The sequence below is a fragment of the Cryptomeria japonica genome, chromosome 5 (genome assembly GCF_030272615.1).
Source record: "Cryptomeria japonica chromosome 5, Sugi_1.0, whole genome shotgun sequence".
NCBI classification, from domain to species: domain Eukaryota; kingdom Viridiplantae; phylum Streptophyta; class Pinopsida; order Cupressales; family Cupressaceae; genus Cryptomeria; species Cryptomeria japonica.
The window spans coordinates 220,603,876-220,675,964 of record NC_081409.1 but is presented as its reverse complement, the minus strand read 5'-3'; positions in this window follow the sequence as shown (position 1 = coordinate 220,675,964).

The following is a 72,089-nucleotide window of genomic DNA, read 5'->3' as shown; positions in this document are numbered from 1 at the left end:
TACAATGATCTGTTAATAGTACTTAATACTAATATAGATCCATTTAGGCTCCTCTTTTCCTTCTGCACATACACTTTGCAGGTATCTCTTTTCTCCTATGGTTTGGCAAGAATCTTGTATCTCTTTCGTTGGATACACACTCACAACTTTTTCCAACAACTTTAGATAGAAACCTAACATCGACCTTATAGGGAACATATAGGTCGGTAGCAAAAACCCTAAACCCTAAACCTGTTAGGTTGAGCAATTCAAACGGTTCGATCCTGACCATTGAAACATACTGGATTGAATGCACCAGTCTTGAGTCGATCTCAAGACATTCTCCATCGTCCATTATCCATCGTTTTCATGGCGGCTGATAACCCATCACGCGTTATCACAATTTGACTGACTTCACACATTCCCGAGGTAGATAGGAATAGTCTTCTTCATGCAAGATCCTTCATGCGCACAGAGCTTACGTGGGAACACGATCTATCCTCCATCATACTACTAACTCATCACACAAAGATCACCGATTGAGTCACATAGACTTGAGAAACTCCAACCGAAAACCCCAAAGTGGAAGTTGCCTTACCAACCAGTAGTCATACAATGCTTCCATGTGCCAGTTCCCATAACTGCATGCCGGTTCACTTTGAACAAATGTGCCACTTCACTTTGGCATATACCGGTTCACACATATGCCGCTACACTTTGGCATATACCGGTTTACACATATGCTGGTATCTCTTTCTTCACTTATCTCATGTGTCGGTTCACACTATGTCTCATATTGACATCAATGACAACACACAATATCATTATGTCTTCATGCCAGTTTACATAAGGCTCATGCCAGTTCACATAATGCCAACAATCTCCCCCTTTGGCATTGATGGCAATATACAAAAGATATCTTCTCCGCTTCACATCTTCTCCCCATTTGCTGTAGATGTCTTTTCACTTCACTTCGTCTCCCCATTTGCTACACTTATCTTTTTGCCTCACTTCTTCTCCCCCTTTGACAACAATGTCAAAGTGGAGGTACAATCACCACTATTTCCTTATGCTGCTCCCCCTGAGGAGTAGCATACCTAAACACACCAATCAACCAAAAATTTGTCTATCTAGTACCTGACTGATGTGGAACAACCACTTTTAGTTCACCTCCTGAAGGGGCAATACCCCTAATTCACCTCTCAAATGCACAAATGTTGTCTTTGGGAGAGGCTTGGTGAATATGTCTACTAACTACTCCTTACTGGACACATGCTCTAGTGCAATCTCTTTATTCTGAACCTTTTCCCTCAAGAAATGATACTTAAGCTCAAAATGCTTGGTTCTAGAGTGTAAAACCGGATTCTTTGATATATTGATAGTACTTGTGTTATCACAGAATATACTTACCGGTTCAGGTACAGGGATCTTGAAGCCTTCTAGTACATGCTTCATCTAGATTGTCTGAGTACAGTTCATGAAAGCTGCAACATACTCCGCTTCCGCTGTAGACTGAGAGATGCAACTCTGCTTTTTACTCATCCATGAGACCAGTCTACCACCGAGAAAGAATGCACCACTGGTTGTGCTCTTCTGGTCATCCACATTACCGGCCCAATCAGCATCTGTGAATACTTTCAGATTGAAATTATTGTTGTATGGGTACCACAATCCATAGTCAATTGTTCCCTTCAGATACCTAAGAATCCGCTTGACTGCACTCAAGTCAGATTCTCTTGGACTCTTCTGGAACCTTGCAGTGATGCCAACTGCATGTGCAATATCCGGTCTGCTATGCACTACATAGTGCAACTTACCAATCATTGATCAATATTCCTTCTCATCAACCAGCGCGGAGTCATCTTCCTTTGTCAATTTACAACTGGTCACCATCGGTGTGCCAACCAGTTTGCTATCTTCCATGCCAAAAGTCTTCAACACCTCTTTGACATATTTGGACTGAGTGATGAAGATTCCATCTTTCATCTACTGGATCTGTAGTCCAATGAAGAACTTAATCTCCCCTATGAGTGACATTTCAAACTCTTTCTTCATCTCATCAACAAAATCATGACTCATCTTGTCATCTCCACCAAAGATGATGTCATCAACAAAGACTTCACAGATCAAAATCTGATCTTCTTTAGACTTCAAGTAGATATTACTATCTTCATTTGTTCTCTCAAATCCAATCTTCACAAGATGGGAATGTAGGCACTCATACCATGCCCTAGGTGCTTGCTTTAGACAATATAATGCTTTGTGTAGCCTACATACCATGTCATTGTCTTCAGATAGGGTAAACCCATCTGGTTGCTCAATATATACTTCCTCTTCAAGTACACCATTTAGGAATGCAAACTTTACATCCATTTGATACACCTTGAATCTCTTAAAAGCTGCATATGCAAGAAGCATACGAACTCCTTCCAATCTGGCTACAGGAGCAAAGGTTTCCCCATAGTCTTCACCTTCTTCTTGAGCATATCCTTTGCATACCAGTCTAGCTTTATTCCTAATCACTATGCCATCCTCATTCAACTTATTTCTGAACACCCATTTGGTGCCAATGGCATTCTTATGCTTTGGTCTGGGTACCAAGGACCATGAACCATTTTTCTCTATCTGGTCAAGTTCTTCTTCCATTGCCTTGATCTAGTCTTCATCATTATGAGCCTCTTTGAATGATTTAGGCTCAAATTCAGAGATCATGCATAAGTTTTCTCTGATCTTTCTTCTAGTAAGGATTCCTGCATCCTTATCACCTATGATCTGCATGGGATCATGATTCAACTTGACATACCAAGGAATGGTCTTAATTGGTTCTTCTTGCTTTTCTTCTTCATCCTTATCTTCATCAATATCAACATTCACCGGTTCAGGAACACTATTACTAGTGCTCGCTTGACTGACAACCGGTTCCCAGAAAGTTGCAACCGGTTCATTTACAACTTCCTCACTACCGGTTTTCTCAGTCTTCTCAGAGGATTCATCAACTCTTACATTGATGCTTTCCATAATTCTTTGAGTCCTATTGTTGTAGCACTTGAAAGCTTTACTCTTGGTGGAATATCCTAGAAATATTCCTTCATCACATTTAGCTTCAAATTTGCCCTGATGTTCACTCCTCTTGATGTAACATTTGCTACCAAAGACCTTAAAATAATTTACCATAGGGGTCTTGCCGGTCCAATACTCATAAGGAGTTTTTTCCTTGCCCTTTTTGATGAGTACCCGGTTCATAGTGTAAACTGCAGTGCTCACCGCTTCTCTCCAAAAGGTGTGAGCAACCTTTCCTTGGATCAACATAGTTCTAGCTGCTTCAACCACAGTCCAGTTATTCCTCTCTGCTAGGCCATTCTGCTGTGGAGTCCGGGGGGCAGACAGCTGTCTCTTGATGCCAAATTCTTCATAGTACTTGTTGAATTCACTAGAAGTGAATTTCCCTCCTTGATCAGTTCTGAGACACTTGATCCTTTTACCGCTTTCCTTTTCGACTAATGCTCTGAAAGCTTTGAATTTCCCAAAAGCTTCAGACTTGTCTTTCAAGAATGTGACCCACATCATTCTTGAGCAGTCATCAGTGAGAATCATGAAGTACCTATCACCCTGCACACTTCTAGTTTTCATAGGACCACATAAATCAGTATGCACAAGATCAAGCAAGTTGTCAGTAGTGAAAGATTTACCTTTAAAAGTTGAGGAGGACATTCTCCCCAATTGACATTCTCTACACAAGGTATTATCCGGTTTGCTCAGCACCGGCAACCCTCTAACTGCCTTGATCTTAATAGCCTTCACAATGTTGTCAAAGTTTACATGGCAGAATCTCCTATGCCATATCCAGCTATCATCAAGCTTAGCCATAAGACATGTACTTATATTAGCATTTAGATGAAATAGGTTACCTTTAGTTTGCATGCCGGTGGCTACCAATTTACCATCTTTACCTTTGATTCTGCAAACTCCATTCTTGAATTGTAGAGCAAGTCCACTGTCATTTAACTGGGCAACACTTAGAAGGTTGTGTCTGAGACCATCAACCCAATACACATTGTCAGCACTACTCTTTCCATTCAAGGAGATGGACCTTCTACCTTTGACCATGCATGGTGCATCATTGCCAAAGTGAACCACACCACCATCATACTCTTCTAATGATAGAAACTTGCTCCGGTCACCAATCATATGGTGAGAGCATCCACTGTCAATGATCCACTCATTGGAATCATCAAACTAGGAGACAAGAGCCTTCTTGTCTGTCACATCTTCTTTTACAACAACGAAGACAATGTCTTCATTTTCTTCATCTTCAGATTCCTCATCTGTGACACCTTCATCAACTGCCACAAAACAATTTCTTCAGTTTCCTCCTTTGAATTTCTTGAACCTTTCTGGTTTGTCCTTGTTGTCACTATTAAGACAGTTCATAGCAATATGTCCTATCTAGTTGCAGGAGAAACATTTCAAAGGTAGTTTACCTTTGTATTTACCAGTTCCTTTTGGGAATCTCCTGGCCAGAAGAGCTTCAAATTCCATCAGAAACTCTTCATCCTTCATCTCTCTATTCTGACTAGGTTCCCCATTAGTGCTAGCCTCTTTTCCTTTTCTAGATGGTATAGCAAAAGCTTTAAAAGCTGATTCTAACTTTTGAACACTACCATCAAATCTATTTAGCTCATAGGCTGTCAACTTGGCTATGATGGAGTCCAAGGATGCCTTAGACTTGTCTATTGATCTCAACTCCTGAATAGCAACAACCCTTATTGCATAGACCGGCAACAGGGATCTTAGGACTTTACTTACCACAGTGGAATCTTCTATTTTGCCACCTGCACTCTTTATTTCTCCAACAACTATTTTGATTCTTATTCCGTACTGTTGAATGGTCTCTCCTTCAACCATTCTCATGTCTTCAAACTTTCCTCTCAAGCTCTCTTCCTTAGCCTGTTTTACATGCTCATCACCACCATAGATATTTTCAAGAGCATCCCATACTTCTTTGAGATTTGCCTTGTCCTAAACATCAATAAACTCAATGTCAGATAGACTACTGATGAGGGCTTCCATGACTTGCCCGTTTTCTTGTATCTCTCTCTTTTGGTCATCGATGAGAGTACCGGTAGGAACAACATATACATTTTCAACATAACTCCAGTGTTGAACACCCATACTTTTGATGAATATCTTCATCCTATCTTTCCATATACCAAAGCTTTCCCTATTGAACTTTGGACCTTCCCTCTTGATCATTTGGCTAGGACCTTTTCCTCAAGCGGTTAAGCTTACAACACAGAGGACCTGGAGTGCTCTGATACCAATTGATAACTTAATGATGAACCACTAGTACCAAACCGGTACTAAGAGGGGGGGGGGGTGAATCAGTACAGACACAAAATACAGTCCAAAACTGGTTTGACAAAAGACACTCACAATGACTGATAAACATAGATACCGGTAAAACAGAGCGCAACCGGTAGCATCCAAAATAACTCAAACAATCATGAACCGGTCACTTACTAAGCTTTTCTCTTAGCTCAATACCACATTATCATAATATTCTCATGCATGAACTAGTAGACGTAACCATCAAATCTTCACAACAGCGAGTTCAATATGTTTTATAGATAGGCATAAAACATAGAAACTTCATGTGCTTAACAGATAAAACAAAGCATCACAAGATAGAAGCATTTCACATGACACACATATTTTTCATGTGGAAACCCAATTGGAAAAAACCACGGTGGGGATGATTACCCACAAGCTACTTTTTGAACTCTTTTGAAGTCTGCCCTGTTAGGAGCCTTGTCCGGTTAAGAACATTACAATAGGTTCTAGTAGGAACCGATCCTGTTAGGGATCACCCAGTTAAGGGATACCCGGTTAAGGGTTAAACCCGATAGGGTCACCTTGTTAGAGCATTTTAAGAACTCAATAGCTAAAAGGATCTTCTAAGCTTCTCTAGCTTCTCAGAACTCATTAGCTTCAAGTTACCCAGTTAAGGGATTTACAGCAAGCTGGTTAAGACCACCCGATTTAAGGGATTTTGAATCAAGCCAGTTAAGGCTACCCAGTTAGGGGATTTTGCAACTGTTGAAGTGGTTAGAGATCAACAGGTATTACAATGATCTGTTAACAGTACTTAATACTAATACAGATCCATTTAGGCTCCTCTTTTCCTTCTGCACATACACTTTGTAGGTATCTCTTTTCTCCTATGGTCTGGCAAGAATCTTGTATCTCTTTCATTGGATACACACTCACAACTTTTGCCAACAACTTTAGACAAAAACCTAACATCGACCTTATAGGGAACATACAGGTCGGTAGCAAAAACCCTAAACCCTAAACCTGTTAGGTTGAGCAATTCAAACGGTTCGATCCTGACCATTGAAACATACTACATTGAATGCACCAGTCTTGAGTCGATCTCAAGACATTCTCCATCGTCCATTATCCACCATTTTCATGGCGGCTGATAACCCATCACGCGTTATCACAATTTGACTGACTTCGCACATTCCTGAGGTAGATAGGAATAGTCTTCTTCATGCAAGATCCTTCAAGCGCACAGAGCTTACGTGGCAACATGATCTGTCCTCCATCATACTACTAACTCATCACACAAAGATCACCGATTGAGTCACACAGACTTGAGAAACTCCAACCGGAAACCCCAAAGTGGAAGCTACCTTACCAACCAGTAGTCATACAGTGCTTCCATGTGCCGGTTCCCATAACTACACGCCGGTTCACTTTGAACAAATGTGTTGCTTCACTTTGGCATATACCAGTTCACACATATGCCGCTACACTTTGGCATATACCAGTTTACACATATGCCGGTATCTCTTTCCTCACTTATCTCATGTGCCGGTTCACACTATGTCTCATATTGACATCAATGACAACACACAATATCATTATGTCTTCATGCCAGTTTACATAAGGCTCATGCCAGTTCACATAATGCCAACATATCTCTAACAATTTTCAATCTCTGAGGTAGATTGCAGACCGACGGGCTTTGGATAAGTTCATAGCAGCTAAAAGAATATCTTTTGATCAGATTATAGAAATAGAGAAAAATAAAATTGAGGACAAACTTATTCTTATTTAGGTTTGTTTAAAATAGTGTACAAATATCTATAGAGTGTGTTATAACATAGAAATTCTTATGGCTAATGTAGATAGCAAATTAAAGGAGTTATATGATAAGATAGCTAAAAATGCTTATTTTTTTGATGGATTGACTACATTGACCACATTTGTTGATGGAAAATTTTCTCCTTGGAGAACCAAATTTTTGCTTTTGAGAAGGAGAGAGATAAAATCATGAGAAGAGCAAGAAATCTAAGAGGATTGGTGAGTCCTAGATTAGATTCATTGGGTTTTCATATGAGAGAGTGCACGGACTTGATTGTTAAACCCACATCGATAGATGTACAAGAGAAGGAAACACATGTCCCCTTACTAAGTGGACTTGCATCTATTTCTGATACTTTCAGAACTGGCTGGGATACATATCTTCAGTTATTGCAAAAGGCATACCCAGAAATATTGAAGATGATTAAGCTCCAGTTTAACTAACTATATTTATTTATTCTTTAACTAGTCTTTGAAATTAATGTCAATGGGGGAGTATGCATATATGTGAAAAATATTAGAAAATATATCACAGGGGAAGGATATCAGGATATCAGATGGAGTGTATTGCTCAGGTGGAGCACACCGATAGTGAATCCATTTTTCACATGAGTGTGTGATGAATACTAAGACAGGGGGGTGAATTAGAATACCAAAGATTATTGAACTCAAACACTTAAATAGTTTAGCAGTCAACCGATAAAATAGATTTGCTAACAAATAGGTTAAAACAAGTGCAAGACAAACAACAAATAAGGCATTCACCCACAAGAGCACAAACACCATAACACAAGATATTTGACATGGAAACCCAAATGGGAAAAACCACGGTGAGCAAAAACTCACAAGTAACTATCTGCAGAATAGAAACCAGACCGATTAAGGTCAGACCAATTGAGGTCTTACAATGTTCTTTACCAGAACAGATCCTGTTAGGAATCTAGATCTCTGTTAGGAGATAAGTCCTGTTAAAGACTACCTTGTGAGAGGATTTCAGATCCACAGTTGTGAACCACCTTATTAGAGGATTTACAAAGGTTTTTCTAGGCCTACCCGGTTAAGGGTTTCTGACTTGTCGAAGATGTGAGTAATCAACAAGTGAGTGATCTAGCAAATAGCAGAGTCTGCTTGATTAGATCCTTGATAGCTCATTGTTAATGCATTCCAGCATTACTTCAGTCTTTTGTATATCCACACTCTATTTCTTCACATAGACCTAATCTTCTCTCTATGATCGCACATGCAAAAACCCTAATCAACCACTCAAAAACCTATCAACAGCTAAAAACCCTAGACATGATGTCATTATAAAGGAATTTGATTTCATTTCGGTCCAATAGGATTACATTGCAAGTTCCTAGGTTCGGTGCATCTAGACACATTTGGTAACACGACACAAAATCACCACCAAAGTGTCGGTGGATGATAACTCATCACAAAAATACTGGTTGGTAACTCATCATAGAGTAATACCGGTTGGTAACTCATCACAGAGTAATACTGGTTCATACAATTTACCGATTATCAGTTAGTCAAAAATGAAGACTAGGAAAAATAATAACTACCGCTTTGTTCCTTCGTACCGCTTGAGATCCTCGAACCACTTGAGGTCTTTATACCGCTTTGGTTCTTCAATCAATTTATCATACCGCTTTAGGTCTTTAGTCAGTTTGAGACCAGTAAGCACCTTTTGCAAAGCATTGATAGTCTAAAGACTATAATACATGATACTAGTTGGGACAAATACCGGTTGAGCATAACATGTACATAAAGAAAGTGTTCTCAACGCAAGTGTGTGTCCATCAATGAAAATCACGTAATCATCATAAAAAATGCTAACAATCTCCCCCTTTGGCATTGATGGCAACACTTAGGAAAATTTTGACATCTAAGTGTTTTACAACAAAAATATGCCATAATCAAAATTACTCCCCCTAAGCATATACACTATCCCTTTTGCAGAAAATACAATGTATACTACTCCCTTAAAGAGATAAACATGAAAGTATACATAACATTCATCAAAATTTTAAATACTACTCCCCCTTTGCCAACAATGACAAAAATATTGCAGACTAACCCCTGTTCCTCATTATCATTAAAATAGTAAATGTTTATGACAATAATGAGTGAAACTTGTCAAAACCCAATTTAAAATCCTGCATGAAAGTCTTCATGGATAAAGACCATGACTCAAGTAATGAGGTAGCAACCTCACTTTTCGTTTGCATTTGTGATACCTATTCTTCCATGGCATCAATTGTACTCATCTCCTGAGTCATTGTCAATGCTTCCAGATTAAGAAAGCACTTCTGAAGTATTTGTAGTCTGGGAAATAGAACCAGTTGAAGTTCTTGCAAATATTTGGTCCGGTTGCTAATTTTCAAGTCTATCCTAGCATATTGCAATTGAAACCAGTGAATAGTTTGCCCATGTGAAGTGAAGGAATCATATGGTGTCTTAAAATTTCTTATATATGATAAAATCTGAAAAGATTATAAACCCATAAAACTAGTGCAAATGAATAGATATCTAAACTATGAATGCAAATGATATGAAATCAAAGTAGCAACATAGAGTTAGTCTCCAAGAGAGTAATGCAAATGCTAGAAGAAAAATAGCATTAAGAGGATGCAAAATCAAGAGATGCAAAATACAAGCCACGTAGCATGCTTTTATAGACCAGGGAGAGGGAAGAGGTGGCAATACTGACCAATCAAGAGCAACCATCTCTTGGACTAAAGATAGCAAGTATCTTCCCAAGATAGAAAATGGATGCACACATGTAGGAAGGTGACACCTCATAACCACTCACCTAATTAAGCATGATTTATTAACCTAAGCGAGATTAAAAGAAGTGTAGAAAAAACCTAGGAATATAGGGAAAAAATAAATAACCCACAAGGAAATAAAAACCTACACTAACAACCCCCCATAAGCAAACCTTAGGTGGATGTAGAAATCGGTCCTGACAAATCAATCCTGATGAGGTACCCATGTACATAAAATTCCCCCAAAAAGAGAGAGAAAAGAAACCCCCCCAAGAGTAGAGAGAGTCAGGACTCCGAGTGAGAGGAAGAAGTCCCCCCAGAAGATGAAGCATCCTACACCCCCAACAAAGCTCACAAATGAAGGAACTTTCTCTTAGTGAAGGGTTTGGTAAAGATATCAGCAACCTACTCAAAAGTCAGATAGTAGCGAAGGTCAATGATGTGGCCATGGATGAGCTCTCGGATGTAGTGCATGTGGATCTTGATGTGTTTGGTCCACTGATGATAGACCAGATTCCGTGAGATCTGAATGGCACTTTGGTTGTCACAAAATATGACTGATGGCCATTTGATCTGGATACCAAACTTAGTGAGGAAATTTTGAAGCCAAATGGCCTCAGTGGTGGCATTCACAGCCCCTTGATACTCGGCCTCAGTAGAAGATAGAGCAATAGAAGACTGCTTCTTGCTCGACCAACAAGCAGGACCTGAACCAAGTGAGAAGCTGTAACCTGAAGTAGACTTGCGATCTTGAGAATCGCCCGCCCAATCTGAATCTATGTGTCCCACCAAGTCAAGCTCAATGCCCGCTGCGTAGTGAATCCCAAAACTATTAGTACCCTGAATGTAGTGAAGGATTCTCTTGGCTGTTTTCCAATGCAGGTCATGAGGCTCCTGCATGAATCGAGAGACCATGCCTACATCATATGAAATGTTAGGTCTCGTATGAGTCAGATAAATGAGACTCCCAACAAGCTATCGGTACAAAGTGCCATCAACAAGTGGAGAAGAACACTAAGCCTCAAGTTTGACTCCTGAAAGAAAGGGAGTCAGAGAAAGCTTACAATTAGCCATATGAAACCTTGAGAGAAAATCTAGAGCATACTTGGACTGGTTGATGGTGATCCCAGAAGAAGATTGGTAGATCTCAATCCCGAGAAAGTAATGCAACAAGCCCAAGTCAGTGATCAAAAACCTGTCATGAAGGGCAGTTTTGACGGCCCCAATAGTGGATGAAGAACTCCCTATGATCAGCAAATCATCAACACACAGAACCAAAAATAGGAGTGAATAATCCTATTGTAGAATGTAGACATTGGGATCAGAATGACACTAAGTGAACCCGACTGATAGAAGGAAGGAGTCCATCTTCGCATACCAGGCCCGAGGAGCCTGTTTGAGGCCATAGAGAGACTTCTAAAGATGGCACACAAGTGAAGAATCTTGAAGGAACCCCTATGGTTGCTCCATGTAGATCTCCTCCTGAAGGCCACTGTGAAGAAAAGAACTCGTTACATCCATTTGGTGCACTTCCCAACGATTAGTTGTAGCAATGGCAAGAACAAGTCGGATGTAATTCATTCGAGCAACTAGCACAAAAGTCTCAGAGTAGTCAATCCCAGGAACCTAGGAGAATCCTTTGGCGACCAAGTGAGCCTTATACTTGTCAACTGACCCATTTGTTGCAAATTTTGTCCGATAGATCCACTTACATCGAACAAGTTTTCTTCCCTTAGGAAGACGAACGAGATCCCAAGTGTGGTTCCTCATTAAGGAACTATACTCCTCTTGCATAGCTGTATCCCACTCAGGAATACCAGAAGCCTCATGAAAAGACTATGGATCTGAGGCAATAGCAATGAAGACATGTGGAGCACCCTGGAACTATGAGTGAGTTTTCCTGGTGTCTAATGGATCCCCAACCCAATCACCTATAGATTGTAAGGTCTGTCTAGCCCAAAGTGGACCGAAAGATGGAGAATCCAGAGGAGAATCATCAACCTCTGAATGATGACTAGGAGAGGAAGGAGATGAGTACTCTAAATCTCTCTCTGCATCAAAAGTGGAGGTAAAAGACTGCTCAGGTGAATCTGACTCATTAGAGGAGTTGTCATGTATCCCAAGTGACTCCAATACCAAAGTAGAAGGAGTTGGAGAAGTGGTAGAAAGTGAGCTCGAAGAGCCCTCCTCAAACTAAACACTCCTCTCAATGAACAAATCATGTGTAGTAGGGTGGAGCAACCGATAACCCTTCACACCATCAGGATAACATACAAATATGCAAGGTCTACTCTGCAGATCCAAGGCCTTGCATTTCTCTACAGGAATGTGGGCCCATGCAGGAGAACCAAAAACTTGGAAGTGCTTAACTGATGGTTTTCGACCGCTCCAAGCTTCAAAAGGAGTGACTCCCTTCAAGGCTCGGTGAGGAACACAATTCTGGATATAACAAGCACAGTAATGGCCTCTACCCAATACTGTGGTGCAAGAGATCTAGAGTGAATCATGCAGTTCGCCATTTCCTTCAAGGACCTATTCTTCCATTCTGCCACACTATTCTGCTAAGGATTGTATGGAACTGAATGCCACAAATCAATTCCCTCTAAAGTGCAAAACCTCTCAACCCGATGGTTGACATACTCACCACCATTGTCAGTGTGCAAAAATTTGATGGATTTCCTGGATTGCTCCTCTACAAAAGTTTTGAAGTCCTGAAACTGATCAAATACCTCAGACTTTTGTTTGAGAAAGTACACCCAAGTATATCGAGAAAAGTCATCAATGAATGTGAGGACATATCTAGCCCTGCTGAATGAAGGATGCTGGAATGGACTAGTCAAATCATTGTGAACTAACTCCAGTATCTATGAAGCTCTCCATGTCTTTCCTTTATCAAACTTTTCCTTAGGATGCTTACCAAGTACGCAACCTTGGCAAACACCACTTGAAAACTAAACTGAAGGCAACCCTATGACCATACTCTGTTGGTTGAGCTACTGCAAGTAGCGAAAGTTAAGTTGGCCAAACCTCTCATGCCATAATCTACTCACATCATTGGAATGAGTGAGAAAAATAGTCAAAGGAGGATTAGGAGCAAAGTGAGAAAACAGATAGAGTCATGACTGATGATCTGCTTTCCCAACTGCAACTGTAGAATCACTGTGCAACTCACGAATCTCCACTGAATCAGGAGTGAACTCAACCCGCTTGGCTGAACCTATGTGAGTGATCTGGTATACTGATAGGAGACTAGTAGATAATGAGGGTACACAAAGAACATAATCAAATGTGCCATCCCTCACATCAACAGACCCTCTCCCACACACCTCAATAGGAGTGTCATCACCCATCAAAATAGAAGGCATAGTACATGGCTCCAAAGATGTAAATTCTTCCTTAGATGAAGCGATGTGGTGTGAAGCACTCGAATCAAGAACCCAAGTGGATGGTGAAGAAGCAAATGCAACAAGGGCCTTTCCCTTTCCTTTCCCCTTCCTGTTTTCTTTTGCCTTGTTAGACCCCTCACTCGAACTCTATTTAATTGACTCAGGAACACTAATATTACTCTTCTCAAGAATGTGTGTCAAGTGATCAATTTGTTTCTTTAGACATTTATGTTCATCATGATCATGTCTTTTACAATAGGCACATTGGACCTTCCCCTTCTTAGGCTTGTTGCCCTTGGAAGATTGGGTCTCATTAGTTGCTTTTAAAGCAACTGATGTCTGATCCTTCTTCTCCTTGCTATTCTTTTGTTTCTTATCCTTACTATTCTTATTGCTACTTTGTCCTTTCTATTCTTTTGTGCCTTGGTTGGTAGCCAGGGCATGTGACTTAGAGGACTTAAGAGTGCCCATCTGAATTAGCTTATCCTGTTCCCGAGTGAGAGAGATAGAAAAATCATCTAGAGATGGCATGGTAAATTGTGTACCAAGTGCACCCTTAGTAGCATAGAAGGTAGAAACAAACACAGAATATTCTGAATTTAGCTTAGAGAGAATACTAAGAATCAATTGTTCATCTTTCTTTTCAATTCCATATTGTTTTAACTGCAGCCTTAGTGATTTCAATTTAGTGAAGAAATCCTGGATTGTGTTGAAATTGCCTGGACTTAAACTAATTAGTTCATTTTCCAACATATGACCCCTCATTGAATCTTGTGTTCCAAATAGTGTTTCTAACTTTTTCCAGATTTCATTTGGCGAATTTAAAGACTCAATGTGAAAGAGAAAGTCAGGAGAAAAAGACAAACACAATGTTCCCTATGCCTCATCACATTTGTTAAACCACTTAAGCTTATCTTCATCTTTAGCAGGTTCAGTTTCAAGCCCCATAGTTATCCTATGTAATCCAGCTTTCCTTAAGTAGATTGCCATGCGTGATTTCTACTCAAACTAGTTATATGGAGTTAGGATAGGCACTATTGTTTGATCCATGATGAAGAAGTGCAGAAAAAAAATGTGGAAAGGAAGAGAACACAATCAAGACAACCCCCCCCCACTTTTCACTCAATCAAAGACCCCCCCAATAAATTATGATTTGGCACTTTATATTAGTGCGTTTACAACTACCACTAGTAAGAAATACTAAGTGGTATTGATTTCAATGCATTACAAAATCCTCATGAAAAGCATATGCTGAGAATGAACTTTTGGCACAATATCCAAAAAAATAAACAACACCATTGCAATCTACATGAAAAATCATGCACTTTCAAATAAAGAATCACCTCGATACAAGGTCGTATGTGAAAGTTATGATCCTCCGAAGTTCACAAAACGAGAACTGTGCAGTGTCACGACTAAGAATCTGCAATTTCAGAAAACTCTTTGCTTCAAAATCAAAAAATGACTGCATTAGTGCATAGATCACGAAAAAATTATCCAGAATAAAAAAAAAATTCGTGGAAAATGGAGTCTGTATGAGCAAGAGCGAAGCATTTGAAAATGGCCTTCAAAACTGCAACAGCCAACGGAGAAGGGTCCTGCTATAACTTTCTGAGTGTGTTTCTACAAAATATACAGTCTGCATGCAAAAACTAAAAGATACCCAAATGGTTTTTTTGTGATGCGAACAAAACCAAGAAGGATTTTTTCTTTCTAATGTATAGAAGATGTAGATCTAATGTAAATAGAACAACTTTAGATACAAAAAATGACCCCAGCAACCAAAAAATGACATGCAAAGGCTGAATCAACTACCAAAGTCAAGAGAAGGAATGCTGGAACCTACAATATTGATTGAGAACACCAAATATGCAAGATGGTTGTAAGATTTGATCTTGAAACCCCAGTTTTGCAACTATGAATGACGATCTTTGATTTCTGTGAAATGAAAGCCAGATTTGACTTTCTCAAGCCTCCTAGATGCAATGGAACAGCCATAGATGCTTCCAATATAACCAGAAATGCTGCAATTACCTAGATTTCATAAAACACATGTGCAAACCCTAGCGAAAAACTATAATAAGATTTATTAGCCCCCCCCCCCCCCCCCCCCCCGAATCTCTCAAATATGGAAACTAAAATCTACTCTTGCACATAGAATAGCTCTGAGACCATGATAAAATCTGAAAAGATTATAAACCTAGAAAACTAGTGCAAATGAATAGATATCTAAACTATGAATGCAAATGATATGAAATCAAAGTAGCAACATAGAGTTAGTCTCCAAGAGAGTAATGCAAATGCTACAAGCAAAATAGCATTAAGAGGATGCAAAATACAAGCTAGGTAGCATTCTTTTATAGACCAAGGAGAGGGAAGAGGTGGCAATATCGACCAATCAAGAGCAACCATCTCTTGGACTAAAGATAGGAAGTATCTTCCCAAGATAGAAAATGGATGCACACATGTAGGAAGGTGACACCTCATAACCACTCACCTAATTACGCATGATTTATTAACCTAAGCGAGATTAAAAGAAGTGTAGAAAAAACCTAGGAATATAGGGAAAAAATAAATAACCCACTAGGAAATAAAAACCTACACTAACAATATATGCCTGCAAATCAGATTGCAGTTTATTCTTCTGTGCAAGCACATCATCACAAAATAGATGGGGTTGGCTAATTTTGCTCAGCAGTAGCTTTCCCTCATCCCAAGCTCATTCAATTTCTTTACCAAGGCAACATTAAGTGCCTTTTGATGCTTCTTCTGAGCATTAGCTTCCACAACTTCTTCCAGGCATTGTACCTAGTCCTCCACAACTGTGCAAAGAAGTTTTAGTTGGGCCAAAGAAGAATCAGTACTGGGGACGTTAGTACCGGGAATCAAATTGGTAAGAGTATCCACTGCAATTTGAATAACATCTTGTTCCTTTTTCCTCCTTAATTCCTCTAGTCGTTCTTGTGCAAGCTTAATGCTTTGGAGCAGCTCCAACTCATTTGCAAATTGGAGGTCCATAGGATTGGATATGTCAACCTGTTTGGCTTGATCGTCGGTTGCCTTTGGAGTCTCTGCTTGTGTACTCTTTGCCACTTCCTTCTCCTCTTCTGCTTTCTTCTTCTCTTCTTCTTTCTTCCTTTGCTCCTCTTCCTACTTCTCCATTTCCTTCCTTTTCTCCTCTTCCTTCTTCTTCTCATCTGCTTCTTGTTTCCTTTTCTCTTCTTCCTTCTTCTTTTCCTCTGCTTCTTGTTTCCTTTTCTCTTCTTCCTCTTGCTTTCTCTTCTCCTCTTTTTGTGTCTTCTTCTCCTTTGCTTGCTTCTTCTTCTCCACTTCATTTCTCTTCTTCTCTTCTTTCTTTTTCTCTTCATCTTGTTTCCTCTTCTGTTCCTTTTTCATTTTCTCTTTCTCTTTCTTCACTTGCTCTTTGTCAAACTTTTCTTTATCCTGTTTCTCCTTGTCTTCTCTTTCTTTGTCAGCCTGTTCCTTTGCTGCATCCAAAGTGACATCTTCAACATCTAAGGGTCAACATAAATTGGGTCTACCTGTTCTATGACTCTCTCTCCTTGTAATACCTCATCTGGTTTGGCTGAGGGTAGATCGAGTTCAAGTTCAGCCTTCTTGTTGGCCTCAGACACTTGATAAGTATGGACAATAGTTGACATATGTAGATGCGTGTCCTTTTCCACATCATTAATTATTCCTTCTAATATCTAGAGTCGTCTCCTTCTGATGAAGAAGAGCCCTTTGTTCTTGTCCATAATTTCATACAACTCAGAGTTGGACACATCAGGAAAGTATTGGGCAAATACTTTCTCTCTTATTTCCTATTCCTTTTCAATGGCAATGCGCCATTTGTTTTCCAAAGAATTGAATAAAGAATTCGGTGTGACCGATCTAATTTCAGATGGCGACCGGTCATTGACACACAAATATTTGATGACCTCTTTTTCTACCTCCTCCTTTTCATTGTCATTAAAATCATCAAAGTGATCTAATAAGTCACTTAATAATTTTCTCCTAACATTTTTGATAGTCCTTTGACAATGTGTCAATGGTTTGTAAGAGGAAATGTCTATGTTTACCGGTGCAGAAGATGCTGGTTCATTGTCGGTTGTCTTTGCCTTCTTCCTTGTTTTCCTTGTCTTTTTGGGTTGGCTTCTGGTTTTGTATCCTTAGAATCCGGTGAGTTGCCTTTGGTCTTCTGCTTCCTTTCAAATACTTTAGCAGGTGCAACTTTTGGTTTCTTCTTGGTAGGTGACCACTTGGTCACTTTAGGACTTGTTGAAGTAACCGGTGCTAATACCGATGGCACTGCCTTTCCCTTCTTTACTGAGGGTTCTTCAACCGGTGTTACCCTTTCCAAGTAGGTACCAGTTCTCTTCTTCTTAGGATCAAGAAGCGAGGCAAGTAGGGTAGAGGTATACCCATCTAGCATATCATACATTACCTCATATCCCATAGGTTCAACTTTTTCCTTTCTCAGCTCACCCACCTCCATTATACACTCATCTACTTTAATGGTAAATCAGATGTCCTCTTCATACTTCTTAACAATATCGCCAGATATCCTCATTCGCTGGCTCATCTTCCACTTGAACTCATCAAAATTTTTATTCAAAACCTCAGGATATCTGGTTCCCATCGCTTGGAGACTTTCTTTGATTTATTTGGTGACCGATTGGTCAACAGACCATTGAATATCACCTACTCCTGAGAAATAGACTTGGGAGTAGAAAAACAGACCTACCAAAAGTTGTCCAAACTTGAATCTTAGGGCATTGTCCTGTTTGATGGACTTCAAGTTTTGTAGAAGTTGCCTATGCATACAGGTGCAAAGATCAAATGATGTGTCCTCCATGATCATTTTGTAGGTAGCATTTACTGCAGCAGCAGAGACAGAGTTAATTCTGCTAGCATAGAACGTCCGGTATCCAATCACCATGCAAGCATACTTGGCCAATTCATCTTTGATGGTGTTGACAGTCATTCCCCGTTGGTCACTCATAGAACTGGTGAGCTTGGTCATTTCCATCTTAATGACTTTTCTTAGGGCTGGAACCTCTCCAACATTATAGAAACTGGTGATGGCATGAATCACTTTTGATGTGATATCATGCATCCGCTCAAGATACATTTTGTCACCATGCACTCTACCTAGAATGATGTGGATGTGATCTTCCATGAATTCCTCAAGAAAGTAGACCGCATTGTGAAGTTTCTTCTTCTCCAGGATGCTGTATTCCAGTTTGATCTTCTTGTCATCTCCACAGAATAAACCTAACTAAGAATGGATCACTAGGGATCTTAGCTCTTCTATTTTGCAATCAATATAGTCTGAAATACCTTCCTCAATCATAACACCAGCAGGTATTTGGGATAGGGCATTGTAATTCATCTTTCTTCGAATGAAATCCATTGAATCAATAGGTGCACTTGAGCTGGAGTGCGAAGCAGAAGCCATGATAAATAAAGAAACTCAAAAAATACCTTCACGAATCAAAATTTAGGGCTTTGCCACTGAAGCTAGTAACACACCACTTCGGTTGCTTGGAACACCGCTTAGTGTTCTTCACTAATAGGTTGCAAATATTTCAGAATCCTTCTGCAGGTTTTGAAATCTCTCTGAATCACAAGTCGAATCGTCTTTAGTCACTCTGCACTTGAAAATTTCTTCGTTCGCAAACTGATAAGTGAAGAATGGCATCAAAATTCCCTTTTAAACAATTTTTCACCTACCACAATAAATGCATCTCTGTTAGGTTTCAAACCCTAATTTTGCCTTTTACCATTTCTGGTCTTCTGCCGATTGAGAGGTAACACATACTGGTTAAGGTCTTTTACTGATATAAACCAAGGGTTCGAAACATTTCACCGCTTTGCTCCCCCTAAGTTTTTCTGAAGCTTAGTCTGTCGGTTTAGAGATTTCCACACTAGGTGTAGAAACCAGTTCATCTTGTGACACTTCTTCTAGTTTCTTTTTCTAGGTTTTCTTCATATCCACTTGAACAGTTTCAACATCAATATTTCCTTCCAGAGTGACTGGTATATCATCCGATACGTTCTTTCTCATCTTGCAGATTCTGGCTGTGTGACCCGATTTGTTGCAATGATAGCATATCATTCCAGGTGCTCTCCATGGTCCATTATTCATGTTTCCATTCTTCCTTCTGCATGTTGCAGCAGTGTGACCACTTCCTTGACAGATCAAACAGGTTGCTCTCCAGCCAATTGTCACTTGATAACCACTTGACCGATGGTCATAGGTGTTAAACTGGTTGGGATTCCGGTTCACAGAGGGTTCCGGGAAAACTCCTTGAGTCCTTTGAGGATATCTTCCAGTGTTGTTCACAACAAACCTGCACTCAAATGCTTTATGCCCAAACTTGTTGCATACATAACAGTTACCATTGAATCTATTGGGTCTAGGTACATTGTTTATGAAATAAGGAAAATTGTTGTAGGCCTTGCTTCTACACACACTAGCAGTATGTCCTTCTTTGAGACAATTAAAGCAAAAAGATTTAAACTTTTGCTTACCTTTATCCTTGGATGTCGGTTGCTTCTTAGATGCTTCAGCTTTTGTACCAAAGGTCTCACCTTCCTCATATCCAGAGAAACCAAGTCCATTGGTATTCTTTACTGGTTTAGCTGATTCTAGCTTTTGCTCAAGCTTAACAATGCTCTTATTGAATTTGGCAAGTATTTCCTTTGACTCAGTGAGTTCCTTAGAAATAGTAGCATTGGATTCCATCAAGGTTGCATTCTTAGAAATAGCCATGTTTAGTTCACCTTGCATGTCTTCTTTTTCCATTTTACTCTCATAGAGTTGAGCAGTTAGGGCACTGATTTCTTGCTTCAGCTTGGAGATCACATGATCTCTGTCTTTTACAAGATCTTCAACTTTCCTCCTGTTCTCAAGCTCCCGACTCATTCTTATAGTCAGTCCTTCCAACTCCCTTCTCAGGTTGGCTTTTGCCTCATTTACTTTTTCAACTTCTTCAACCAGGGCTTCCATATCTGCTTCATTAGAGGAACTATTTTCAGTAAGTTCCATCAGCTTTTTAGCATGCTCTCTTCTCTTGGCTAAAGAGGCTTTATACTTGAATTTCAACTCACCATAGGCTTTCTTAGTCTAAGTGAGCCGTTGAGTAAGTTCCCTCACAGAGTATTCCCCCATATCTCCTTCCAAGTGGTTAGACTTATAGAAAGGTTTTCTCTGATACCAATTGATGAATACTAAGGGGGGGGCGTGAATTAGTATACCAAAGATTACTAAACTCAAACACTTAAATAGTTTAGTAGTCAACCGGTAAAACATATTTACTAACAAACCGGTTAAAACAAGTGCAAGCCAAACAACAAATAAGGCATTCACCCAAAAGAGCACAAACACCATAACACAAGATATTTGATGTGGAAACCCAAATGGGAAAAACCACGATGAGCAGAAACTCACAAGTAACTATCTGCAGAATAGAAACTAGACCGGTTAAGGTCTTACAATGTTCTTCACCAGAACAGATCCTATTAGGAATCTAGATCTATGTTAGGAGATAAGTCCTGTTAAAGACTACCTTGTGAGAGGATTTCAAATCCACAGTTGTGAATGACCTTGTTAGAGGATTTACAAAGGCTTTTTTGGTCCTACCCAGTTAAGGGTTTCAGACTTGTCAAAGATGTGAGTAATCAACAAGTGAGTGATCTAGCAAATAGCACAGTCTGCTTGATTAGATCCTTGATAGCTCATTGTTAATTCATTCTAGCATTACTTCAGTCTTCTATACATCCACACTCTGTTTCTTCACATAGACCTAATATTCTCTCTATGATCGCACATGCAAAAACCCTGATCAACCACTCAAAAACCTATCAACGACTAAAAATATTAGACATGATGTCCTTATAAAGGAATCCGATTTCATGTCGGTCCAATAAGATTACATTGCAAGTTCCTAGGTTTAGTGCATCTAGACACATTTGGTAACATGACACAAAATCACCGCCAAAGTGTCAATGGATGATAACTCATCATAAAAATACCGGTTGGTAACTCATCACAGAGTAATACTAGTTCATACAATTTACCAATTACCGGTTGGTCAAAAATGAAGACTGGGAAAAATTATAACAGTCTCTTTGTTCCTTCGTACCACTTGAGATCCTCGAACCGCTTGAGGTCTTCATACGGCTTTAGGTCTTTAGTCAATTTTTCATACTACTTTGGGTCTTCAGTCAGTTTGAGACCGGTAAGCACCTTCTGCAAAGCACCAATAGTCTAAAGACTATAATGAATGATATCAGTTGGGACAAATACCGGTTGAGCATAACATGTACATAAAGAAAGTGTTCTCAATGCAAGTGTGTGTCCATCAATGACAATCACAACATCATCATCAAAAATGCCAACAATGTGGCCATCAATGCCAAAGGGGGAGATTGTTGGCAATTGACACTAATTGGATTCATTTTGTTGTGATTGATGGCAACAAGATCAGATGGAAGTCATATACCAACATGAGGAGGCATATATCAGTAGATACCGACTTTGGAGCATTTAGGGCTACACCGACACCGACACCGACATCAATACTTCTATGGAAGCCAACATCAAGAAGGATTTATTTAGTAAATCATTTTGTAATTATTGTCGAGGTCGACATTGGATATCTTTTGTAATGAATTGTAGTCCGACATAAGGCATATTGTTTGTAATGGATATATAGGTCATTTTTCTAGGTCATTTTGTTAGATGTGATAAGGATAGGTGATATATGAAGTGTGTGGATATAGGAGAATATAGCAGAACTGTATAATGCAAAATATATGTATGAAGATCATTTTGTATGCGAATGTAATATCATGCAATGATCTATAGATAGCTCAGAAAGCATTCTTGGAGGAGAAGAGATACCAGTAGTAGTTCAGGGTTTATGAAATGGTACAGAGCAGAACCATAACAGGAACTCTATTTGGCATAGCAAATGCATTCTTGAGTTCATTTTCAGTAATTTACTTTAGCAGAAAGCTTGTAGTCAGTGATGTTCTTTAGTGATGAGCAGTATGCTCTAGGAAGTTTGCCTTCCTGCATTTGCAGGCCCCTATTATATGTAATATCTTTTCATATGGCCAATGAGCTGATATTGTGGGTCACAAATCCCACCGTGGTTTTTCCTTTTTGAGGTTTTCCACATATAAATTCTGTGTGTTATGGTGTTCATTTATGTGGATGGTTCATTTGCTTCTTGTTATATTTTTATTTTATTACTGGTTTATAAGTGTATGGTATAAAAGGATAAAAACTATTCATACCGGCAAAACACCCATTCATCCCCCCTCTCAGTGTTCTTGGATCCGAACAAGAGCTTGTTAGGGATGTAGAGTCTGATCCCAATAGGTACCGAGATAAAGTAAAGAGACAAGAGAAGACCTTTCCAGATAGAATATTTTGTAGTGATTTTAATAAGTTTTCTTGAATTAATATCAAATATATCCCAAAAAAAAGTTTGGGGAGTTGTAGAACTAGAGATAATGAATTGGGAAGGTTAAGTAGTGCAGGGTACCTAACACTCCAAGCTTGAATTTTTTTGTTTTCTTTCAATTTTGTGTGTTTTATTTGTAATGTAATAATGGACCAACCATTTAGGACTCAGTAGAGCCATGGTTGAGTTGTCCAAGTTTTGGTTTAAGTCATTTGTGTTCAGGATGCTGACAGCCTGAGAACTGAGATGCTTAGGTAGTTCACAGGAGAAGTACTCCAGATGAATGTATTCATGTAATAGGGGTCAATTGTGTTGTGTTTAGGTCTTCTAGGGTGTTTTAGGACCTTTAGGAGTCTTAAAATGCATTAGAATGCAAAGTTGCATCTTGGAGTCAAAAGATGTAAAAGTTATTGAGAAACATTTTGCAATTTCTTGCAAAAGTTGCATTTTTGGTTGAAGGTGTTGAAAAGTTGGTTGAACCAACTGAACTAGGAGCTTAAAAGCCAAAATCCACTTCATTGTATATGTTGGAGGATTGGAAATGCAAGAACAAGTTTTTGGATTGTGAAGCAATCTTGTTTTTTACTGTTTTTGATAGTTTATCCTTGTTTTCATTGCTTGGTACGGTCCAGTACAGACATGATTGTGTAAACACATTACCCAGAATAAGTGTTGATTGAATTTACTTTTCAGAAGCTTTATTTGAATTTTTTATTGTCCTAGGTTGCAGAGATTTGTTCCATTCTTTGCAACTAGGTGTAAAACGCTTGCAAGTAGGGTTTAAGAGCAAAAATGGGTCTAGCCTAAGCATTCTTCGATGACACCTGTTGAAATCAATAAGAATGTTGGGTTAGAGTCTGTATATAGTTTTAGGATATGATTTGTGGTTTTTCAAGTCCTTGAGGAGGAGATATAATGAAGCCCTAGGCTCACTGCTTGGAGTAGATGAGTTAGGACAACGAGAAAAGTGTGTTTTAAGAGCACATGGGAATTGGTGTAGGAGCAAGTGACACATGAATGGAAAGCCCTCTGAGTTCCCTTGAGGAATCCTCAGCTATTGGGAGAAGGTGTTGTGACTGGTGAATGTGAGAGTTGAGAAATACAAAACCACAGGAGCCTAAAGATCTTTGCAAGTTGAATAACCTGTTACAAGGAGAAGCAAGGAAGCAAATAACAGAAAAAACAATACATAGAAAATATGCTCAAAAGGATGAGAGCTCAATATTCACAAAATGTGTAATGTGATAATGATACAAAGAAAAGAAAATCAACCTCTAATAGATCAAAAAACCCTAAAAGGGAAAACATAGGCTTGCACATAATAATTAATAAAAGAATTAATTATTATGCATCTAATGTTAGCTTAAGTGTAAAAAGAGATAAAGGGAACTTAAATAATTAAACAAATGTTGTTTAATTAATCAAGTAAAGACCCAATTACTCTAAGGCCCCCTCTTAAGATAAACTTAGGGAGAAGCTAAAACCTAAAACAACTAGTGAAAGCAGGAAAGATGGGTCCTGACAACAAGGCCTAATTAGATACCCAAATACAATGAAATCTCTATGAAATGCAGAAAAAGGAGAAAACCCAGTGGGAAAAAACTCCTCTCCATAAAGAGATAAAAGAGCATGCTGAAAGAAGAAGAAGGAAGGAAGGCCTCATAAAGACCCCCCAAGGACAACTTCCTTCACCCCAAGCATAGAACACAACTGAAGATAGCATGACGATGCAAAAGGTTTCATGAAGATGTCTGCAACCTGCTCGGTAGTGGGAATGTACTCCAAAATGAGAGAACCATCTTGAATCAATTGGCGGAAAAAATGCATGTAAAGCTCAATGTGCTTCATCTGTTGATGCTCTATCAGGTTGCGAAAAATATGAATAGCACTCTGATTGTCACACCAAAGAACAGTGGGACGATCAGGAGGAAAACCAAACTCAGTCATCAACTATCGAAGCCATAAGATCTCTTGACTGGCGAGCACAACAATTCGGTACTCAGCCTCTATAGATGATAATGCATGAGCAGTCTGCTTCTTGCAAGACCATGTGATAGGACCAAAGGCAAGATAGAAAATAAAGCCAGAAGTAGACTTCTGATTAGTGACATCACCAGCCCAATCTGAGTCAGTGTAGCCAACAATGTGAGGTTCCCCTGATGTGTAGTGAATGCCATGAGAACTAGAGCCTTGAATGTATTGCAAAATACATTTGGTAGCTTGCCAATGACTCTCATGAGGATTATGGGAGAATCAAGAGACAAGGCCAACCGCAAAGGATAGATCAGGATGAGTGTGAGTCAGGTACAACAAACTGCCAACCAATTGCCTGTAAAGTGTAGAATCTACTGAAGGAGTGGAACAAGTAGTAATCAAAACAACCCCTGACTGCAAAGGAGTGGGAGCAAGCTTGCAATAAAGCATGCCAAATTGCCAAAGCATGTCAAGAGCATACTTATGCTAGTAAATGTAGATACCATCAAAAGACTAAATCACCTGAAGACCAAGGAAATAGTGCAGAAGACCAAGACCTATCATCTCAAACGGGTCCATCAAAGCTCGCTGAATATGCTGAATCATAGAGGATGAGCTACTTTTGATGAGGAGATCATCAACATATAGCACAAGAATCAGGATCTCACCCTCAAGAAGATAAATGTACAATGTGTGATCAGAATGACTGCGGGTGAAACCAGTGTAGAGCAAGAAAGAATCCATCTTCTCATACCAAGCTTGAGGGGCCTGTTTGAGACCATACAATGAATGCCAAAATCTACAAACCAAAGAAGTGTCTTGCACAAATCCCTAAGGCTACTCCATATAGATTTCCTACTGTAGGTCCCCATGCAAGAAATCACTCTTTCCATGCATCTGAAAAATGGGCCATCCCCTAGAAGCTGCAAGAGATAGTACAAAGTGAATAGAGTTCATCTTGGTGACAGGGGAAAATGTCTCGAAGTAATCAGTACCCTCAACCTGTGAGAAACCCTTTACAACAAGACATGCTTTATACTTATCAATTGAACCACCAACAACATACTTAGTGCGATACAACCAGTGGCACCTAACCATCTTTCCACCCTTAGGAAGAGGACATAGATCCCAAGTATGATTCCTCATCAAAGAAGAATACTCCTCCTCCATAGCACAATCACACTCAAGGTGTCCTGTAGACTCTAAAAACTTATGAGGATCATCTGAAATGGCATGACTCAAAATACTAGAACCCATAGTATGAGAATGGGTGCGATGAGTATATGAAGGATCACCGGCCATAGAACTTGCCGCCTCAATAGTAAAGTGAGCCCACTTGGGCATCTGAGGTGGAGCAGGTGGAGGTGGGGATGGTGGATCATCAACATCATCATTAGAATCATCCTCAAAATAATCTTGAAGAGATGCAGTGGGAGGAGTAGGCAGAGGAGTAGACACTAGAATGAGGGTATCCACTGTGGAAAGGCGCTCATCAAACTGAACATCCCATCAAAACAGGACCTCTCTAGAATCAGGATCAAACAACATGTATGCCTTAACATCCTCATAGTAGCCAACAAAAATGAGGGGTTGGCTAATCTGCTCCATTTCTTTCCTCTGAGCATCAGGAATAAAAGCCCATGCCTCACTGCCAAACACTCAGAAAAAAGAAACATTAGGCTTGTCATGAGACCAAGCCTCCTTAGGAGTCATATGTCGAATTGCCTTGTAAGGCATCCGATTCTGAATATAGTTGGCATAATTGACTGCCTTAGCCCAAAAAGATGAATCCATGGACCTGGACTGAATCATACAATTTGCCATCTCCCATAAAGTTTTGTTCTTGCACTCAGCGATACCATTCTGCTAAGGGGTGTAGGGAACAGTAAACTGATGCTACAAACCATGCTAAGAGCAAAAATCTTTGAAAGCCTGATTCACATACTCCCCACCATTATCTATATGTATCCATCAAATAGAACAACTAGACTGCTTCTTTACAAATATCTTGAAGATTCGAAATGAATCAAAGACATCAGACTTGTACTTAAGAAAGTACACCCATGTGCATTTGGAGAAGTCATCACTAAAAGTGAGTACATACTTGGCCCCAGAAAAAGGAGTAGGAAATGACATGAGATCAATGTGAATCAACTCCAAGGGTACCAAAGCATGAGGGGCTCTTCCCTTTGGAAAGGGATCCCTGTGATGCTTGCCAAGTACACAACCATGACAAACACCATCAGTGTAGGAAATCTGTGGGAGCCCAAGAACAAGTGCCTGTGTACTAATCTGCTAAAGATATCTGTAATCGACATGGCCCAAGTGCTCATGCCAAAGCTTACTCACTAAATCTACATGTTCTATAAGAGATGAACCTATACCTGAAGAGGGCTCAAATTCATTAAATCTGTAAAGACAAGATGTAGTATCAACACTCCTAGTAGCCACAACCAAATCAGGGTAATGAAGGTCTCGAATAACCACATCATGTCGTGAGAACTCAACTATCTTACAAGAGCCAGAGTGGAAAATCTGATAAATGGACAGGAGATTCATCGAGATGTCAGGGACAACCAGAATATCCTACAAAGTACCCCCATCCAAAGAGACAAAACCTAAACCCAAGACTGAAAGTTGAACTAAGTCACCCACTACAATTTGTGAAGTACCACAAGAGGCAAGAGAAGTAACCAACTGCTAAGTGTGAGTCATATGGTGAGAAGCACCAGAATCTAATATCCAAGTGGATCCATAGGTCAAAGCTCGAGCAGTGAGAGCATGACCTTTCCCTATGGAAGGAGAAGATGCTTGAGGTGAGGATATGTGATGCTACTGCATGGCTTCCTCTAAAGCCTCTAAGCGTTTCCAACACCTGGAAACTGGATGTCCTTCCTTGCCACAAAAACTGCAAGTATCTCTCGATTTCTTCTTAGTCTTGGAGGAAGACTCACCAGACTATGAAGATTTCCCTTGTTTCAGAGGAAATGGAGGTTTAGAATTAGACTTAGGAGGAGGCTTTGAGGGATGCTCATTGCCTGCAGAATTCTTCTTTGGCTTCAGTTTCTTCTTTTGCTTCTCCTTAGAGGACTGAGAAACCAATGCTTTGTTCTTGGACCCTGAGAGCATATCCAACTGAGAAAGATAAGACTGCTCACAAGACAAACGCTCACAAAAGACATCAAAGGTAGGCATGGTGAAATGAGCACCCAAGCTATCCATGGTGGAGTAGAAAGCAGAGGCAAAAAACTGAAAATGACCCCAAATCTTTGAAAGAATCAAGTGAATGTACTCTATGTCTGTCTTGATCTTGCCACATCCTTGAATAACAGATATGGTAGTCTTGAACTTGATCAAAAAATCCTCAATGATGGGAAAGGAATTCGGTGACAAGGAAACCAACTCTGACTCAATCTGTAATGCCTGAATCTCATTAACCCTCCCGAAGAGGGACTCAAACTTCAACCACATAGCATGAGGAGTGAGCAACTCATCAAGGTGAAACATAAGACTATCAGAGACATGTAAAGAGAGAAAACCTATGGCCTCATCCATCTTGTTTCTGTGCTGAAGAAGCTCATAAGGATGTTGTAATAGAGGCTAAACCTCATCCAAACAAGACCACAACCCTCATGCCCGGAGGGCTTCCAGGTGTGATAGTTGTGTGATGTCAACAACTCAACTAAAGGATCTGCCATGAAAATTCTGCACCTGCACATACTTGTTGGTTTTTTTTATTATGTGATCTTTCAGAATAGATAGAAGATGCAGAAGGATTTGTTTGTTTTGAGAGTTTTGGTGTTCTTGATTTCTGATATAAATGACAGAAAGCGAGAAAAAAACACCCCCAACAATAGATAAACCCAAACCCTAGTACATAATGATGAGAAGGAAGTAGTGCATAAGCAAAAATTATCCCCAAATGCTCAGGAGTCAAAACTAGGCAAGTTTTTATGACTATAGGGGTTTTGGGGCCTTCTGAGCACGATGGTGAGGTCTGTTTAGGCCCAAAGTGCTCAGAAAAAAGGCCAATCCCTAAGTACATAAAAAAACTTCCTGAAACCCCAGATCTACTTCCAATGCAAAAATTCTCAAAACAAGAACATATAGTTGCAGATCTGAAGCTCTGATACCATGTGAGAGTTGAGAAATACAACACCACAAGATCCTAAAGATCTCAGTAAGCTGAATAACCTGATACAAGGAGAAGCAAGGAAGGAAATAACAAAAAAACAATACACATAAAATATGTTTAAAAAGATGAGAGCTCAATATTCACAAAATGTGTAATGTGATAATGATACAAAGAAAAGAAAATCAACCTCTAATAGGTCAAGAAACCCTAAAAGGGAAAACCTAGGCTTGCACATAATAATTAATAAAAGAATTAATTATTATGCACCTCATGTTATCTTAAGTGTAAAAAGAGATAAAGGGAACTTAAATAATTAAACAAATGTTATTTAATTAATCAAGAAAAGACCCGATTACTCTAACAGTGAAGAGTTTCAGATCCATCTTCCCAAGTCACCCGGTGAGGCCTAAACCCTAAAAAATAGTGCAGCACGGGAAACCCCACTTGTACGGATAACCCAGATGCAAATTTTTAGTATTTTCTATAACTTCAAAAAGGGTACTCGAATCCATAATTTATTTCTATCCTTGTTTCAGAAGTTTGCAAAATAAGTCCCTAAAACTGCTAAGGGAGGGCTAATTCAATTAGGCCTGTTTGTAACCGGTAAAGACCTAGAAAGGTTAGAAAGCCAAAGCGATGGGTTTGGTGATCCTAAAAGCCTCAAAATAATTCAAAGAAAATTGGCAGATGCATTGTGAGTCCTTTGGAAGTGGTTGTGTGTTGAGATCCTTGCAGGAGTGGTTGGAGCCCTGGAGTGGTGTGTATGTAATTGAGATGGCAACCTCAAGAGGTGGAGTTGATTGTCCAAAACCATTGTCTATACCTAGGAGGCAAGACAAAGAGGTTCAAACCTTGGAGGTTTCATGAGCATAACCCCTTACTAAGTGCCATTGGTTGGACTTGAGTAGTTGAAGGGTTGAGTAGGACAAGTCACTCAAGAAGGTGTATTGGATCAAGCTCCAAGACTCTCTGCATCAGAGTGGTATCAGAGCCATTCTTTGAAAGATTTTGTGTATGTTATACTGTGAAGAATTGGAAGCAAGTTCAATGCCTCCAAAGGCAATGACTCCAGAAGCCATCCGACAATTGGTGGCAAATATGATAGAACGATTGAAGGATGCAGAAGGAAGTAGAGGAACCAGAGAGGTTAAGAAGGAGAAAGGGAAGGTAAAGACAAAATGAGGTGATGAGATTGATGAAGAAGTGGAAGATGGTGAGGAATCAACAGCAGTAGCAATTCCTCAAGACCAAAAGCTATTCTTGGATGCAGTTAAATCTATTTCCAAAGACAACCTAGATGGATTACCCACCTATGGATGAAATCTCAATGGAGAAGAGTTGTTAGATTGGATAGAGGCCCTAAATAATCACTTCAATTATAAAGAGGTAGCAGAGGAGAAGAGAGTAAATGTGGCCAAATCAAGATTGAGAGGATCAACATTAGTTTGGTGGAATATGATGCAAGAAGAAAGGATACAAGAAGGTAAGAAGAAGATAACTTCATGGGAGGATATGAAGATCAAAGTTAAGGCTCAATTCCTTGCACGGGATTATGAAGTTCAAATCCATAAGAGATTGCAAAATCTAAAATAAAGGGAGTTAGATGTCAATGCATACACTGAGGAATTCCACAAACTTAGTTTGAGGGCTAGGAAGCATGAGAATGAAGTGGAGAAGTTGGCCAGGTACATGAATGGCCTTAGATAGAATATACAAGATGAGATAAGTATCCTCACACCAGAAACTATCCATAAGTGTTTTCAGTTGGCCTTAAGGGTAGAGGAGAATATCAAGAGGAGAAGTGAACAAAATCAGAAACATAAAGGAGCTAAGAATTTCAGAGATAGAGGAACATTTGGTAGAGGGAAGCAATCATCAAGAAATGAAGAGCAGCAAAGCTAAGAAGGTAGTAGGGGCTCTTAGAGAGGAACATTTAGAGGATCCTTTAGAGGAAGGAGAAATTTTAGGGGCAAGTTTGGAAACTCAGGAAGAGGAAATATAGCCTTCATTGGTAGGTGTTATCATTGAAATCAAGTTGGGCATACCATGAGTAAGTGCTCGAGAAAAGCCTCAAGTTCATCCAGCTCTTACATGGGTGAAAGAAGGACTCAATTGGTACAAGAGGAGGACACTTAGAGTGTGAATTCTTCAATCAGCAAGGCAGGGCCAGTGACAGATGGAGAAAAATTGATGATGAGAAGGACAATGCTCAAGATACCCTAAGCTCAAGAGCCACCACAGAGAAAAGTTTGTTTAGGACCACTTGTAGGTCACATGGGAAGATTTGTAAGGTGATTGTAGATTCAGGGTCCATTGAGAACATTGTCTCAGTTGAAATGGTGGATAAACTTAAACTAAAAAGATTACCTCATCTCACCCCTTACAAGGTATCATGGCTCAACCGGGGTCAACATGTCTTGGTTGATGAACAAGCATGGGTGGCCTTTGAAATTGGTGTGTATAAGGATACATTATTATGTGACATATTGCCTATAGATGCTTGTCATTTGTTTTTGGGCCATCCATGGCAATATGATGTGAGAGCTAGTCATGATGGAGAAAAGAACAACTATGTTATCACCAAAAATGGGAAGAAGTACCAAATGGATCCACTACCTAATCCAAAGGAAGAAAAGAAAATAGGCTCAATTGTGATGCTGATGAGAGGTAAAGATTTTCTCAAAGTGTTGAAGCAAGAAGGTCATCAAGGCCATGCTATAGTATTGAAGCCTAGAGATGAAGCTAAGGCAGATCCAATGAGTGAAGTGCCTAAAGAGGTGCAAGGTCTACTCAAACAATATGCAGAAGTGATAGGAGATGACAAGCCTGATTCTTTCCCTCCAATGAGAGATGTGAACCATCAAATAGACTTAATACCAGGGGCCAATCTGCCAAACAAAGATGCTTATAAAATGACACCTAGTCAAAATGAAGAGATCGCCAAACAAGTGCAAGAACTCTTAGACAAAGGGTTTATCAAGAAGAGTTTGAGTCCATGTGCTATTCCTACTATGTTAGTGCCTAGAAAAGGAGGAAAATGGAGAATGTGCACTGACTCAAGAGAAATCAATCAGATTACTATAAGGTACCAGTTTCCCATGCCAAGGATTGAGGACCTATTGGACAATCTAGGAGGTGCAAGCTACTTCACAAAGGTGGACTTGAAGTCTAGTTATCATCAGATCAGAATCAGACCTAGAGATGAATGGAAGACAACCTTTAGAACCAATCCAGGCCTATATGAGTGGTTGGTGATGCCATTTGGTCTCACCAATGCACCTAGTACCTTCCACAGGGTCATGAATGAAGTCTTAGTTGAGTTTATTGGTAGATTTGTTATTGTGTATCTTGATGACATTCTGATCTACAACAGGTCTAAGGAGGAACACCTCAAGCATGTGGAGATGGTCTTGAAGAAGTTGAAGGAGGCTCAACTCAAGATTAACCTTGAAAAATGTGAGTTTTTGAAAACCGTGCTTGTATACCTTGGTTTTGTTATTTCTCAAGGATGTTTCAAGATGGATCCAAGTAACGTAGAAGAAATACTTAATTGGTCTATCCCTAGGGGCATAAGTGATGTTAGAATTTTTCATGGAATGGCATATTTCTATAGGAAGTTTGTGAGAAACTTTAGCCATGTTTGTGCTCCTATACTCAACACCATAAAAGGAGGGATTAAGTGTCACTTTAGTGGAAAGAGGAAGCCAATAAGGGGTTTGAAATGTTGAAAACCAAAATTGCAGAGCTGCCAACCCTTAGATTGTTCGATTTCAATCAGTTGTTTATAGTAGAATGTGATGCTAGCCAAAGGGCAATAGGGGGAGTTTTAAGCCAAGAGGGTCATCCTATAGCCTTCTTCTCAGAGAAGCTAAATGAAGCTAAGAAAAGGTACTCCACATATGACTTGGATTTGTATGCAATGGTACAAGCATTGAAGAATTGGTACCATTACTTGCTACCCAAAGAATTTGTAGGCTTCACTAACAACCATGCCCTTAGTTTCCTCAATGGGCAAGAGAAGTTGAACCAAAGACACCTAAAGTGGGTTGAATACTTACAATCCTATACATTCACTATCAAACACAAGAAAGAGACAACCAAAAAGGTAGCTGATGCACTAAGTAGGAGAGTCATGACTATGCAGGAGATACAATTGCAAAGTGTGGGTTGGAGTGAGTTAAAAGACCTCTACAAGGATGATAAGGATTTTGCAGAGATTTATAGTGTTTTTTATGATTTTTATAACTCCTCTCATGTCTCATATTCAGAATACATGATACAGGAGGGTTTTCTATTCAAGGGTCATCTTGTTTGCATTCCTCAATGTTCTATGAGGCAAAATATTATCCAAGAGAAGCATCAAGGAGGTCTAGGAGGTCATTTCAACATTGATAAGACTTTGGAGCAGGTTGGTAGGTTTTATTATTGGTCGAAGTTGCAAACAAAAGTGAGAAGGTTTGTAGAGCAATGTACCATCTGCAAAAGAGCAAACAGAACATCAAGTAATGCAGGTCTATATCAACCCTTGGTCATACCTCAAAGGCCTTGGGAATGTTTGAGCATGGATTTTGTGTTAGGCTTGCCTAGGACCCCAAGGGGATTTGATAGTGTGTATGTGGTGGTAGATAGGCTCAACAAAATGACACATTTAATACCTTGCAAGAGCACCAATGATGCCACCTATATTGCAAGCCTCTTCTTCAAGGAGATAGTTAGAATTCATGGTCTTCCAATCAACATTGTTAGTGATAGAGATGTGAAGTTTTTGAGCCACTTTTGGAGGAAACTTTGAAGAAAGTTGGGCACCAAGTTATCCTTTTCATCTTCCTATCATCCTCAATCAGATGGTCAAACAGAGGTATTCAACCGGTCATAGGGTGACTTGCTAAGATGTCTTTCAAAATAACATGGGCAGACTTGGGATCTAGTACTCGGTCAAGCAGAATATGCATATAATGACTCAGTAAATCATAGAATTGGTAAAAGTCCTTCTGAGATAGTATATGGATTCCATCCTAGGGTCATATTAGAGCTCAAAGATCTTAGTTCAATGGCACCTAAGAGTGCACAAGGGGAGAACTTTGTAGAAGGTATTAAAAAAGTGCATGATAAGGTAAGACATTCCTTACAACAAAAATCTGAGCAGTATAAGGTTCAAGCTGAAAAAACAAGGAGGAATGTACAATTTAAAAGGGAGACTTTGTGTTATCATACCTTAGCAAGGAGAGACTTCCAAAAGGGCAGCCTATCAAGCTCATGATGAAGAAAATTGGACCTCTCAAGGTGGTGCACAAGTATGGGAAGAATGCATATGAAGTTGAACTTCCTCCTACCTTGGGGATATCTCTTACCTTCAATGTATGTGATCTCTATCCATACAAGGGAGACTCACCAACAAATCAGATGGACATGTCATCACTGGTTCATGAAGATTGGACAAGGGATTTGCCACCTAGTCAGTCGGTTAAGTTGGAGAGCATCTTAGATACCAAGGTAGTCAAGAAGACAAGGAAAGGAATCTAAAAGCACTATCTTCTCAAGTGGGAAGGGTTACCTGATTTAGATGCCATGTGAATGTCAGAGGCAGATATACTTCAACATGGAGTGGAGATTGCAGACCTTTTAACTCAAAGGACTTGAGTTCTTAGTCCCAAGGGAGTATGGTGCAAGGCACCTAACAATCCAAGCTTGAAATTTTCATTTTCTTTCAATTTTTGTGTGTTGTCTTTGTAATTTAATAATGGACCAACCATTTAGGACTTAGTAGAGCCATGGTTGAGTTGTCCAAGTTCTGGTTTGAGTCATTTGTGTTCAGGATGCTGACAGCCTGAGAAGTGAGATGCTTAGGTAGTTCACAGGAGAAGTACTCTAGATGAATGTATTCATGTAATAGGGGTCAATTGTGTTGTGTTTAGGTCTTCTAGGGTGTTTTAGGACCTTCATGAGTCTTAAAATGCATTAGAATGCAAAGTTGCATCTTGGAGTCAAAAGATGTAAAAGTTGTTGAGCAACATTTTGCAATTTCTTGCAAAAGTTGCATTTTTGGTTGAAGGCATTGAAAAGTTGGTTGAACCAACTAAACCAAGAGCTTAAAAGCCAAAATTCACTTCATTGTACGTGTTAAAGGATTGGAAATGCAAGAACAATTTTTTGGATTGTGAAGCAATCTTGTTTTTAACCATTTTTTATCGTTTATCCTTGTTTTCATTGCTTGGTACGGTCTAGTACGGACATGATTGTGTAAAATCATTGTAGGGCATGAGTGTTGACTGAATTTACTTTTCAAAAGCTTGATTTGAAGTTTTTATTTTCCTAGGTTGCAAAGATTTCTTCCATTCTTTGCAACTAGGTGTAAAACCCTTGCAAGTAGGGTTTAAGAGAAAAAATGACTCTAGCCTAAGCATTCTTTGATGGCACTTGTTGAAATCAATAAGAATGTTGGTTTAGAGTATGCATACAGTTTTAGGATAGGATTTTTGGTTTTTCAGGTCCTTGAGGAGGAGATACAATGAAGCCCTAAAAGCACATGGGAATTAGGACAACAAGAAAAGTGTGTTTTAAGAGCACATGGGAATTGGTGAAGGAGCAAGTGACACATGAATGGAAAGCCCTCTGAGTTCCCTTGAGGAATCATTAGTTTTTAGGAGCAGGTGTTTTGATTGGTGAATATTTTCAGACCCATCTTTCCAAGTCACCCGGTGAGGCCTAAACCCTCAAAAATAGTGCAGCATGGGAAAACCCACTTCTACGGATAACCCAGATGCAAATTTTTAGTATTGTCTGTAAATTCCAAAAGGGTACTCGAATCAATAATTCTTGTTTGGGAAGTTTGCAAACTAAGTCCCTAAAATCGCCAAGGGAGTGCTAATTCAATTAGGCCTTTTGGCAACCGGTAAAGACCTAGAAAGGTTAGAAAGCCAAAGCGATGGATTTGTGATCCTAAAAGCCTCAAAATACTTGAAAGACACTTGGTAGATGCATTTTGAGTCCTTTAGAAGTGGTTGTGTGTTGAGATCCTTGCAAGAGTGGTTGGAGCCCTTGAGTGGTGTGTATGTGATTGAGGTTGCAACCTCAAAAGGTGGAGTTGATTGTCCAAAAACATTGGCTATAACTAGGAGGAAAGCCAAAGAGGTTCATACCTTGTAGGTATCATGAGCATAACCCCTTACTAAGTGCCATTGGTTGGACTTGAGTAGTTGAAGGGTTGAGTAGGACAAGTCACTCAAGAAAAGAAAAGATAGCTTAGACCAAGAATTTGTTAAAGATGTAGTTTTTCAATGTGATACGTTGGGTTCTAATTGTGCTTCCAAATTTGGAAGCTCCAAGCTTTCCATCTACCATTTGATGATGTTCAAAATGCACTCAGTCAAGTGTTGTATGAAATTCTATTGCAAGAGGATTCACACACAAACTCCCTATCATTTACAACAATTCAAATGCATATGAAATGCTATGAAGCAAAACTAAAAGTTTGCAAACAAGAACTTGAATTTTCATTCAATAATGTAAGAAATGCAACTATGTCTCTACAAATTAGTAAACATATGGTATTGCAGCCTCATGAGCTGATTAAAGCTCATGAAACCTGATTTAAAAATTATTCTAGTAATATTTGGAATATGAAGAGAAAATTATTCTCCAAAATAGTTCTTCTAACTGGCAATCTCAACTCTCTAACCTCAAAAACTTGATATAGACTTGTAAAACTTCATCAATAGCTTCTTATAGCCATGCTGCTAAATACCTCTTTCCAATATGCACCCCCATACTTGCCAATCTTGAATTTTAAAAATGAAAAACCAACTTCCCTCTTCCTCCTAGAATGATATTACATTTTTATTTATACTCCCTTTATACTCTTAGAAATGCTACGCCTAATAGCCTACCTCCTCACTTACTTGCATTAAATGAAATCATACATGCACAAACATGCTCTTATAATTTCATAAAAGATTTGTCACTTGTCTCATTCTTATGCTATGAAAACTATCAAACATGCACCTAGGCACTCACCTTGTTAGTCCACCAAAAATGTTAATATACTTCTTTCAAAATCCCTTGTCTAACTCCTCCAAATTCAAGTTAAATTACATGAAGTTCATCAAAATGCTATTTTAGGCTAGATAATATACTTCTTTCAAAATCCATTGAATAACTCCTCCAAATTTAAGTTAAATTACATGAAGTTCATCAAAATGCTATTTTAGGCTAGACTTAATTTATTACAAATATGACAAAATATTTGCTAAAATATTTGGCTTTATCATAAACATAATTTCCTCCTAAAGCTAAAATTCTAACAATGCGTAAAACAAAATATATTTTGGTATGCAAGATATCTTGACCTTGGATTCTCTTGCATCAAATTCCACTTTAGCTTGCTACAGTTAATGTAATTATGTATTGGATTTGAATTGAAATAAATGTTGCAGATAAGTTCATGCGAGACATTGCATTCAGAGAAATGATTGAATGAAGTCTATGTATTGATAGACAAATCTTAAAATAGATTGTACTTGTTGAAAATTTAGAATAAGCTTTAATTAAAAAGGGAAGAACAATTGCAAGAAGCGGGATATAAATAAACAATTGACAAAGTAGAAAATGGGTTGTGAAACCTAAAACAATTGTGATGGGAAACTGATTGTTTCGTAACTTGCAACAAACTAGCTAAACGAACAAGCTCAATATATGGATTGAAGCATAAATTTAAAAAATTGAAGGTGTGGAAAACAAAAAAAAATCAGCTTTCCAAGCTCAATTTCTACATTTTTTAATTGACTATGAAGGTAAGTTGTAATATGAGAAGGAATCAATAGAAAGAAACTAGAGACTATTAAGAGGGTCATAAGAACCTATGAGTAGATTGAATGCAAATCAAAATCATTGCAAAAATCTATACCTAGTGATCATATACATATCAATTGTATCTCCTTCTAAATGACTTATAATTGGACCTAAGGGGAATGCATGCCCTTCATTAGGACAATTCAATTAATAAATAAATACTTATTGATAATTCACCTTTGACTAATCTTCTATACAAGTGTAAGGACATTTTTTAGATTAACTATTTTTTACTTTCCCACCTTATCCTTTTATCATTTTCCATGCTCTTTTCCCATCTTCTTGCCCTCACCTAGTATTTAGAAATCTACTTTTTTGTAATCTACTCATAATTTTCCTCCTCATAATCCAAAACGTTAATGCAAAGTAAAATTACATAGTTATTTTTGGAAACATACTATGCTTGTCAATATGGACTATATATTTTAAATGTAAGTATATTTAAAACAAAAATTAATTGCACTAGTAATTATTGCCTACTAGTGTTCACTCAACATCATCAAAGCAATGATCACTGGAATTCCAATACCATAAACCCCAAATTCATCCTTATCAATGATCATTGTTATATCTAATGGTGATATCAATAACCCATCTAATTTTACACAATTATAATTAATCCCCTCATCAGTGAACTCTTTGGAAACATGATAAAATGAGGAGTCACTAACTCAAAGAAAATGAGGCTAAAAGAGAAAAAGGGTAAGCAGGCTTTAGACCTAGACACTCTACCATTGATCATTGCATCGCCCTTAGGCACTTCATTGAAAAAATTTGGGACTACCAAGGAGAGAAATATTATTGATGCTTTGTGGACTTTAAGAAAGCTTTCGACATGGTACCTAGAGACAAACTATGGAAAATAATGGAAGAGTTAGGCATCCTAGATGTTTTTAAAGATGTTGTTCATAGGCCATATGAGAAGGTTAGAGCTAAATGTAGAACTAGTGAAGGTATTTTTGACATTTTTATTAGTGACATTGGGGTCAAATAGGGCTTCCCTCTATCTCCCATGTCACTATTTGAATTATACATTGATAATTTGGAAGCATGGTTAACCAAGACAAATGGGGAAGGTATCTAGTTGGCAGGTTATGTGGTGAAGCTACTTTTATATGTTCATGAACTTATCTTAATTTTAAAAAATAGCTAATGAGTTGAGAGAAAATTTGAAGGCCTTAAAAATAATTTTGGGATGCAAGTGAACATCACCATAACCAAAAACATAATTTTAGCATTAAATAGAAAAGATAAGTAGATTACCTTTCTTTTTAAAGGAAACCCACTTAAATTGGTGACAAAATACAAATATCTTGGGATTGACTTCCACCGTAAGCTTAGATGGGAAACTTGTAGAATAAAGAGGATATAGGGAGGCTGGCAAGTCTCATACTTGCTTCAAAATAGGTACAGAAAAGATAAACTTTGATATTGAAAAACCAAGAAAAACCTTTTGGCTTACTAGTTAGACTGGTTGTCCTTTATGGTTGTGAAGTGTCAGGAAGCAACATGTCAAACTGCAATTGGAGGAAGATAGAAAGAATCCAAAAACATCTAATCCCAAGAAATCTCAAAGTTAGAACCATGTTGCCACATGAATTTTTTTTAGCTGAACCAGGAACTTTTCATTTGGAGGTGTCGATAATAACCTGCTTGGTAAGTTATTGAAAAAATATTGAAAACATGGATAACCATTATTTGCCCAAAATGGTTGTGAATGAGGCTATAGACCATAGTAATACAACTTGGATGAAAAAAAAAATAGATGAACAAGTGGAGCATTAACTTGAAAGAATGTCCTAATACCAATGAAGAAATAAAAAGTTATGTGACTTAAAACTTTAGAACTGCCATGTGGACAAAGCAAATTGCATGGAAAAACACATATTACACCAAAGATTTTAACCCAACTAAGGAACATGGTAAAAAAACATATTTAGGGACAGCTATTAAAGGGAAAAAAAGGTTGTTAGATGCACACTTGAGGATGGGATCACATCATCTTAGGTGTTAGACCGGTAGGTGGAAGATACCTAAGGAAACTTGGGAAGAAAGGATCTACATATTCTACAATAAGGGAGTGGTAGAAACAAAATGGTACTATATCATGGAATGCAAATCATATGAAGATATATGTACTCGGTACGAAGGGGGCTGGAAGGTCAACAATATGCACTAGTTATTTGAGTAAGAAAAGATCAACCAAAGAGGTAGCTTCCTTGCCAAAATTAATAGTAGGAGGTTTGACATGGAAAAGAATATGAAGATAAATTAAAGATGTTTTTCTTGGTCCCATAGGCTATTTAGTCTTTTGAACATCATTAAAAAATTTCTTTTATTCATTTATACCCTAATTCTTACATAAATTGGATGACATAACATATCTAAAACTAACTACTTCACATGGAGACAATTAATTAGACAAACATTCTTTTATTTAAAATCATCCTTATCTAAGCATTGTTCTAATGTAAATAAAAAGTATTAGAATGACAAAAGTATGGAAAATTTGTGTACATTTTAATACAAATATAGAGAAGAACTAAAAAGCACTTTAAGAATGAAAACATTAAAAATCACACAGAACACAACATAAATAAATGACTAAAACTTTATTGATATAGGGGAAGAGGTCCAATTAGAAAACAACATAAATGACTAAAAATTTAATTGATTCATCATTGCAGTAAACTTCATAAATTCATTCGGAATAACTCCAAATAAATTATTATTTGATAGGTCCAAGATCTAAATCTTTTGTTATTTTTTTAATTATAATGGAATTTCACCCTTAAAATTGTTATATTTTAATATTAAAATTTAGAGATTGTGCAAGCTTTCAACCCAATTTGAAATGTTACCTTGCAAACTATTGTTTCTCAAATCAAGGATTTTTATATTCTTACATTCTCCAATTGATTATGGAACTTGCCCTTCAAGTGCATTGTCCCCTAATTTTAGTACCTCAAGACAATTCATTCTCTCACATATATTTCGTATCATCCCACTTAATATGTTCTTCTCTACATTTAAATTGAACAAGTTAGAGCAATTAAAACAATATGATTATTCAATAACCAATAGGAAAAATTAAAACAATATGATTATTCAATATAAAAACACATGGGCACAATTAACTAAATAAAGCCCTTAAATTAAATAATCAAAAGAATATAATTAAATAACCTCAATGATTAAATGAATTATAATTTATTTAATCATAATTTTTTATTTTTTTCCTTAATCCGCCCAATCTAAAAATTCCCAAAATTTATATAATATACCAACCATCCCAAAAATATATGCATTAATAATACAAAATAATATTTATCTAACTTACCAAGATACTGACCAATGGTAAAACAAGGTAGGTTGGATAAATTATAAAATTAAATAACCAAGAGGAAAAATTAAAACAATATAATTATTCAATATAAAAACACATGGGCACGATTAATTAAATAAAGCCCATAAATTAAATAATCAAAAGAATATATTTAAATAACCTCAATGATTAAATGAATTATAATTTATTTAATTATAGTTTTGTTTTGTTTTTTTAATAATGGAATTTCACCCTTAAAATTGTTATATTTTAATATTAAAATTTGGAGATTGTGCAAGCTTTCAACCCAATTTGAAATGTTACCTTGCAAACTATTGTTTCTCAAATCAAGGATTTTTATATTCTTACATTCTCCAATTGATGATGGAACTTGCCCTTCAAGTGCATTGTCCCCTAATTTTAGTACCTCAAGATAATTCATTCTCTCACATATATTTGGTATCATCCCACTTAATATGTTCTTCTCTACATTTAAATTGAACAAGGTAGAGCAATTATTTGGACATTGGGGAATCCCGCCACCTAACTTATTTTTTGACAAGTCTAAAATATTTAAATCCTCCCATTCAAAAATAGAATTTGAAATAGAGCCACTAAGATTATTTTTGGTCAATGAAAGGAAATCAAGATATGTATATTTTGGGATTGATCCATCAAATAAGATATCGGATAGATCTACATGATGAAGGTATGTAGATTCCCAAAGCCAATTTGAAATAAAACCATTAAGAAAATTATTTGACAAATCTAAGTATGTAATCAAATATTGAATTTAAATAAATGCAGGAAAATTTTCTCTAATATTACATTGATGTAAAGCTAAGTAATGAAGCTTAAATTTGGGAATGGTAGAAGTGCTAATTTTGGCGGTCAACATATTACTTGAGAGATCCAAAACAAAAAGTTTGGGACAATTGTTCAAAATAAAAAAAATGAAAAAGTTCCATTTAGCCTATTGTTGGATAAATCAAGGCGACTAGGCGGGACAACTTAGTGAAGGAAGTTGGGATTGGACCACTAAAAGAGTTATCCAGTAAAAATAGATGATACAGGGCTGAGAGATTACCTAGAATGGACATAATGCTTCCATTCAATTTGTTTGAATGAAGATAGAGAAAATGCAATTTTGAGAGGCCAAGAGAACATTCCAAATTGTTGTTAGAGAGATCAGGATCTATTTAGTCAAACGCGACATAATTGCATATGAAATAAAATAAAATATCATCTAATCAAGATGTTCAACAAAATAAAATATTATCTTTATATTTTCTATTATGTTCAATCAATAATTTATATTCTAAATAAATAATTTTTCATTTTTTTTGTATTGAAGAAGCTTTGAACTCAGCACCATCTAGGTGCCTACAACACTAACCTTGCCATTAAACCAAATGTCCTTTGACTAAATAAATAATTTGTATCGCTATTTTGGGTCCATGGCAAGCATGATTTCGGTTAGCAATTACGCCTATTTGATGTTACCAGAAATCAAAACATTTGTCTGGATTAATTTATTTAGTATCTACAATAATTCACAAGCACACATGTAGAAATAATATTTATATTTATAATAGGGAAATGTATCTTTAAGGAAAACCACAAGCACACATGTAGAAATAATATTTATATTTATAATAGGGAAATGTATCTTTAAGGGAAAACCACGATTGAGGGTTTATTTATATAAACAGTTAATTTGAAGTAATGTTATAATTAAGGGTAAACATTTGATTAAATCCATAATAGGTTAGTTTTAAATTTGATGGAGATGCTATTGCATAAATGATAGAGATTGTTTGTTATGAAATAGCTTCATTAATTTTTTAATGATTATTATTGACTTACTAATTATATAGTTTTTGAGTTTGAAATTGTATGTATGTAAGCAATCTTGATTATACAAATATAAATATATAACTCTTAATCTTGATTTGACTTTAATTTATTATTTGAAACTAGTGTTTCCTTTGGCCATACATTCTAATTTTTATAAAGAATATGTGATATTTTAGAAACACTTTTAGAGATCTACTTAATTGCAAGCGTCATAACCAATTGTGTACCTCTCTTCTTGAGCTTGTCAATTGAGAAGATTTTTCAATGACACGCACTCCACTAGAAGAAACGGATTTTAGTTATTACATTATGATTCCAAACTTTCCTCTAATTGAAGGTGGGCAGCCAAATAAGTTCTAGTAAGTTAAAGCCAACTCTCACATAATAGTCCATGTTACTTGACTCGAGCCAAATAAGAATATCCTTATGATGAATTTAATAGCATTTTTGGCTTGAAAGACATTGCAAGAAGTCCTCAACAATGGGACAAAGGTGAAGATCCAGACAATTCATAATAATTTTCCATTCAGGAGGGAAAAAGAAAGGTACCAATTCAAAATAATTTTCCACATGATGAGTCATCCTCTACCTTTTTCTTTGCTACTACCTACGTTCTCCATTTAATACACACAATTTCTTTAACACTGCTAAATTTAGCTTTCACCGTAGAATGTAATTCAAAGGCTTCTTTATCTGTTAAACCAAATAGTCTTTTCCAGAAATGAAATATTCAATAAATTAAAAAAATTATCATCATCATCATTATCATCATCATTATCATTATTATTATTATTATTTTTATTTTTATTATTTTTATTATTCTTATTTTTATTATTGTTATTATTATTGTTGTTATTATTGTTATTATTGTTATTGTTATTATTATTGTTATTGTTATTGTTATTGTTATTATTGTTATTATTATTGTTGTTCTTATTGTTATTATTGTTGTTATTATTGTTGTTATTGTTATTGTTATTATTATTATTATTGTTATTATTATTATTATTATTGTTATTATTATTGTTATTGTTGTTATTGTTATTATTGTTGTTATTGTTATTATTGTTGTTATTATTGTTGTTATTCTTATTATTGTTGTTATTATTGTTATTATTTTTATTATTTTTATTATTGTTTTATTGTTATTATTATTGTTATTGTTGTTGTTGTTGTTGTTGTTGTTGTTGTTATTATTATTATAGACAAGATAAATTGTCATAATTTTGCATATTTGTAGTACATCATATTCAATTCATATCCTTTTTAAGGACAGATATATAATTCATCAATTTGAAGCCCAATTCAATGAATACAATTAACTCATAAACTTTGATCAATATTAAAAAGTAGAATAGTTGCTCACCAAAACATCTTATTCCATAATCATCCCCTTTGAAAAGGTAGTTTGAATAATGAAGACTATAAGTGTAAATGTAGTTCAAAAAAATGATATGAACTAGTTATTAGAATTCCAAGATAAAAAAATAAATTTCCATTGGACCCAACTCTACAACCAAATCACTACTATTTATAGGACCACCTCTTACACTTCCAAGTTCTATGGAATTATCACCTATTACTATCCAATTTAGTCTCTTCATTTCTGATTTCTTTCAATTAGATAACAAACTCATCTCTGTTATGTTGAATAACTACAATTATTAATTAGGAAAAAAAAGTCTAGACTTGAATAGATTTTGATGGTTTATCGTTTAATTGGAGAAGAAATTTTTTTGAGCTCAACTTTTCACCTTGTGAATATAACAAGTCTTCCATACCTTTTGATCCATAAATACTAAATAGTTAGTAAAATTAATCTTATAATCCCTTACTTTTACACAAATATTTAAAATTAATCATTTTAGAAATTCATCTATAACTATATCACTAATATCATTGTTTATTTGAATTTTACAAATTTGTTTTACAATAATTGATATATATTTTACACTTTTTAATTTTATCAAATGAACACTCATAGACAAAAAATGCCTTTCATTCGACCTTTGTCTTCCTTTTCACTCTAACATCATGTTTGTTTTCTATGGAGAATCCTTACCAAATTCGGTGGATGGTGGCTTTTTTTGAGGAATTGGAAAGAGCAGTTAATGTGGTATTACAGAGGGTTTCTTATTCTGATATTACTCCTTTGGTTATTGCTTTGGATTATTCTTTGGATCGGTCTCATCCTTCTTCCTGAGGGTCTTCAATATCTTTCTCTGCTTCTTATTTGGATCTGTTTATGTTTTCTCACCATATTTGTGGTGGCAGGATCTCTTATTATTGGTTCTCTCATGGCTCTGAGTTTTGTTTTCTTCAGAGCTTTGGATTCCTGTGGTGTTTAGACAGGTTGGATTTTGGGGTGATGACACTGATTTTTGGTGGACATTCTTGACTCCATCTTCAGATGCTCTCGACTAGACTGATTCTTACAGCTTCCTTTATATCTAATGCGGATGACAATGTATTGCAATGTATCTGGGGGGTTTGGTATGCCTATGGGCTTTTTGTAATGGGTAGATAGGCTTATGTTCTTTTGAGCAACACTGAAGGGTTTTCTTACTAGTTCTTTCCCTTCAGTACTCTTTGAAGCAGACACATGTAAAAAATATATATAATCAATATAATTTTAGTGGTCTCATACACTTTTATCAAAACAAAAAAAAAATGCCTTAGAAAATGGATATTTCAATTTTCTAGATAATTGTAGATAGATAATTGATAAGAAAACAAATTAACTAATTAAAAATAAAAAAAGATATATATATTTGTATGTGTATGTGTATACCTGATATAAAAAAATAATAATAATTTAAACACACAAACCTTAATATCCAATATCCAACCATAAAGTTACCAGCAAGAATCATCATTGATACTGATCTGATTTCACAGAATCAATGAAAGAGAAATAAACCTTGAACTAAAACTAATAGAATCTACACCCTTGGCAAAGAACTCCACTCATCTCTCTCTTGTTTAATAGAGCATACCTAACATTTTAGACGGAAATCCACTGCAAACAAAAGCAAAAAAGAGAGTTTTTGCTATTCATAAAAAGACACGAAAGAAATCAGTCTACATTCTCTACTTTTCTTTCATCCTCTAAGGCATCCACATTCATCTCCATGTTTGCAGCAGCGCCCGTTTGAACGTGTTGAGCCATTTTAACAAGCATGGAGGTTCCCATGCCTATATTTTGCACTAGTTCTGCCAAATGGTTAGAATCTTCATGCAGTAAGTGGAGTGTACAATCTTTGATACGATGCTTTTGCGTATTCCAAAAAGGTTGTCCTTCCATGTGTAGCTTTTGCGTCCAGCATTATGCTCTTCTACTCCTTCAAATTCATCCTCCTTGCAGAGTCAGAAATCAATTGCATACAAAAATTGAGTCTTGGATTTCTCATTTTAGATTGGATGGAGTTTGAGGGTAAGATCTCAAAACGAGAGCTAGACATTATTTGAACTGTCTCAGAAGTTGTATTCCATAGAGTTTGGGTGATTCCTGACACCCCAGGTACTTGGGGACTTGGGGACTTGCAGAGGAATTTTTTTTGGACTGGATAACCTGTTCCATTTGGAATCTGAAAATGAAAAAGCAACTTTTTAGAGTAAATTGTACTAAAAACCTTCAAAAACAGAAGAGACAGCCTGAAATTTATTGTTTATTATATTATTTTCCTAGTTAGAAATTTCATCTCATGACTAAGCCTGAAATTTATTGTTTATTATATTATTTTCCTAGGTAGAAATTTCATCTCAAGGGACTATGCTAGTTTCAAATATTTTGGGGCATCGTTTAGTCTGAAAATTTTCAAGTGAAACTTGTGCCTTTCACCAATGAAAAGTTGAGAATATAGTAGTGCAGGAGAGACAGAAAAATCTGGAATTCTTTGTTAGTTCCAAATCCTTTTGGGCTAGGGGATGTTCCCGCCTGACCCCTCGTACCTGAAACACCATTGGGGTTGGGGATGGGAATGGGGGTTTGAGGGCCACAGATGCGTCCCCATTGAACACTGTTATAAACCAAAAAAAAGAGATGAGATAACCCTGGAAAGCATTAGAAATAGAAGATGACCACCCATACGGGAAAGTCTAGGGCTAATTGGGTTGGGCTGAACAATCATATTGGGCGACCAATTCTGCAAAGGCCCTTTCCTAACTTTACGGCAAAGGTTTAAAAAGAATAGAAAAAAATAGCCCATAAAGTGAGAGAAAGAAGAGATGCTTTTGATCCAGAATTCACGATGTCGTAAAAAATGGCTAAAATGGATTTAATAACATTATATCATAAGTTTTTTTTTTAAAACTCTGTATTTTTTTAATAATGTTTTCATTCATTGTATGATCCATTTGGGATGAAAAGTTGGTATATATTACAGATTAGAGGTCATTATGTTGATAACTTTAGTCATACATTTCACTCCAATTAATCACCTTAAAACTGAAATATAAATAAATTAGCCTTAACAACCATTAATTAGTTTTGACCACTAATCTGAAACATTAAATGTTACAATTCCAATCACATTGGGGATCTCTTTATCATGTTGATATTCCAAGGGCGGATTACACCTAATCTCTCATCCTTAACTAAATCATATAACGTTTACTGATCTCTACAACCTCCCTCAATTTGCTGTTTACAAAAGTGCTTCTCTATTAGTGGCACCTTCACCCCTTGAATGCAAATATGAATTTTAGTTTTAAATGAGTGCTTTGCCACAACAGATTTGCCTATTCTTCAATTTGGATATCCAAATAATGCTTCATGCCTATTTTACCAATGGAGGGAACCCTGCAAGCAATCAATACAATATATGAATGATTTTGTATAGACTTCCTTCCAATTTTAGATTACTTTTTCATCTTAACTTATTCTGAAGTAGATATGTGGTCTTAGCGTTGTTTCTTCTCACAATATTGAAATCTTGTTGGAACTACTCTTAATATAAGGAAAGAATGTCACAAGGACTTCAATTGAATCATTCACAATCTACTATCGTTCATATATGTTCTGATTAGTTTTTCTTCATATATGTTCTGTTCTGATTAGATTAAATCAAGAGAGCTCAGAATTATTACATAACTGCTAAAGTGAAGAAACAGAAGGTCTAAAAAAAAATTGAGAACCCCAAACTAGAAAACCAGCTGACAGAAAGGAACAAAACCCAGCTGACATACAAAGTCAAACACCAAAGAAACCAAACATATTTTTTTCCATGCATGTTTGAAGGCCCTTCAATTTGGTTTACTTAATAGTCATTCCTCTTGAAAACTATGGTCAAATTCCTAATTCAATTCTCAAAATGATCATCACAAATTGGAAGAACCCCAGCGTCAAATGTTTTCAGTACCCCTACCTTTGCACTGGGTGATGATGTGTACCATGTAGATAAAGATCTTTATGAGTTCCTTTTCTGCAAATACAATGAGCTAGGTGAATGCCTTCTTTTCATGAGAGGACGACATTTAATAAGGTAGGCTAGTATGAGTCTGTAACTCCTTAGTGAGCTTGAAGTTAATGACAATATTGTTTGTGAGCATGAAACTCCTTCAATTTATCTATACCGTATTCCCAATCTAGATTTGTATTATTGACATAACGCTTCCACAACTTGATTTTTAGTGGGAAGGAATTAGTTCTCTCTTCGCAATTTTCCAGGAAGAGTTTGGAAAGGGGGCAAGCCCATCGTCACACCTTTTAATTCCTCATGAATTACATTTCTACAAGTGAAGAAATTAAATTATCAACAATGTTATTCCAATTCTATCACCCCCTCATCTGTATGATACCATTTGAAAGAAATCCATGGTAAAATCCAGAAACGTGAAGGTGGCTCCTAGAATTTTTTCTGGTCAAGTATCTTTGAAGAGAACTCTAAAGTTCAGATGAAGACTTGAAATCCATAACTACAGAAAAATATCTCTGAGTTGTTGAAGAGTTATAGAGGTCAATCAGTACTTACTGCATGCAGAACATTTTCCAACTCAGTTTTACCTGCAACTACATTTCCCACTCAACTATGCATGTTTCATGTCCTTTTCAACACTTAGAGCGCTATACTTAATTCCAAATATTTTTCAGAAGTATCAAAGAATGAGTAGATCGGAAATCAATGGGCAATTTGTGTTTTATTGGGATGAGATATCTTATGTTCATAATGCATTTTTTTGTTTAATGTTAGTCATGCGACTCACTAGCAGAATTTTATCACTCTCCTAATGATTGATATCTATATACAGCAGTTGCAAATTCCCTCTGTGTTTCTAGAGCTGGTTGCAGGTCCATTTGCTAAAGTTAACAAACAATTGGATGCATTTATGTCTAGACTTGTTAGGAATTTCAGCGAGAGCTCTCTCATAAGTTTTCTCATCTGCTATTAGTCAAAATATATGCAGATTTGAATGATATTAGCAACCATCACTACTTTCTTTAATATGTTGGCTTTATGTTGCGATTTGAGCATTGCAGCATGTAAATCGGGAAGTCCGTCTCTATGTATTGTACTTTTTTCTTTGTAACTACAAGCTTACCAGGGACATTATCATCACACTGTATAAATGAATGATCTGAATGTAATAGTTTAAATTATGAATATCTTGCTAGAATAAAAAATATGTAATGAATGGTTAAAAGTGTTAGTGATTAATATTATCAATGATCGAGCGTCTGGGCTAAAAGGAAGAATTAATGTGGGTGGTAATTCAGGACAGTTCCCGTCAGATGGTCACCTCCTCTTGAGAAGTTTATCTTGTCAAAGCTGCATTTTCTACACTACCGCTCAAAATTGGAACTGTTATATGCATCAGAAATCTTTAAGTTCTTGTACAAGTCATTTTCCTTAACATGGAATGTCAAATTACTCAGAAAACACTGAAAAGGAAGCAAAAAGTTTAACATAAAAAAGTTCAAAGATTTGAGACGATATGGTGAAACCTATCCACGATGGGCTCTGCAACTGGGCGATGGCCCTGGGCAGGAAATTTTTTTCAAAACTCCCATAGGAATGGTGGCAGAGGACAAAGCAGTGGGCGCCAGAGGTATGATCTACAGGGGAAGAACAGTGGTATTTCAGAAAGGGAGGACAGTTTCCGTCGGGCCCACAGACCACTCCAAACCAAATGCAGATTCTCCAAACCTAACTGGAAACCATTCACGTTTCCGAAAAAGTTGAACAAGGGGAAACAGGAAATCTTTAATATATGTGAAGATGACAAGCTTCCTGACGAGATTAGCCAGATCCATACGGAAACAAGCCCTAGACATTAGGAAAATCATTAGGAGTTTTTAAACAGGCTTTACATTGATAGCCCATTGATAGCCCTGAGGTTTTCAATAGGAAGCAAAGTTGTCTGACACCTCCTAACAATATTCCTCTACAAAACAGATATGGACATTGGGGGCCGGGGGTTTACAGGTCACATGGTGTTCCTAGAGTGCTCACATTTCCAAATAATATTCCTCTCAGAACTCCTTTGTGGGAAAAATCACCGTCTCCATCGGCGAATGCTCCTAAATCAACCGCTGGGCTTATGGCATGGCACTCTCACTTAAGATCTAGAGGTGGGAGTTTCAATCCTCCACATTTCAACCAATCGAAGAAATTTATGGCTCGACATGGTGGGGAGGTTTCCAACTTAAACACCAGCTTTCGTAGAAACGGATATATTCATAGGCCGAGGCAGATTGGCAGGGGTTTTACTAAATATTGGAGAAAGAATCATTCCTATAAGACGCAGGAAATACCTAATCCCATAGATCCTAAACTGAATGGAATGGACTACCAAACTGGAAGGAGAAAGGGAGAAGTACAGTCGTTTAAGATTCCAGATCTGGCGGGAGGAAAGGTTTCTATAAAATTGTCGGATCACCTCCTTGATTCAAAGAGCTCAGATCTACGTGAAAGAGCGATGATAGGTAAGTTTTGGGGTTTTTCTTCCAAATCTTCTAATTTATGTATATGGGCTAAGAAACATTGGGAGGGAGTGAAGGAATTTTTTTTCATAGATCAGGGTTTTCAGTTCTTTATTGCCATATTTTCTTCAAAGATGTGTAGAGATAAGATTCATAGATCTAAGGGATGGTTCTACAAGGGCTTTGGTTTATACACATTGCCTTGGTATCCAAACTTTAACCCTTAAGGCATAGATATAAAATATGTGCCATTCTGGATATCCTTCCCTGGGATCCCAATAGAATATAGAGATTTAGATCTAATAGAAATCTTAGCAAATAATTCGGGGATTTTTGTAAAGCATGATTTAATTCCATTTGAAGATCCACATCTTCCTTTAAGGGTATTGTAAAGCAGAAAATCGCGATCGAACCCTAGTTGCTCTCCCCTCTTCCAACTCCGAGGAGAGAGAAGGGAGATTCACTAGGGTTGATGGTTTTCACTTAGGGGAGAGACTTTACATTCAAAAGAGGGGTTGAAACCCACAAGATCCAATCCCACACAATGCAAGATTGGATGCTAAATGTGTTTCAAGGGTTAAGAAAGCAAGGCTACCCTCTTTTGTAAAGAATGTTGATAGAAGAATTAAGCTAGGAATGCATAGAAAGTGACAAAGATTCGCTTATAAACTGAGATAGGGATATAGTATGAAGCTGCGGACCTGGAATTAGCAGTAAAATGTCGATACGGTGCTGTCCTGCAAATTTGAGCAAAAGTTGTCAAGACGATGGCGCCCGGCGCCACGGTCCTCCGAAAAATCCGCGAAACGAAGGGGGATCTGTTCATCTCTGCACAAGGATTCCAGATCTTCAATTTCAGTCGCGTACTTGCAACCTACACACAAAAAAGCGAGGACGATTGGGGGGTTAGGGATTAGGGGTTTGCCTTTAGGTCAAACCCCGATTTTGGAATTAACCAAGAAATGAGCAATGCTGTAAATGTAAATGTCTGTAATGTAAAACAAGTACTAATACCTTGTTGTAAGGATGTTTGTATCCTTATGTGCGAAGGTATAGATGTTGTATGTTGTATGTTGTAGTAGTATGTAGTAAGTGATCTCCTCTTCAATGGTTGAATCCTTGTTTTGAATGCAACACTTAGCCTTGAATGGAGACTTAGAAGGAATGCTTGAATGCTTGAATGCTTGAGTATAGTTTCCACGCTTGTACACATATGTCCTTCTTACCCAAATGGGAGAGGCAAATGTAGTTTATATACTTGTCATTTAGGGCTGATAGACTGATTTTCCCGACCTTAGGCCGACCAGGAAAGATAATTTTCCAATTTGCAAACATAAAGACCCGAAGTCCAAAAGAGACCGGGCCCAAAATAGGACCTTCAGGACCAGGGCGCTGGGCGCCATGGTCCTGGGGACCAGGGCGCTGGGCGCCCTGGTCCTGAAGGACCAGGGCACTGGGCGCTCTGGTCCCACCTCCCGGGACAACAGGGTGCAAAGGAGGTTCAGGCCAGGGTACAAGAAAATGCAGTTTTCAGTGTCATAATCAGGTTTCGGGGTCTCCATTCAGGTTGCGTGTTGCGTCGCCATCGTGAAGACCAAAATGCAGTCGAAATTGCAAGTGTCGCAATTTTAGGACGCTACATTTAGCCCCCACTTTAGCAGGAGTATAAGCATACGCTCATACTTTCGGTAAAGTACAAGGAAACAATATTGAAAGACTTTCACCACGTCAAGGAGGCAAGACACACCAAGCCCCCAGTGGACTAAGGATCTTACGACTTCGATTGACAAAATAAAAGGGAAGATCACGAGGGAGAACCATGACTGTCAGTAGTAAGGTTCCCTCACTATGAGTCATGCAAGAAAGATATCAAAAATTTTCAAGGCAAAGCTAAATTTGTCAAGAAATTTTCAAGTATCTTGAAAAGATATGGACGGGATGTATGCCCCCCTACGTTAAAGCGATCGCACACGCCTCACCGGGGGTGATTGCTTTAAGGTAGTGATACATATAAGAAATGAGAAGGGAAAGGAGCACGTTATCACAGGGATTTAGCCCCCAAGTGAGAGATAAGCCCAAGGACAATAGACACAAAACACAAAGCACAAGGTGACTTCGCTTTCCTCGGGGTCAGTATGCTGTATGATAATTCATGTGTATCATATGTATGTATGCATAATTGTTCTTCATTCCCCAATCAAGGAAGGTCACCTAGAAGAAGGGAACACATGTGTCTTTTGAGTCAACATGAGAGAGATCGAGAGATCTCAATGCTTTGCATCGTCCTCAAGTAGACAACACTAAGGACAACAAATAGAAGAATGAGAATAACACATAGAGGAAGTAACAAAAGAGAGGGGGAGAGAATCTGTTATGCTAATGAAACTAGTCTAGCACGTCATCTACCCCCCGATCTTGCTGATCAATGTTTCGGGAAGGTAGGGAACACGCTAGAGGAGGAACATCCAACACAGCAGATGGAGCTATCACAAGATCCAAACAAGGGCTATGTTCATATCCCAAGCCGCGGTGTTCTTGTCTAGGAGCTAGGATAAGTGCTTTAGAAAATTCATTAGATAAATGGTTATCAATATCAACAAGTTCATATTCACTATCAGAAGCAAGAGAAGTAACATTTTCATCATGAATAACATTTTCATCTATATCATCATCAAGATTTATAAAGATAGGGTCTTTAACTCGCACAGGATCAAGACCATCATGCATCTTATGTTTAGGAGATTTCGGCTCAATCGTCGGCTGAGGAGAAAATGGAATAATGCTTGTTGAAGGTGTTTTTGGGGATTGCAAAGTTTGAGAAGTAGCTGCTTGAGCTCTAAGACGACGCTTTCGTCGGCGTTCACGCGCAGAACGATTTCGTCTAGTCTTAGTAGGAAGTGAAGAAGACTGAGGAGGAGGAATGTTCTCATCCTTATCACTTGGGTGTTTAGGTTGTGGTCTCTTAGGCTGGATAATAGGAGAAGAGGAAGGTCTCTTCTCTCTATAGAAGGAAGGAGGAGGAACTGCTCCATATAAAGGAGGAATTTTTGGTTTAGGAAGGAGACCAAGTCCATCATGACAAGGAGGGATAGGTCTACTTTTAGGAAGTTTATTAGATATAGACATAGTCACATCCATAGGAACGGGTTGGGAATCTTCTTGAGGAAAGACATTAGTTTTATCTTTCAAAGGAAGAACTTCCTTCTCAAGAATGATAGGAATATCAAGTTTAGGTGTTCTAGGTTCACTTAGAGATAGGATCATATCTGTTTTCCACTTTTGATAAGATTTGAAAAGATGATCACTTCGCGGAGGAAGAGATTGGAATTGTTTAGGCCAAAAATAATCAATAGGAACGCTAGAAGTTCTTTCAGCTGGTTTAAAGAGACTATGATTGACAGTAACAACTTCACCATTATGGGGAAATTTCAAACACTTGTGAATAGGAGAAGCAATAGCTTTCATGGAAGATAGCCAAGGATAGCCAAGCTTCACACGAAATTGTTCGGAAGATGGAATAATAGTAAAGTTCACATCAAGGGATGTGTTATGGACCTCAATAGGTAATGTAATAGAACCAATTGCAGGAGAAGAAAATGCATCAAATAATTTCACAATCACATCTGTTTTGTCATAAATCACTTGATTAAATTGCAAAGTAAAAAGAAATTCTTCAGTAATGACATTAACCATGCAAGAAGGATCAATAAGCACTCCACGGCAAGGTGTATTTTTTACTTTTGCTACTATGTATAAAGGACCATCAGGTGCCCTAATGGTTTCACTGGAATCAAATGTGATGGAAGGTTCTTTAGGGTTTTCTTGCTGCTCTACAAAGTTAATCACATTCGGAGTCATAGACACAAGACCATCAGATGAGAGAGAGGAATCATTAGCCTCAATTGCATTAGAGGTATGAGAAGGTAATGGATCAGTGAAAATCTGAAGATTTTGGTTAGGAGGAGCTACAGATGTGTTGCTTTTATCATTCACTCCAAAAACAGAGATAGTATTATTATCAATCAAATCTTGAATTTTACCCTTTAAAGAAAAACATTTTTCAGTATCATGCCCAGGCTGACGATGAAATTGACAAAAAGCTTTGTTATCAAAATAAGGTGAATTAATCTTTGCAGGATCAATTTGTCTTATAGGAGGAAGTGTAAGCACATTTTGTTCCAATAACTTATTCATGATACTATGCAATGATTCATTCAAAGGAGTATACTTTCTTTCTTTCTTGAAAAATTTAGAAATAGGAGGCACACCTGATGCTGCATTCACATTGTTGTTGATGATGTTTTCATTGAATTTGATGGAATCTCTGTTCGGTTTAAACTTTCCAAATGGTTGTTGACTGCTATCACCCTTATCACTCGGAGCCATAGGATGTGATTGTTCCATTTGACTCACAGTCAGTTGATAATTGTGAAGAGTTGCACACAACTGTTGGAAAGAAGTAAAATCAGAAAACAGAAGTTTGTCTCGAATATCTTTTTGTAAATTAGAAATAAAGATTCTTTGAATATCATTGTCAGGCACTGGAAAAGAAATTTGAGTATACAAATGCTTATATCTACCAATGAAATCAGTCACTTTTTCTTTAACACCTTGTTTACAATGCATTAAATCAATCAAAGTAACTTTAGGACTTATATTGTTTTGAAATTGTTGAATGAAAGCATTTGCAAGTTGTTCAAAAGAAGTAATAGAATAAGAGGGCAACGAGCAATACCATTGTAGGGCTTTGTCTCTTAATGTTCTAGTGAACAGTTTTGCAAGCAACCTTTGGTTATAAGCAAAATCAGTACATATTGTTTGAAAGGTCTTAACATGTGTTAGAGGATCACCCTTACCATTATAAAGCTCCAAATGCGGAATTTCAACATGTTTAGGAGGGATAGCTCGAACAATGTCAAGAGAAAGTGGGCTCGCAACATCAAATGTGGGCACACTAAACTTAGATTGATTCATAGAGGCAATTTGTTGCTGTAAAGAAGAGACAGTTTGTGCAAGATTGTTAATGGTCGCTTCAGTCGAAGAATTCATATTAGATGTGCTAGATTGAGATGGAGGTGTTACATTATTGAAAGAAGGTAAAGAGTAAGGTGGTGGGACTCTATGATAATTAGTCACAGGAGGTGATTGGACAGGAGGAACACTACAAGGAGGAATGGAATGGTTAAATGAATTGCCCCCTTGCGTCATGTTCATTTGTGGTGATATAATAGGAACACTCATTGAAGGAATGAAAGAAGAAGTCGGATTGAATGAAGGAAGAGGGTTTATTGAAGAGGAAGGATTGCCCCCATGACTGGTGATCACAGGAGGAATGTCTTGTGTAGAAGTAGCCATTATGTTTGATGTAAAGGTAGGTATGCTAGCAATAGAAGTCATCAAAGGAATAGAATGATTGACTTGAGTAGGAAGTTGTGTATAACCTAAGGTTTCGGCACAACTTTTCATAGGCATCACATTCGAATCCACAATGTGTGCAATACCACGCAAAATATCAATTCCATTCTTATCACTTTGAAGCATACGTTTTAGACCCTCAATTAAAGGAAGAGCTTGACTATCAGGGTATTCTTGAGACATCCACTGTCGAAAATCGTCAAATTGGTTATCCAATTTTGAAAGTTGTTCTACAGAAAACTCATGGAGAGCTTCTTCATCATTAAGAGGATTAGAGGAATTACCCATGTCCTCGTTAAAAAGGCTATTCAAATTAGGTTCCATCTCCTCAGTAGTTAAACCTCGGAAAGACTTAATTCTATGGCTTCGTCTAACGGGAATAGTGTAAGTAGGGCTTATTGTTGTAAAACTCATGCACTAGAGAGAGAGAGAAAGTTTTGAATTTAGAGGTAGCAATTTTTCAGTAAAATCAGCCAATCTTCTAGATTTAAGCTGTTAAATACAATCAGGACAATCTCCCGAAATTTCAGAAAAAATGTCAGGGACCGTGGCGCTTCGGAGTGCACACGGTCCCAGCAACTTTTTTCGAAATTCGCAGGGATGAAAGTTATGATGATTTTAGAGCTAATCTGAAAAAATTGAGTGATTTTACGATCTGTAGATAGGCCAAATTAAAGTTGCAATCTTAAAATTGAACCCTACCAAGATTGTCGAAAAATGCAAAATTTGAATTTTGAAAAAGAGAGGGAAACTGAAATTTTGAATTTTATGATTTTAGAGGGGATGTCAAGAGCAATGCAAATTTTGAAATTTAAAAATTGACTCAATTTCACACAAAATTCAATTTTGAAAGCGGAAATTAAAGTTGTTGTAATTAAGCACTGAATTTCAAAAGTCACAAATTGTAAGAATTTGAATAAAGCACTGAAATTTTGAATGAACGATAACACACTTTTCAGATTTAGGACAGTAAGAACACAATTTTGACACAAAATTTCAATTTCGATGATTTTTGAATGTTTAGAAGCCTTAATCCAAGCAATCACAAGACCAACTTTGACTATAAATTTGAAAGTGTTAGATTTGGTAAAATCAGCCAAAATTCTGGATTTTAGCAAGAAAATACAGTAAGATCTCGCTCCCGAAATTACGGAAAAAATGTCAGGGACGATGGCGCTCGGAGTGCACACGGTCCTCGCAACTTTTTTCCAAATTTTCAGGGATGAAAGATATTGTGATTTTATTGCGGAATCCAAAGTTACAGCTGATTTGGAGATGTTTTGATCAGTGAAATTGTCGGACAAAGGTTGAATCAAGAGGGTTTCAAAAATTAGGGTTTTGACACTTAACCACTTAATTTTCAAAATTAAAGCACAAATATGAATTGATAATTTGTAATAGAAGGGCAGATCTGAAACAAGCATTAATAATTAAACATTTCACAAGTTTAATTACTAAAAAGAAAATTTAGGGTTTTTATGCAATTAACCTCTAAAATTTTGCAAAAGATCAAACATGGAAATGTAATTAGGGAAGCAATTTTCAGATCTAACTATGAATAATCAGAAAGGATGTTCACGTCGGGTTCACCAAAATGTAAAGCGGAAAATCGCGATCGAACCCTAGTTGCTCTCCCCTCTTCCAACTCCGAGGAGAGAGAAGGGAGATTCACTAGGGTTGATGGTTTTCACTTAGGGGAGAGACTTTACATTCAAAAGAGGGGTTGAAAACCACAAGATCCAATCCCACACAATGCAAGATTGGATGCTAAATGTGTTTCAAGGGTTAAGAAAGCAAGGCTACCCTCTTTTGTAAAGAATGTTGATAGAAGAATTAAGCTAGGAATGCATAGAAAGTGACAAAGATTTTCTTATAAACTGAGATAGGGATATAGTATGAAGCTGCGGACCTGGAATTAGCAGTAAAATGTCGATACGGCACTGTCCTGCAAATTTGAGCAAAAGTTGTCGGGACGATGGCGCCCGACGCCACGGTCCTCCGAAAAATCCGCGAAATGAAGGGGGATCTGTTCGTCTCTGCACAAGGATTCCAGATCTTCAATTTCAGTCGCGTACTTGCAACCTACACACAGAAAAGCGAGGACGATTGGGGGGTTAGGGATTAGGGGTTTGCCTTTAGGTCAAACCCCGGTTTTGGAATTAACCAAGAAATGAGCAATGCTGTAAATGTAAATGTCTGTAATGTAAAACAAGTACTAATACCTTGTTGTAAGGATGTTTGTATCCTTATGTGCGAAGGTATAGATGTTGTATGTTGTATGTTGTAGTAGTATGTAGTAAGTGATCTCCTCTTCAATGGTTGAATCCTTGTCTTGAATGCAACACTTAGCCTTGAATGGAGACTTAGAAGGAATGCTTGAATGCTTGAATGCTTGAGTATAGTTTCCACGCTTGTACACATATGTCCTTCTTACCCAAATGGGAGAGGCAAATGTAGTTTATATACTTGTCATTTAGGGCTGATAGACTGATTTTCCTGACCTTAGGCCGACCAGGAAAGATAATTTTCCAATTTGCAAACATAAAGACCCGAAGTCCAAAAGAGACCGGGCCCAAAATAGGACCCAGGGACCAGGGCGCTGGGCACCATGTTCCTGGGGACCAGAGCGCCCTGGTCCTGAAGGACCAGGGCACTGGGCGCTCTGGTCCCACCTCCCGGGACAGCAGGGTGCAAAGGAGGTTCAGGCCAGGGTACAAGAAAATGCAGTTTTCAGTGTCATAATCAGGTTTTGGGGTCTCCATTTAGGTTGCGTGTTGCGTCGCCATCGTGAAGACCAAAATGCAGTCGAAATTGCAAGTGTCGCAATTTTAGGACGCTACAGGTATGTTTATTATTGGATCTTTCAAAACCATTTCCTAAGAATCTTTCAATCATTTCGAAAGTTGGGGAATGGGACCAACAACTCATTCTTCAGGATCAAAAAATAGTGGACTTGCATTCAGATTCCCTGGGTCATCTAACCACGAAATGTCAAGGATCTCATTGCCAATATATAAGAGTTTGTGAAGACCATTCTTCTCTCGCAGATCAGTGTTCTAGAAACCCACAACATGCTAGAGCATCCACATTAGAGTCCTTGATATCAGAATTTGAAGGAGCAATAATAGAAAATTTAAAAGCTATTAAGGAATCTCCCTCTAATTCAACATTGAATAGTGTAGGGACACAATTGGAGCCTTCAATGGAGGAAAATAAGGGAAAGTGCCCGTTGAAGACAGTATCTTAGAGAGACAGGATAGTAAAGCAAAAAGATTTTAGCAGCACTCGTGTTTGTAGTCCTCCAGGGGAGGTTGAGGTCCAAAGTAGTCAGAATCCAAATACTGAAATAACACAATTGGAGACCTTACTAGAGAAAACCAGGAGAAATCCTCGTTCGAAATAGAAAGTCAAAAAGGCGGGGAAGTAATGCAGAAAGGAATTAGCAATACTTTTGTTTCCAACCCTTCAGGGGAGATAGAGGTTGAAAGTAGTCAGATTCCAAATAATGAAATAGACATTTCTCAGCCCTTGGTGAATATTTCTCAGATGGGAAAAACAACGGTGAGAAAGAGAGGGAAAATGGTGGAAATTACAAACTCTCTTCTTCGAAATCTCATTAACTCTCTCAGTTTGGCTACTGGAAGAAGAAAGATTACAGTGCCCCCAAGCGTCATTCCATGGATACAAAGCCTTGTTTCCTTTCATCACATTTCAGTGGATAAGTCAATAACAGACCTGTGTTATCCCAATGTAATACCTACAATCCCAATCTCCCCTCTAGAAGAGAATAGGTTGTTTTTAAAACACTACAAATCCTCTTTCCTGAAGGGTAATCGAGATCATTTCGATCAATGTAATAGATCAGCTCCATAAAGCATGCTCTATATTTGTGGACGAGATCATAGATCAACCAGGTAATATGGTTGTTATTGAGGACTTGAAGGGTTTTTTCAAGCATATAGTAGATCAGAAGTTTAATGCTCTTGCAACACTAGCAATAGAGGAGATCCTTGGAAATTAGCAGCAACAAATAAGTGGTGTACTTAAAGAACAACAGGAGGGAGAAAATCAAGATCTCCCTGTAGTAGTATCCTCTATATACCAAACGAGATCTAGAAAAGTAGTCATGACAATCAAGCCTAAAGGGAGAGTGGGGAGACCACCAAAGAAGAAGAGATTAGCCAAAAAAACCAAAGAGGAGGTCAAAGCAGGAATTCAGACTACAGTAGATGGTCAACTTGGATCTTGGAGAGTGGATGACTCTCCGAGACAACAATGAGAATAGTGTCTTGGAATGTTAGGGTCATTAATGCTCCTAACAAAACGCGCCTTATCGAATCTCAAATAGAGAATTGTGGGGTTGATCTATTCTTAATACAAGATCTACTAAATTCTCATAAACCATTAAAGATCAACCTTTTAAAGGATGAAAAAAGTGGAAGTATGTTGCATCCCAATCCATTGGGGCCTCGGGTGGGTTGGCCATATTGTGGAAGCCAAGTGTGGGAAGGATAGATGTTATCTCAATCAAAGCAAACTTCACCCACATCAAAGTAGTAGCTTCTTCAACATCCTTTCACTTGATCTCAGTCTACGGTCCAAATTCATCAGCAAGGAAGAAAGTAGTGTGGGACAAGCTTGCTCAAATCTCTCTCAATTTTCCAGAGGACCTGATTATCTTAGGAGGAGATTTTAATGCTATCCTTTCCCCATGGGATAAGTCAGGAGGTAGCATCTCCCCCCCCCCCCAAAAAAAAAAGTCAATGCAAGATTTTAACTTTCTTGTCTCCTCCAATTCTCTCATAGATTGTATGCCAACAAATGGCTCTTTCACCTGGTCAAATAGAAGACAAGGCTTTTTTCATATTGCAAAGCGTTTAGATAGGTTTTTTGTGAATCCTACTTGGAATACTTCATTCAATACTCTAGCCTCCAAAATCCTTCCTTTATCAGGATTAGATCATTTTATACTTCAACTGAACATTCCCTTGTTTATCAACACAAATAAGGGGTTTTCTTTTTTCAAATTCCAGCAGATGTGGTTTAGAGATATCTCCTTCCTTCCATAGTTGCAGAAATGGTGGTTGACTACTCTATTTATTCTGGGCTCTAGGATGTTTCAGTTTTGTAAAAATATTCAATGTATCAAAGCTAGAATCAAAGAATGGAATACATCAGTTTTCAAGAATATTTTCCACTCTAAGGATCAGCTGGAGGATAGTATCAAATTGCTAAATGAAGACATTAGTCAAAATGGTATAAATGAGGAGTCTTATAAACAACAAAATTCTTTGAACTTATAATTACAAGAAGTTTTGAAAAGAGAAGAACTCTTCTGGAAATAAAAATCTAGGGAGACATGGTTACAAGAAGGGGATAGGAACACAAAGCTTTTCCATGCTTTGGTTAAAATGAAGAGAGCAATCAACCAAATAACACAAATTAGAAATGATGCAGGGGAAATTCTTATGGACAATCAGAAAATTCAAGATGAATCAGTTCATTTTTTCTCTTCCCTTTTCTCAAATTTAGTTGTTGAGGATGAAGATATTAGAAGAAAGACTCAGGACATTCTTCAGCATATACCATGTGTAATTACACATCTGGACAATATATCACTAATGAAACCCTTTTCTTTGGAGGAAGTTAAGAATGCAGTTTTTTCCATGCACCCGAATAAAGCCTTAGGACCAGATGGGGTCCCTGTCCTTTTTCTTCAAAAATGCTAGAATTTCTTGGGGTCAGACGTTTGGAAGATGGTGGAAGAGTCTAGGAAACATGCTAATATGTTGAAACAATTTAACACTACCCTCATTGTACTAATTCCCAAGCTATCTAATCCGCAATCCTTTACAAATTTTAGACCCATTTCTCTATGCAACACAGTCTACAAAATTATATCTAAGGCCATCTCTCTCAGATTGGCTCCGTTGATTTCTAAGATCATATCCAATCAACAAGGTGGTTTTGTGCCAGGTAGAGAAACAATAGAAGAAGCTTTGGTAGTGCATGAAATCATGCACTCAGTAATGGCTCACGAGATAGAAGCAATTATGGTTAAGCTTGACATGTTGAAAGCATATGATAGGGTCAATTGGGTTTTTTTGCATCCAATCCTTCTCAAATTTGGTTGTTCCAATTTATGGTGTAAATGGGTTCTTTCTTGTCTGTCAGAGGCAAAATTTTCAGTTTTGGTTAATGGCGGACTAGTGGGTTTCTTTCCGTCCTCCCAAGGAGTCAAACAAGGTGATCCTTTGTCTTTGTCTCTTTTTATCATCATGGCAGAGGCTCTAAGTAGATTGATCTCATCCTTTCAGGATCTATCCATATGGAAAGGAATACAAATTCCTCAAACTCAAATTATTATCACACATCAATTATTTGTTGATGATACTGTCTTGTTTGGGGAAGCCTCGGTGAGGGAAGCTAAGGTTATTAAAAGAGACCTTAAATTATACAGTGAGGTTTCAGGGCAAAAAGTGAGTGAGACTAAATAAAAAACATTCTTATTTCATTGCTCTCTGATTCTGTCAAAAAACTTGATAAATATCTTGGGCTTCAAGCAAGCGAGTTTACCATGCAAGTATCTTGGAGTTCCTCTCTTCTCAGGAGAGATAAAAGGATGCCATTGGGAATCTATAGTCTCGTCGATCAAGAATAAGGTAACTTCTTGGAAGAACAATTGGTTATCACTAGCTGGGAGAATCTTGTTGATCAAATCTGTCTTGGCAACAATTCCAAACTACATCATGTTAGTCTTCCCTATGCCATTCAAGATCCAAGATCAATTGAAATCCCTCCTTAAGAAATTTCTATGGAAGGGCAATAAAGATCCAAAAGATAAAATACACTTACTGGCCTGGGAAAAAGTTTGTTTTCCCGAAGTATATGGGGGGGTAGGAATACCTAATGTCGAAGATAGGAACATTGCTCTAGGGGATAAACTTGTGTGGAAATTATATTTAGACTCTTCGTTCGTCTAGGCTGCTACTATCAGAAGTAAGTATCTTGATTCAGAAGATCCAAACAAAAATTTCACAGTTTTGGATCCTCCAAAAGGGTAAAAGATGTGGAATTTCCTAATAAAATGTAGAGAGAGTTTTCTACATAATCTAACTTGGATTGTGCATGATGGTAGGTCAATAAGATTTTGGGAGGACTCATGGAACAACTATCTGCCTTTAGACAGTATTCCAAATCTGGATGTCATCAAGGAAGTTTTACAAACCTCTTGGGGACACTTTGTAAGCAATTATTTCCACCCGGTTCTGGTTAATGGATTTTCAAAAGTGAAATGGAAAGACTTAGATAATATATTTGCCCCTCTCCAGCAAAAAGAGGTGTTAATCATGGAATTAAGAAACGGATTGATTTTCTTCAAAGGGAAGTGAGACAAACTGATTTGGCTTCCTTCTAAATTAGGGGTATATTCAGTAAAGGAGGGTTTTAAGTAGCTGACATCTCAGGGGATAGATCAACCTCCCAGAAAGTTCTCATTTTGTTGGAAGGGATGCATATTACAAAAGGCATGATCATTTGCTTGGCTTTCCTTAAAGGGTCGAATCCTAACTAGTGGCAGGTTAGCTCTACTTAAGATTGTGCAACCCTTTGATTGTGTCTTGTGTAATCACTCCATTGAAACAACTAATCACCTTCTTTTAGAATGTAAAGTGGCACAAGATTGTTGGAAGTGGCTACTTAACAAACTACAATGGAACTCTCCATTCTAAGCTACTTTACCAGAATTTTTTGAATCATGGCCAAATCTCTTTGCAGAATCTTTTTTTGCAATTATTTGGGATATGGCTCCTACCATTCTCATCTAGAACATTTGGTGAGAAAGGAATAGGCGCATATTTAGGAAGGAATTTCATAGTGTGCTGGATATGCTTATCAAATTAGAATTAACAATCTCAGAATTTGTCAATTCTCACATAGCTAAATTCAAGAAGCTGGACTCCCCTTTCACCTCATGGGATAACGATCTAATGTCAGGTTGGAAACTCCTGCAAATCCCATTTAAAGGAATTTTGATGGTAAATGCTCATAAGAAAATCAATAGAAAAGGAATTAGATGGAGATCCCCTTTGAAGAAATTTGTTAAACTAAATTTTGATGGGGCTGCGAGGGGTAACCCTGGAGTGCTCGGAATTGGAAGTGTACTCAGGGATCAATCAAGCCAAGTATTGAGAGAACATTATGCAAAAATTATAGATGGCCCAAATAACGTGGTAGAGGCTAGAGCCTTGCTATTTGGGATTAACTTAGCCATTGAGGAGCAGGTTGAATACTTAGAAATTGAAGGGGATTCCCTGAATATCATATCAGCCTTAAAAAAATTCCAAGCTCCCAATTGGAAAATAGATTATATTATTCAGGAAGCTAGAGAGAAGATTTCTTAAAGCTATGAGATTTCCACAATCCATTTTGTATTTCTAGTGTATTTTTTCTGGATTCGATTGTGTGTATATTTTTCCCATCAACGTTTCGAATCACACTCCGTGATTCATCTTTCATGTCTTGGGAATTCTTTTCATCCTGATGATGAATCACAGAGTGTGATTCGAAACGTTGATGGGAAAAATATACACACAATCGAATCTAGAAAAAATACACTAGAAATAGAAGATTTCTTGTTTTCAAGGACATAACATTGCTCATTGTTATAGGGAAGCAAATCAGTTAGCAAACTTATTAGCTAACATGGGATGTGATTCAAATGAGGAAGGTTTTTTCCTATCTCCTAGGCAGGTTCAGGAAGATGAGTGTCTCAGAGCACAAATGATTTATGATGTGACACCCCGTTCTCAATCAGATTGACTAGACTAATGTTTGGTTTGTTGTGGATGCAGGTCTCCTCACTCCTCGTAGCATTGGAATGTCTTAGAATTTCTCCCAAAGCCCCAAGTTATGAAACTATTTGTGGTTTAAATTTAAATGTTATTTCCAGACTCGCCTTGTGGTTTGGGCGGTGGGAAGATCTTCATGCCAAGGTTAGTCATGTCATTGCTGATCGTGTTGCGAGGACACATCCAACCTGGCAGGTCTTTTATGTAGAGTAGGAGGGGTTCGTCATTACAACATCTAATTATGGTGGCATGAAGTATGGGATGAAATCAGCCTGTTGACATTGGAATTTCACACGCTTCGAGTACCATACCAATATCCTCACACATGGGGTAAGGATGAGTATCCATTGGCTTGGGAAAGATCGAGGTACTTCAAGCATGTGGAACTATAATAGGCCACATGGTCTCTCTTTGTTGCATTCCCAATCATTTCATACCTGCGAAGGATCTCAAATTGATAAAGTATTAGGGCTCCCACATATTCGAAAGCTTGCACATCATTTCTTAGAATAAATGCGATCATTTAAGGTCATTGCAGAGGACTTGAGTGGAAGTCTAAGGACAATGAATGAATGCAACTATGATGGTTTACACGATTTATAAAGAATACATTGCATCACTCCCTCATCGGCTCCCTATAATTTGGCCATTTGTAGAATGTCTCACCAGAATTTCATATCTGGACTTCGCTTGACAAAGCATAAGCTTTCCTTGCTGGCTTTGCTCATGCGATAGGTATGACCCTTTGAATATATTTGGTAGGAATTCGTCATGGTTTGAGACAGAATGCTATCTCTCATCCTCTAAGATTATTGGACTCTTTGGCAATCCTGTGTGAAAATAGTGAGTGGGCAGTGAGGACTATCCTTGGGGAAGAATGGATTGTAGCTAACCCGATGGCTTCTCCAAACTTGGTTGCTTCCAGGTTGGTGTCTATGGTGATGGACCTCACCTAGTCTCAGGACTACACAAAGATGGTTGTGGGGACCTTTGTACATCCAACGTTGTTTACTTGGGAGGAATTGAACCTGTAGTTGGAGAAACATGACTTTTTTTTAGGAGAGGTATGGTGGGGAGGTTTTTAAATAGAGATCTCTTCGTATTTGACTCAGTGCCAAGATCAGTTTTCCTTTCCTTCATCTATGGTTTGGGCTATGATTCTCCTTACACCTTTCTCCACTGGGTTCAACAGTTTGCATTTCAAATAGGAGAGCCATTGGCTTAATTGTAATGGCTAAATTTAGGGTTGTTTGGGAAATTTGTGAACATGCTCAGGTTGATCCTCACTGAGGCTGCATCATCTCAAGAATCAGGAAATGTAAAATGAAAGTTTCTCTAGCTGGGGTGGCGGGTTAATGTTGTTATAAATAGGGTAGATCTGAGCATGACAACTTCAAAGTTTGAAGTCTTCTTTTGTTAATCTTGCTCCATTGTTTGTATGGGGTTAGTTTTTTTTTTTTGCTGTCCAAATCGGGGAAGGTTTTGTGTCATACAGTCATTGTTCAGGGTTCTTTTTGTTTTCCTCCATTTCAAAGATCCCATGATCTTCCATAAATGGGGGTTGCTCTTTCAAAAATGTATCTAGTAGGGGGTAGGACATTGTGTCATTTTCTATTAATTAGTATATGTAAATCTTCAATTAAATTTCATATATTATAGGCCATGACCTTTTGTCAAAAAAAAAAAAAAATTCAAAAATTCCCAAAAACATGGAAATATTGTAAGCAGTCAATTTTCATAAGAAGATTTCTTTGGGTAAGGAGATGCATTACTTCTTTGATGTTCTAAGTGTCACTCAGTTAACATTGTGGCAAAAGTTCAAATCAACTTGCAAACTGCATCACAGAGGCTTCTTAAGCACATTCCTTTCATTATAATGAGTAAAACTTTGCTAAGGCTCGTTGCATGAGCTACATGTCAAGGAAAACTCCATGGGATCCTAACTATTGAATGTGATCAAAGGTATGATGCTTTAGAATTCACCAGTGACAAATTTTTTATGTTCCATAATCCTTCTCTCTATAAGATGAAAATACTTAAAAGACCTTATGAACCATCTAAAACCCTCATACAGTTTTACCCTTTAGCAGGGCACATAAGTGATAAATAGGATTTTCCCTTTTTCATCATTTTTAAAAGTGATATAAAATGATTTTGTAGGCCTCCAGTAAGCTGCACCTTCAAAATACACTTGCCATATTTTCTTCGACCTTTACCGATCCTAATATTTACAATTGAACATATTTTCAAATCCTGATGAGTTTTGGTAGGTCTTTCATCAATTGTTCGTTCTTTACTTTGGCAAATACATACACGCAAAGAGAAAGGTGAGAGATGAAAAAAATGACATAGACCAATAAGACAAAGCTTTGAAACATGATTGGTCATTTGACGAAAACATAATATTTGCTTAAATTTGAATTCAGTAGGGAAAATTTAATGTGGATATAACAAGTGGTTCTATTTGGGGACCATGGCATATAATTGTAGTGTAGGATAACCTTAGAATCTCTAATTTAGAGGTATTGGTTTCTACTCGTTGGGTATAGGGTCAAGCCTATTTCATAAGGAAATGGTTATACAGTCTTTAGAATGCACTAAACATCTATTACAAAATATAAATAATGTGTGAAGGGTATTAATATCTTAGCGCATTCTAAGGGTTGTATAGATGTTTCCATTTCATAAAACCAAAATAGACAACTTACTTAACCTAACCAACTTCAAAAGATAACGTTATTATAAGATGGACATAGAAAGAAACAACTAATATATACAAACAAACATGGGGAGGTAGGTTGACTAGATGAAGTCATTTATAGGCCAAGTAAAACAACAACCCCTCTATTTGAGAATAGAGCTTGAAGTATAATGTGGTAGCCTGCATCCTTGAAACCTTTGAGAACACAAGCACATAATCCATGGTTCAAGATTGTAAGATTGATCATGCAAAGAAAACTCAAGCATGAACTCATCAATGTTCATCCATTCAAGATATTCCTTTGCCACATTGGAATTTATTTCCATTTGATGGAGATAATTTTCTTTCTTTCTATAGACATTTGTTAGTATCCTATATTGTAGGACATCCTTAGAATGATGACCACCTCATATTTTGTTTGATCCTCTTTACATGTCACTTCAACACAATCAACCATAAACTCAAACAAAATATTACTCTCAAAGAGGTTGAAGTAGTTGAAGAAAAAATTTCATCACTTACATTTAAGTCTCCAAGTGCAAAATTAATGTTGGTTGTGAATCTTGAGTCAAGTGGAATTTTCAATCATCTCATATGAAGTTACTAAAACTTGACTTAATAAAGTTTCAAGGTTTGACTCTCTTTCAAGCATATGATCTTTATTAAAGTGAATATGTTGAATAAAGATGTCAATCTTGGGCAACCAACTTTGCAAATCCTCTTCAAGTGATGAGTTTGAGACTTTTGCAAAATTGACTTTTTTGGCTTCATTTGATAATTCTCTTCCAAAAAAATCAAGAAAAAGGAAGAAATAATTAAATTAACCATCTTTGATTCTATAATTTTTTTTTTTTATGCAAGAGCCATAATGGGAAAATGATCATTTAATAGGAATTCTTTTTTCGAGACATCCAATTTTGGTCTAATTCTTTGATAATTGTTGTAGGTTCAACTCTGACTTCATTGATATCCATATTAGTTGTTGATAACCAAACATCAAACCCTTGTAGATTTGGGCTCATGTGTCTAATTGGGGCAAAACAAAAGGTAGAATTCTTATGTTTGGACCCCTTGAAGTTAGTGGCGAGCTTGTATTTGTACTAACAAGTCAAAAAATGAACATGTAATACAACGTTAGAAAGAAAAATCCCCTAAATCATGCATTTGTATCAAGTTATTTTTTTTAATTCACTAGGTCACCATTATATGCAAAAGAAGAAAATATTTAACTTTGTAGTATGTACCAAGATTTGTCACCTTTATCTCTCAATTAAGAGTAACAAGAGTTAATCCTACAATCTCTAATACGAAGTAAGAAGTGGTATAAAATAATCTATACAACGCAAGATTTGTTGAATATTTTAGTCACCCAAGATCTAGAAACTTCTATTTAAAAGCACAAGAGATATTAAATATGAGAAAATAATTATATTCTATCAAAGGACACAAATATAGAATGATAATCTATTAAAAATGCAAAGGGAAACCCTTGATTATATAGGCCAAGATGATACATATGATTGTGTAAGAATATGACATGTTGCTTAATCTTATTAATTGAGACATAAAATGTCAAGTATCATATGCGTACTGTAAGTAAACTTAAGTAACTAGTGTAAATAGGACCTGTGTGATGAAATAGATAGGTAAAACATAATTTCCACACTAATAATTCTCCAATTGACTACTCATTATTTCCATTATTTAATTCTTATCTAACAACCAAATTCTCCTTGAAATCTTGTATAAACCATGTTCAATTCTAAAAGATAGTTGGAAATGAGATAAATTCAATTTTCTTAAGTTTAACCTCGATCCAATGAGTTTTAAATTAAAATTTATTCACTAAAAATTAATTGATATATTAAGACTGCACGTTCAAGGTAGTTTTAGACCTTGTAGCTCTTAACTATTTAATTAATCCGAGAACTTATACCCATGCCCTTAATAATACATTATTTAAATCTAAAAGGTAATATGATTTCTTGAGATGAGGATTCTTACAAAGATAAATGTACCCACAATTTTGTGTCTAGATTTTAGTGTTTCACCCGCTAATAGAACTGTAGATTCCAAGGGCCTATTGAAAAGAATATAATGTGAATTGCATTTGCTAAAAAATAATAGGCTTAACAAACTTGAAATATTTTCAATTCTACTTTTTGTTGCCCCCTCAAATTTGAAAAGTTAGATAAATTCAAGTCCAAAATTAGTTCAAAATCATAGTTCTTCTACTACTACTATATTTCTCCAATGTAAATATGAGGCAATTTCTAGATCCCAATAGGATTAGATTAGATCTTTCAATACCAAATATCACCACACATGTGAATGGAATGGTTCTTGTTAGTCAAAATTAATATAATCATAAAGGAGCATAATTACCAAATTTACTAGTCCTTAGTAGTGGATTATTAATACAAGGACAATGATGAGTTGTTCATAGCTCCCTATCTCCCTTCCTTGGTCATTTAACATCTTTGAATTCTAAAATTGTTAATAAGCACATTCACATCTCACGAAATAAATGGGAACTACTTGCTTTATTTGCTTACCAAAATCAAATTGGAGCATGTCATCATCTTTGATTGTGGTAAAGTGAAGACTATCAAATGAGTTATGGAATGCAAGAATATGTTCGTGGACCCATTGTATTTTTTCACGTACTTTTATGTGCCCACCATTTCTTTTTTGAATGCAATGGGCATAATTAAATACTACAAACTCCTATACTCCTTAGGGGTAAGTTTGTCCAAAATTATTCAGTTAACAATGCTCAATATCAGTTTGTTTTATTATATTATAAGATGAATGAGAGATGAAGAAGTATTGTAGGCATCTTCACTATTGTCTAAATTATAAATTTACCAAAACTTATGTGTATTTAATTCCTTTTACACTAGCATGAAAAAAAATGAGTTAGCCTTCAAGAACTATCTTCTCCCTCACCATATTTAGCTAGATACAAAATCGTTGGAGAAAGTAAATGCTCATTTCAAATCTCTAAGGATCCTAATGAAACATCCAGTTTCCAATGTGTTAGCCCTAGTTTATCTAGTCCTATTGTAATGTTCCAATGAAAGGATGGGGCCATATCTAGTGACTCTAGAAGAAACACCACTAGCTACTAAATTTGGTCATTTATTTCATTTGGTGTCCCTGTTGCTAAGTGTGTGTTACTTAAGCATGACATGTATAAATTTTTAGGCCACATAGGTCTAGATTGTTTAAGAAGTATGTAGAAACAAATGTCATCATTTGTCCTCCTTGTGGTATCATCACAAATAGGTTATTTTACGACACATCAAAGTAACTTAAGGATGTCAAAAGTAGCATCTTTATGTGAAAGATCAAGTGATTGTAGTAGTATCATATCTCCAATAGATTTTGGAATCTCGCCACTAAAATGATTTCTTGAAATATTGAGAATAGCTAACCTTTGTGTGATCCAATATTTTGAGGAATGCTTCCTAACAAACTATTGTTCAATAGGTCAAGACATTTTGCTAATCTTTAAAAATTCACAAACTCCATATGTTGTCCTTTATTCTTAACTATTACTCCTTCTATATAGGAATTAGGTCTTTCTTTTATATATATTATTTCTGTAGAAATTTGTTCAAAGTATTTTGTGTTTGTGTTTAGTTTTCCATTGGAGTTAACTTCATGAAGTCATTTGGAATAACCCCTGAATAATTATTGTTTGATATGTCTAAAATTTGAATATTTTGTAATTTTGTTAATCGTAATGCAATTTTATCCTTAAAATTATTATTTTTGGAGATTATGCAATTTTTCAATCCAATTTGAATTGTTCCCTTGCAAACTATTGCTTCTCAAACCAAGGATTTTTTAACTCTTACATTCTCCAATAGATGATGGAACTTGCCCTTGAAGTGCATTGTCTCCTAATTTCAATACCTCAAGAGAAGTCATTCTCGCACATGTATTTGGTATTGTCCCTGATAATTTGTTCTTCTCTAGATTTAAGGTAGATAAGAAAGAGCATTTTTTTGGATATTGGGGAATCCTACCACTTAACCTATTATTTGACAAGTCTAATATATTCAAACCCTCCCATCGCAAAGTAGAATTTTAAATAGAGACATTAAGATTGTTTTTAGTCAATGAAAGAAACTTAAGATATTCATGTTTTCTGATTGATTCATCAAATAAGTTATTTGATAGATCTACATGATCGAGGTTTGTGGATTCCCAAAGCCAATTTGGAAAAGCCATTAAGAGAGTTCTTTGACCAATCTAAATGCCTAATGCCATATTGAGTTGAAATAAATGCAAGG